Source organism: Poecilia formosa, unplaced genomic scaffold (assembly GCF_000485575.1).
Source record: "Poecilia formosa unplaced genomic scaffold, Poecilia_formosa-5.1.2 Scaffold6, whole genome shotgun sequence".
Classification (NCBI taxonomy): domain Eukaryota; kingdom Metazoa; phylum Chordata; class Actinopteri; order Cyprinodontiformes; family Poeciliidae; genus Poecilia; species Poecilia formosa.
This window is the reverse complement of record NW_006799945.1, coordinates 5,032,215-5,100,763: the sequence shown is the minus strand read 5'-3', so window position 1 is coordinate 5,100,763 and position 68,549 is coordinate 5,032,215. Positions and strand designations below refer to the sequence as shown.

Sequence of the window (68,549 nt, the reverse complement as noted above, 5' to 3'; positions counted from 1 at the left end):
TACTAAACTTCCCAAGTTTTTTATTTTTCAAAACAATTTGAAAATAATGTTTTATTTTTTTTCCGTGGTTATGCACCATTTATGTTAAGAATTTATCACATTAGATTCCATAAAATACATTAAAATTCGTGTTTGTATCTTGGCAAATTGTGAAAAAGTTAAAACGGTGTGAATAACTTTGCAAGCCACTCTATGACAAACTCACAGAAATCCTCTTTACTTTAATAATTAGATATGCTGGCATGCAGTAAGAAATGCATAAACATGGAAAGTAGATTTATTTTCAACTCTGTTTACTTTGTCTTGATATTTGGGACTATTTGAAATTCGTATCTCAACCTCAAAAACGTTACATGGAAGAAGAAGAAAAAAGAGAAGCAAAAATAGCTCTGGATTGGCCATAAAATTCCCTTTCCTGCCGTGTGCATTGTTTTGCTCAAGGACAGTGACTGTAGATTTCTGCTATCCATGCTTGATAAAAAATGCTCTGTTTGTTTCTCCTGGGCAGTAGATACAATAAGAGAACATCTTGTGATTTTATTGTATTTTTTTTCAAGGAGGATGAGTGTAATAGATACTTGGTTTCATCATGTAATGCGCGGGGATCAGTGATACAGCCACTCCTCGGAGACTGCTGGTTTGGAAATAGTTGAGCAACACTCTGGTCCATGGAAAGCTTCAAGGAATCTTAAAAATGAAAGGTGGCTTAAACACCCCAAACCACTGTTCTGTCAGCTGTTAGGAAAAAAAAGTTTGATCTCTAAAACAAGTTAAAGATTTAACATCTAAAAATGATCAACAATGTTTATCATTCCCAGATTGGAATAAGACAATAAAAAAAGGATGTTTGAATACATCCAAGCTCAAAGCAGGTGAAAAAAGAGTTGAGGACAAGAGAACCATTGTTTGACCAACATGAATAAACTCTTGTGTACGCGTTAAAACCAGCAAAGACAGGGAAGTGTTTCCCCTCAGGGGATGGTTAAGGGCTTTTGTCCACTGTGTGGAAGAAAGGATGCATGACTAAATGTAAAACATCCACAATAAACACAAGCAATAAACTCTGTTAGATTAACTTTCATGTTTCTCTTTTTACACACGTGATTATTTCTGTGCCCAATTTCAAATCTCTAACAACTAGATGCAAAAACAATTGTTTAATTTATCTCAGAAATAAAGATAGCTAATAATTTGCATAGCTTAACTGATTTAAATTAATTATTGATTACACATGCTGTTTAAAATTAGACAAAAACCTAAGTAAGATTTTATTTTAGGTTCTAAAATATGCTTTTATTTAACAATACCAAAATTAAAAGATCAAAGCTTTTTACTTTTGTTTATTTTAAAATATTATTTCAAGTGAAAAGAAAATATTTAAAATAATTTTTTGTCTTCAGTTCAACTGAAAACCCTTTTCTGAAGCTGTAATACAGTTTGAAGTCAGTAGAGGGCGCTGACTGGTTTCACTGTTTCAAATGATCCCATTCTCGTCACCTGACAGATCATAAGAGCACGTGACGGGACTGGGCGCATCACGTCACTGGTATGAGGTGTTGAAAACTTTTTAAATAATGAATGAATCGTCATGAAGGGATTCCTTCTTTATGAGTGATCGAAAACAGCTCAGTGACTCATTCTCAGAGAATTCCTGATCAGTTAATTACTGCTCATTTGTTTTATTCAGTTACTATATTAATATAAAAAATACTTTAAGTACATTGACTTCAAATGAGAGACTGACACACACACACACACAGAAATTCCCTGCACGTAATTTTTTTATGAAACACAAGAAAAAAACAAACAAACATTGTGACATTTCAGTTGTATTTGTAGTCTTGATGCACATTATAAAGTTTATCTAAATACTGACCTTCCTTGAAGAGCTTGAGTGTATTGATTTTTCATGGAGGAAAAACAAGTAATATTAAATGCTGAATTGTTTTGTTGCAAGTTAACTGAAGAGTAGCACCAACACAGTTGACATATTATAAATATGTAACACATTTGTCAAAAATAGCATCCACAGTTTTCATTTATTACATTATTTATTGAAAATATCTAATATTCCTTCCTTCACACCTAGAAATTTTCATCATAGTGAACATAATTTTTTGTATGATTAGAGGAAAGTGAGAGACAGAGGACAAAAGGGGGAAATTTCAGATTCCTTAGTTCTCCATTTACTTTTTGTTGTTTTTATTCTTTGGATTGCAAGACCTGAAAATGTGTTATAATTCATTAGTTTGTCAAGAAACCCCTCCCGACCCCACTAGGGACAAGGGTGTACAGACAATGGATGGATAGATGAATGGATAGTTTGTCAAAAATATTAGAGGTATATTAAAAAAGATTAGTCTTTTTTTTTTGTCCTGTCAAATGAGAAAAAAATATCATGGAACCCTCTTGGTCCTGTAAACAGTCCATAAGGTTTATTGCAAATGAGTATTGCCATTTATAGGGAAGCATTGATGTCATTAGCATCATTATTCAGCAGACTCAATAAACTAAAAATTGGACATAATTCATGTGACTATTCATCAAGAGTTTAATAGCCGTTAATCCTTTGTGACTGATCAAAACACTCACCAAGCTGAAACCTATATGTAAAAGTCACTTTGCGGAGTTAGTTAAAATGTATGGCAAAAAAAAATCTAAATATATTAGGGAGCTACATGTGTACTGAATTTTATATTAATTGTGAATTGTTTTTGTTTTTTTAATATGTATATGTATTTTACAGGAGTGCTTTGGAGCTAATTTTGTGCTGACCTTTTCAAGACCCTTAAATATATTTGTACCAGGTCTGACACCAATTTTTTCCTGAGTATTCATGTAAGTTCTGGCCTCTGAAAAGGCCAGCAGAAAGATAAAGACATTTAGTCTTTGTTATGGAAGACTAAATTCCATAACTTCAATTAATTGAAGTTAATTCAATTCTGAGATTGAATTAACTTCAATCTCAGAATTCTGATAAAGAACTATCAGAATTCTAGAATTCTGAGATTAAAGTCAGAATTCTGAGATTGAAGTTAATTCTTTTATGTTTTTTTCAGTGGTCCTAATAATCTTCTGTATTTTGTACCACCTCCATTGAGTTCAAATAATAAAGTGTGAAAAAGACAGATACAGGCAGTATTCAAAGCCGTCAAACCAACAACAGTAGGATAGGACTTGTATTAACTACATTAAGTACAGGAAACAGTTCAGCTAAACTGAACGTACACAATTTATTTCTTGTGTAATTTACAGATTCTATGAATCCCGCTTTTATTCATTTGTCCTACCCCAAACAAACGCAATTTATAGTCAATTCCAGGCACCTTTTACTTGCTGAAAACTAACATCAGCAGCGCCAAAATAAGTATCTCGGGGATCAAGCCATCTGACATTTCGCGCGAAAATAAACGGATGTGATCACGAGAGTCCATGACGTAAAATTTTAAATGGGAGGTCTTTACTAGCTACCCGTCTCTATTGTCAGACGTGATTGGACTGTGTGTAAGTAAAAGTCAATTTGATTGGTCTTTCTGATGAGTAGGTCTGGTTTCCTGCTAAACCCCGCCCCTCTCCCTCGACATCTCGCTCGGCTTCTTGCTCTCCAGCGGCCGTGTGTCACCGAGGCTGGGCTGCGGCCAGACGGAAGGCTGGAAAGCGTTACTTAGCCCAAAGGTGGTATCGCAGCGGGGCTGAGGGGCTGGCCCGTCCGGTTTTAACACCCGAATAAACCTCGCAGGTTGCATCTCACGGCCCACTGTGTCATCACTGTCCGTTCCCCTGATGTCGGATTTCAAGCTTGGGATCGTACGGCTCGGCCGTGTAGCCGGGAAGGTGAGCTGGATCCCAGTACTGCCATGTGCGGCCGGGGGAGGGCCCGCGGGGAACTCGGAAGACGTATCAAAAACCTCATTAATGCTGGCTAGTCGGTAGAAACAAAAGGCAGTAGTGATATCAATGCGGCTGTGTGTGCGGTAAACGGCCAGCTCTACCGTTTTATGCGCGTTTGAGCGGATTAGAAAAGCCGGCCGAGTCGGACTGCTGCTCTGAACTCTGCCGCTATCACGGATTCAAGCTAACACTAGCATATAGCTTTTTCATTGGGTCGCTTTTAGCAGGAAAATATGTCTCAAGTTTGAACACATCTAGTCAGTTTGTGTCTATGTCCGTAGCTGTCAATACTGCTGTCGCTTTTTCTATCATTTCTGTGCAAGTATTTTCACGGTATTGGATAGAATTCTGCGGCGGTGCTGTTAGCACCACCACGTTAGCCTTGATATGTGGACAACACTGGAGTGTCCGAATGAGGAAATCAACGCCACGCTACACCAAATCACAAATGTCCTACTTTAGATATATGGACTAGTTCTGTTGCTCTTGCATTACAAAAAAAATAATTATATTTTTAACAAAAAGGGGACGTTAAACTGTGGCTGACGGTGTCACAAGACACTCCCGATTCCAGTGTGCGAGTCGCGGTCAAAGCTGTCCTGCATCCCCCGCCTCCAGACAGTCAGCGACTTGTCATTTGGCCATGATTTTTCTACACCTGAAAGACCCATCCCCTGCGATCTGTCAGTGGAAACTGGGTGTCATGTTGCATAAATTGGACGCGTCTGGTGCGAAGACACCGACACCCGCGTCCTGTGCATTGCATTATTTCCAGCGCTGACCTAATGTGTGTCTGTATCTCGCGTTTGTCAGGTGGCTCAGGTGGGTCTCAACTGGTTAAAACGAGTCTCCTTTATGTAAGGCCTGGTCGTGACTCATCTGAACAATCCGAGCAGTTTGTGTTTAAAATTTTAGGTTCCATTCCCAGAATTTGCACTCTCTTCATTCATGTTGCAAATATCACCTACATCGCATTGTTATAGTTGGTTTCAACAGTTTATCGCAGCCTCTGCATGCATTTCACTTCAGAAATGTCCACCTCCAAATTCTCTACATTTGGAGGTGGATGGAGAATTTTTCAGGGAATGAAAAATGATTGTGAAATGATTCATTTCTTCTGTTAAGAAAAGAGCTTTTGGGTTTGGGATGCATTAGGTGAAAATTGATATCCTTCCTGTGTCTGGAGTATAAAAAAAGTATTATTAATATTGTGGCGGAGTAAATCTTTTTTTTTTTTTATTAGTTGTCTTGCTGCACAGTGAGGCAGTGATGAGCACTTCTTGCCTTGCAGCAACTTAAATCTTTTCTGCATTTCTCATTTCAGACGAAATACACTCTGATTGACGAGCAGGACATACCACTAGTTGAAAACTACGCCTTTGAGGTAAAGTGTCTGAATGGTTTCCTTTTGGCCTGCACTATGTTTCTCCAAAACACCAGCGAGGGCTGTTTACCTCACTTCCTTTTTTTAATTTTTTTCCAGGCTCGCATGGAGGTAGATGCTGACGGCAATGGTGCAAAAATCTTTGCTTACGCTTTTGACATCGGCAAAGGCCGCTGGGCTGGAAGGCCGCTGCACGAGCTGCTGTGGTGAGTAATTTATGTATAATACATTTTCTCCTTGGATTTTCTCAATAGCTAAATCATTCTTGTTATTGAAACATATTTTTTTGTATTGACGTTTACAGAAATAGCCATCAGAACAAGCAAAAGTATAGCAAGACATTATACGCAAACTGATTAAGTCAGAACTCAGAAGTATTGTTCCACAAAAGTCTCTTTCGGTAATTTGTGAGAGGAGTCCTAGGTGCATTGTTTGCAGGTAATTTCTTGCATAATCGCCGGGGTGAAACGTCCAACATGTTCAAGCGAGAAAAGCCAACAAAGAGAAATATTTAATTTCAAAATGATTGTACACAACCTGTATCTTTTATATGTGTTTTCAAGTTTCAGAGTGCGAAGTTTTGATTGTATTTTCTCATAGCTGGTCTATGGTACCCCGTATTAAAGAAGATGCTTAAACAAATATTGAACCTTTTTTTTTCCATTCACATCACCATTTCCCTCGTACGGAAACATTCAGAAAAATTCAGTCAGGAGTCCTTAAACACTCGCAGACTATAACAGTCACTATTGGGAGGGAAAAAAATTAAACCTTTATTAAGTTAAACGATATTTATGATGGAGATGATCATAAAACTTTCATTCTCTTCTGGATAAACAAGAGTAACACCATCCTTTACAGATTTGAGTTTTTGACGTATTCCTACGATATCGCTTACTTTCCTCCTGTGCGCTGGTGGAAACACGTCTGACTCGTTGGTCTTCATCCAGGGAGAAGCACAGAGGAGGCATTGCCCCCAGTTTTCAAGTCATCCACATCAACTCTGTGACGGTGGACAACCGGCTAGACAACCTGCGACTGGTACCGGTGGGCTGGAGCCCCAAGCCAGAGGAGATCTCCAGCAAGCAGAGGTAACGCCACCTATTTACATCTGTGGCAGAGTCCTTTCACAACCAATAAGATGATAAGTATCAGCATTTAAGAGCGATATTGGTATTGAACCATTAATTGTGACGTTTTGGGTTTTTTTTGTCCAGAGAGCAATCTCTGTACTGGCTGGCCATCCAGCAGGTCCCAGCTGATCCAGTGGAGGAGCAGTATCTGGAGCTGAGCCGCACACGCTACTACAATGCTAACGGGGAGCTAGTGGAGGAAGAGGAATGCTCCTGTACATACTATGAGTGTCATTACCCCCCTTGTTCACTCATTGAAAGGAGGGTAAGTGATCGGTGTTACGGTTTTGGAATTGGTCTGAATTGATTTGCTCGGAGGCATGAAGTATTCATACTCCTGGAACTTTTTAATTTTTGTAATACACCACATTTCCACCACATTAGGGCTGGGCGAGTAATCAATGGCATCAATATCAAATTTTTTGTTAAACTTTTGAACTATCGGTATACTTTTTCAGCAGTTCGCCTTTTGGGTTTCCATATTTCAGAGTATTATCATCTTGGTTCACCAGCATGTTTTATAGCTTTTATTTATTTGGTCTTTTAATGTACGTCAACTTTTCGATGACGTAAATTTTCAACTTTAATATATTTTTTAATTACAAGAATAAAGTTGCAATATTCAGAGAAAATCTTGGTAACTTTACAAAAACTCTCAACGCGAAAGTAACAAATGTGAAAATGAGGAATGTAGTGAATCTTGTTGTGTTATACTTTGCTATAAGTTTTCAGATAATTAATACCTAATAGAAATAATTAATCTTGTAACACCTCAACATCAAATTATCAGAAGCCAAAATTTGGAACGATGGTGAAAAGAACTGAATCTATTTCTGAGAAAAACCGGTAACACTTTATTTGAAGGGGTGTGCATAAGACTGACATGACACTGTCATAAACATGAAGATGTCTTTATGAATGTTTGTGACAGTTGTCATGAAGTGTCATTTGGTAAATAATGACACTTTTAATGCAAAGTTGCTCCAAAAGTTGCATTGAAAGTTCATTAAAAATCCCAACTTTGCATTAAATTATTCATAATTTACAAAATCATGCAAAGTCAGCACTTTTAATTGACAGGGAGACTGATTGACAAAGTGTTATCGCCCGAATATAAATTCACCTCACCCCCTCGGATTCGTTTAGATTTTACTTTCGCAAGGGACTGTGAATTCTGTAAGCTCGACATCATAGGACAGACTAAAACCTGCAGGCGGAATATTGACCGTCTCATCCCCGTCTCTTCACAGCTGCGGGAGTTTAACATCTGTGGCCGCTGCCAGGTGGCCCGCTACTGCGGCTCCCAGTGTCAGCAGCGGGACTGGCCTGCCCACAAGAAGCAGTGCCGCGAGCGCAAGCGGGTGCTGGCGCTGGAGTCGGAGCCCGAACGGTGATCAGCCCTCACCCTCGACTGGGAGAGAAGGAGGAGGGGGGTCAACAGTGTGGGGGGGTTAGATTTGCGGGAGGGCCGTGGGGAGGGGACAAACATGAACTCGCTGACAAGAGACTCAATGACGGAAGACAATGTTTGATTGACTGACAGTTCAGGCGCCAACGACATGGAGGAGGGGGAAGAAGAACACAGCAAAGACATCTGCCACTTCCCAGAACTCACAACTCTCCATAGCTTGCTTTTCATGTCGATTGCAGGGAATTTTTTTGTTCTTTTTTTTTTTGTGTGTGTCTCTATAGTTCTCGTGGAGGGAGAACATTGAGCTCAACCTGCTGCTATAGTTTTCTAAGCGAGGGGAGGAGGGTGGAAGAGTTGTCTCACCGACAAACTTGACAAGCTCCTTTGGACCACAGTCGAACAGACCGTTCTTGTCATCCACTTACGTTCCTCCACCCCGCCACGCCTGCGCTAACTGCGGAGGGAGGGCGGGACGACGGGGCTACAGGACCCGTCGCTCTGCTGGTACAACAGGACATGGACCTTCTCACTGTATCGCTCCGTCTCCGACCGCCCTCATGCAACTAAATGGCTGCTGCGTTCATGATCATCACACCCCACGCCCCAAACACCTCGTCTCGTCCTTCCCCTCTCCCCCACCCACCTATGCTAATTTCACCGATTGGATCACACTACCAGTATTGAGCGCATATATGTGGGTGAATGCAAGCGGGTGTATGTATGTGTGTGTGTACTGCCAATATGTGCTGAAGGACATTAAAAATGGTGGCTCATTGGTCAGGTTTAATGTATGTTTTTTTTTTGTTTGTTTTGTTTTTTTTTGCTCTTAAAGGGGCCATATTACCCAATTTTAAATGTCCTATTTAATCAGAAATTGGTGGTTTGAAAAATATTTTCACTGTTCTATAAAAAGAAATAGCTGCCAAAATAAAGGCTTAGTTTTCTACTAGAACTTTTTCCTGTTTATTTTTGCTTTAATTGGTTGGACTAGGCTTGTATTTTCTTACTCATCCCACCCAATGCTGGATTTTTGCATTATTTATTTTCCTGTTGTTGAAAATTCGACGTTACTCAAACCGCCCCTTCGAATTACCCCCCCTTCCCCCTTTAAATAAAAGCACCGATTGGCAGCAGAATCAGACTAATCATGTTCTCACAACTCGCAGGAAGTATCTTGACCAAAGTCCGCTCTTGGTTTCTGTAGCTTGTTGCTCCTGACTGGTTCATGTCCTTCCTTCCAGTACGTCTCTGTTTGCCTCCACCCGTGTTCTTTTACAGGTTTATGGTTTGTATGCATTAATTGGAGAGGGTGCTCTTCTTTTGTTTTTGTTTTTTTTTGTTTTGTTTTTGAAGATAATCTATGGAGATATATTTATTTAATAACTTGATTGTGAAACGTGTTAATATTTGAAGGTAAATATAAGAAACGGGACCTTTTCTAGCTGACTGCGTTTGGCTTGAGTTGAAAATTTCTTCCCTTCTACTGGATTTTTGTGCTTTCCTGATACCCAAGTGAGTCCTCCTCAGTGTTGGCCCTTCCATTTTTTCTTATTTATTTTTTTTTAAGTTTTCGGTGAATACACTGCACACTGTCTGTCACTAAAATCTTCCATAAAGGGGGACGTTTTGGGGAGAGGGAAAACTTGAATTTCCTGCTACGGAAAAGTTTGGAGACTGGTTGCTCTCAACGTCTGCCTTTTGTTTCCTACAAAAGAAAAAGTGAACTGGTGGACTTTATTCTCCAATCACCTGCCTTCCTTGTATTTCCTGCGATGCACACCGATTAAATGTGTCCTCTTGTGTCTTAGACGAGGAGTACGAACACTTGAGCATGTGTTTTCGCTCATGTACATGCAAGTTTGTTTGTTTTTTTTTTTTCTTATTTTATGTCTGAATCTGAACAGGTTTTCAATACTGCACTAAAACTTGGTTCCTGCTGTTTGCGTTCATTTCATTGATGGATTGAAGGGAGGGATGTAATTTTTTTTTTCCCCAGAGTGTACAGATTGCGTCAAAAAATTTGTTTTTCTAAAAAAAAAAAAATTTAAGCATTAATCACCTAGAAATAAAGAGCTACACTATGTGAAAGGAAGTAGAGTTGGAGATAATTGCCAGTTGCTTTTTCATTGTAAAATGATAATAAAGGTTAAATGAACCTCAGTTGCTGTTGTTGGCTCAGTTTTAATAGGAATCTGTCTCAAGCAGGTTGTTGGCACTGGTGTAAACGAACGCTAAGGCTAGAGCTTGTTTTAAAATATCCTTAGATATGAAAATGGCTACGTTTGTCAGCTCAAAACAATACTCTTTGTCAAACTGGAAGCCTTTTCTATTGTTTCCCACAGAAAAATGAGATTATTTCAGCTTTTATTAAAAATAATGGATACACTTTACAAAATCCTCTTTCAGAGTAAAAAGATTGTATAGTGTTCAGCAAATATAGCATTAATATTAAGATTTTCAGCTTTAGTTTACCGTCGCCAGATGTTCAGAGGATTTGAATATTGTTGAATTAAAAACAACAATCTAAAAATCATACAAATGTAGCGATATTCAGTGCCTCACAAAAGACCTTTTCACAGTTTGTCACTTCAGTGTGTTGGGATTTTAAGTAACACACCAGCATAAACGGTGCATATACTGGTAAAATATTTAATTTTTTTTTAACCCTGAATAAAATGAAGGAAAACCATCTGTAAGAAGTTACTGAATTAGTAAATATGAGGCATTTCAGTTTGCCCTAAGTATAAATCCAGCTGTCCTGTGAAGACCTCAGTGGTTTGTTAGAGAACATTGGACAAATGCATGAGGGCCAAACAACACAAAAAAGTGATCAAAATAAAGTCATAAGAAATCCTGTTTTAATGTCAGAGACACGGGGAAGGAGGTGGATGGAAGAGATAAAAAAATAAAATAAACGACATGCAAATTACTACAAGTTAAGAAAACCTAAGACTGCACATCATTACAACCCTATCTCTGTGCTAAAGTCTGATTAAAGGTGGGTAAATTCAGAGCAAATAAAAACTGCCAGAAACCAAAACAGTCTAAGATGAAGATGAACCGTCCAAGGAGATGAGTAATGAAGCTGCCAGAGCTGCAACGAGTTCGATCGGCCCAGTTGACATCCAGACCTAATTAGGAATCTGTGACAGACTTGAAAATTGACGTTCACAGGTACTTTACTGTAAAATGAGTGAAAATCTCCCTCTTTGGATGAGCAAAGCTGGTAGAGAAAACTTTCAGTTCAGTTCAGTGTTTCTGATACGTGCAAATTGCTAAAAACGACACAGTCTTCCTTCAGGTATGAAATCGAGGGCTATTCCATGCTCATCTATGACAGAAACATACATTGCGCTTGTAATGTGACGAGATATGAAAAAGTAAAAGCACCACAGCTCATTTCTCTGAGTTCCTGTTTAAAATTTGTTGTGAACAAAACAACAAAAAAGTTCCATGTTTCACATGAACGTAATATTTTCTCAACAGCTCTTGAATGAATGCGTTCAATCGGTCCTGTACTATTTATCACATGTAGATAAGCTTTAACTCGGCATGTGTGAATCAAACTTAAACCTTTGAGTTTGTCACCATGTTGAGTCAAACAAGGCTCCTTTGTTAAGCCTGCTCTCATCCCTGACGTTTTTCCTCTTTTCTCTGCGTAACCAGTAACAGATGTGCAGCTGCTTTCTGTGGCTCTTTGGTAACTTTATCTTCCATGTTGTTACTCGTGTCTCAGCAGGAGTTGAATTTTCTCCATCTGCCTCCTCTGCTCACGTTATCCCGCTATTTCCAGGAGAATACTTAGGTTGTTTCAGGCCCCTGTCAGAGGTCAGGAGAGGGGTCAAAGGTGCCATCGTTGAAGCATGGCATCCTTATCCTAACACTATAGTGAGTACTGATTCTTTTTGTTTGGGAGTTATAAAAAAAAAAAAGATTACATTCATTAGAATACTATCAATGATTCAGCTGCAGGCAAAAATAGATCCATCTTTCAGATCAGATCAATGGTTAGACGGATAGAAAACGCAAGATATTACAAATGCATCATACTTCAGCAAATAACTTACTACTTGTTGACATGAGCCAACAGATTTTTTTTTAGAAACGTTCCTTTTGGAGCTAAAATGCTATTTTATGTTTTGTTAAGTGGCTACGTCTGATATTTTACAGACTGAAAGGTAGAAATGCACTCAGACAGATAATTCAAATAACTTAAAATACTAATAAATAAATTAAATAGACTTGATGTTGATGTGGCCAATACTTTAGCATGTCACTCATTTTCCTGGTGTTGGTGGCTACTTTGTGCTGGTCACACAAAAAAATCCAATAATGTACATTGGATCAATTAAGTTTATTTGCATAGCACTTTTCAGCAACCAGGCAGTTTAAAGTGCTTCATGAAGACATAAAAGACGTCATAAACACATCTAGCAGACATTACATTTTGTCAAGTGCCATCTTTGAAATCATCAATACACATTATTGTTGGTCAGTCCTCAGTTATTGATGCATATGGATATAATGGGATAAAAATGTAAGGTCATTTAAGAGTTATGAGCGTTGTTTCAATATTCTTCTTCTTCTTCTTCTTCTTCTTCTTCTTCTTCTTCTTCTTCTTCTTCTTCTTCTTCTTCTTCTTAAATTCAAGGAACCACGACACCACTTTTTCTTGAGTTGAAGGCCCAGAAACACTGGAGAGCAATTAGAAAAATTTTATACTTTTTCAAATTTGATCCTTTGAAACAATATAGCATATGAAGAAATAACGATTTGCACATAAATAAATAAATGTAATTATTCTCTTTTTCGTTTCTTAATCCTTTAGCATAATAATGGAACTATTACCATAATTTAACGAACATTTATTTAGGTCCGTCCTGCGCTTCACTGTGGAGAAACGATGTGTTGTAGCACTTTCCGGCCCTTAAGTGTCGCTGTTGTTTTGCACACGCCGCTCTTTTTCTTCTCTTGTTCTTCAACGCGGAAGTTTCATAACAGTGTAGACAGGGGAGTTATGTGTTGACATAAGTTGTGTTTGAATTTAATCCTTAAAGCTGAAGCCTGTAATTTTAACCTACTTGTCAACATGGTGAACCTCGGTCTGACAAAGGTGGACGACGCGATAGCAGCAAAACACCCCGTGAGAATTACTGTTGTTTGTTTCTGTCTGAAGTTGCTGATCTCTGGAGGACATTTGACTTTGTCATGAATATAAAATTATTCTGGATTTAAAAAAAATGTTTTATTTAATATATAACTGAGTAACATAAAGTAAAATCAGATATTCTGTCTTGTTTCGTTTGTCTTTTAGGGGTTGCAAAGCTACGCTGCGTGTCAGTCTCACGCCTTTATGAAAGGGACTGGAACCTTTGCACTAGGTAATGTTTTAATTATAATATGTTCCTTAAAATTACATAAAAATAATAGCAATTCAGCAGCGTCTTACGTACAATAAAGTCAAGTGTTTAACTTTAATGTTTCCTGTATTATTAAATGGATTACAGCTGTTTTTTTTTGCCAATTTCATACCCGTGTGAAAGTAAACTTGAGTTCAAACCATTTGTAACCACAGGAGGGAGCTGTAATCTTCGACTATCTGATACAAACTCTGGAAAAATATTTAGTCACCTCTTGGTTGCTTTTTTTCCCCAAGTAGATACGATGCTGTTTCAATTTTCAGATGAAACATTTTGGGTTATTTTTAGAGCTTAAAATGAGAAGCATAGGATCACTTTGTTTGTTTATGCCGCTCTAAACTATAGTTTGAATGTGCATATATCTGCAAGTACAAATGACAGTTTCTTCTGATAAGTGTGGAAAAAGATTTATTATGGAAAAATACTTTCCTTTCTTGTAACTTTGCTGCTTAAAACGTATCAGCGTATCTGTCTGTCATGTGTTCATCTTTTATTTCCTTTCCTTATCACCTATAGTTTCCTTAGATTTTATATTTAAAGCTTGCCCACTGTATGAATAGCCCAAATAAATCCACAATGAACTCCTCTGTCTATATGTTAGAAATCAGCTACTTTACCCCTAAAATTACTTCTAACATTTTGTTGTTTTTATGCAATATTCTAAAAACCGTCCAATGAACAACAGAGCAAAAGTAATGTATTTAAATTTCAAATACCTTTGATTTTCCAGTATTTAAGTTTTCATTCCCTTCTTTGCTTGTCTGACTGAGGCGCCTTCTGTGATGCCGTTACAGGTGTCACGGGGTTTTTTGCCATCCAGAAGGCTCTGCAGGTGAGACTCCCCTACCCCCTACAGTGGAATGTGCTCATATCAATAGGTGATAAGTTAAACTTCTTAGATACTTGTGTTAGATAGACTGGAAAGATATTTGCTCCAATTTCTGACTGCCTTATTTGAAACCTCCTCTCTCAGTGGCGTCATCGTTTTGTAGTTATGCAGTAACTCGCTGGGAAACGCAGAAATGCTCAGACCTTTGGCTGCTGCTGGAGACGGGTAAAGTCCCAGACAGATCACCGCCACCACCGACAGGTAGGACTGATGGAAATCGCCGTTGATATTGTTTAAATGTGGATGAAAACGTATTTTTAAAGAACTTAGTTCTTCAGTTCCTATGGATTAAGTCTGCAGAGATGGATTTTTATACATACATTTCTTTGTGTCACTCTTCCAGTATCTCATCCGGAGGATCCGAAAGCTGCTCAGAAGACAAAATATGGAGATGAGATGGAATAAACATGGTCTTTCACCTATGATGCCTGTTCGCATAATATATATATATATATATATATATATATATATACACACACATTTTATATTTATTTTAAGTATTTTTCATGTTACTTACTCATGTGCCTGAAGAAAGCAATTTTATTGTTTGGGTTCAGACTCCATGGGGTTTTTAAATTTCATAACAGCATTAAAGTAGATTGAAATGAACTACATTCGCTAAATTGCAGGTCAGGGATTAATTTGGGTCTTTAGCAGAAATCTGATGCTAAGCTTCTTGATCTGGTATTATTGTGTGGACATGATGGTTTGTCATGCAACAGAATTAGACCTGCCACCAGCCACTGGTTGTTTCTGTGTGCGTGTTATGGGACGTATCAAGCTGTTTGTTGGTACCCTTATTTGCTCTGGGGATTTAAACCAGCTAATGATTGGCTTTTGCTTCTAAGGACATGAACGTTGTTAGTAAACGCTGAAATCCAACAATTGAAAACGCCTTGCTACTGTCTCTTGTGTCCACTAGAAATCTATTGACCTGCCATCAATCCACAAGAGATCAAATAAACTCATCATGTCTCAAAGAAACGACTTTATTTGTGTTCAGCTGTTTAGCTCTTCTATAAATACTTATAGAAGAGTATTTGTTTTATTCATTTTTGTTATTTATACTGTTAATATCACAATAAACTCAAAGACTGAAAAATAACTTCTCTATTTACTTGATGCACAACACAACTAGTTAATGATTCAGTCACTTTAGGGCCTTCACAGTTTGAAAAATAAACTAAACTACAGTATACGAATCAATAAAAGTATTCTAACGCTGAAGACACACCATGAGGTTTGCAGACACAAGTAAACCGTTTATCAATATGACTCTTTAGAGAAGAGAGACAATTTTGTCAGAAATCATAGCAGTCAACCTGCAGAAACTTAACCTGGTGAGTCATCCTGTCCGTTTTGACAAGTACGCCCACGCTTGTATGTTTTTAATCGGAAAAATTGAGGAAAAAGTGAGTAATTCACTGATGAAGGTGGAGTTAAACCAGCCTGAATTTGTAACAGAATCATTTGCATAGTTTTCAATGTGTAGCTTTTATAAAAAGATTCCGTAAAACTGGCGTGTGTCCAGACGGGATACTTTCAAAGCAAATGCCAAATGCCAGGATTAGAGTTTGGCAACAAAGGGGATAAAGACCTGAAGTTTGAACAATGTGTGCATGAATCAATGCATGTCACCCTCTTTAACACATACCATATCAATATAGACTAAACGCTAATTAAAAACACAGGTTAAGGATGAACATTATCAACTTATTGTAACATCTTTCAAGCAGAAAAGAAATTCAAATTAAAAACAAAAACGGCAGATATTTTTGTCTCATTTCTGCAATCTATAAACGAGTGGTGCAGAAGATTCCAGCAGGGAGGATAATTTATTTATATTTAATATTTTTACGTTATTTTTGAAGAAGAATTATTTTTGTGGTGGCAATTCTGTTTTGAGACTGAAATGTTTTGAGTTTGCATCTCCGTTTCTCTGGGCTGTTGCTGGAGTTGCAAGCTTGAGTTGACTTGGTTAAAATCTTTCACTGGGCCCCAAATGTATGGGTTTTTAATTTAGATTTTTAGTGATTATGTAATACATGAATATTACTGTGATGCCCAAAAACGTTAGAACATCAAGCCTTATTCACCTGCCCTAGAAATGTCCCAAAACTGGCTCACATCACAGGTGAATGCCAGCCACAGGCCAAGCCACCATAAGGAACAACATAAAGTGCTGACCAGTGAAGCAGAAATAAATAAAAAAAAACAAATTTTCTGCATACAGAGCGATCCTGAAAATCAATCTATTTTAAGAAGGCTTCAGCATCGATTTGTTATTCCCTTTTTCTCCTCCCCACATCTTATTCAAGCTTGAATCATCTCCCCCACCCTGTTCCTCACCCACTCAATGCAATTCAAAAATCTGATTCAGCTCCTCTTGAATACTTTTAAGCCTCTTCTTTGTATTTCTGCATCCCAACACAGGCTCCGTGAACTGAATAAGCCTTGTCATGTATGCACTGATACTGCCATATATGCAGACACTCACCCTGTTCAGCAGGGTGGATGTTAAGTTATTGGCTGGTTTTGCTTTAAAAAACAAAATGTAAAGATACATGTCCAGTCCACTACACCACTGGTAGAGAGAGAAAACGAACCAAAATCCGGTCTGACAGGACAACTAACGGAAAGGTTTGCGTTATGCAATAGTCCTTTGTGACAATGTGATGGCGTGTTTAGGATTAATCACCAGTGGAGTCTTTGCAGCTGACGACAGGAGGGGAGTTCGTGCCTAGGCAGGTCAGAGTTACTGTGCAGAAAGCCAGTTCCTTCATCTGGTTCATAATAGCTGTGTATCAGCTGCCTACAGGGGATCTGGAGACTTTAAGTGTAAATCTTTGCGGTCAATGAGCATCCACAAAGTGGGCAGCACGGCTCACTACTCAGGGCGAGATTTCTCTGGGGGCAGCACTAGAGCTCAGACAGAAATGAGTAAAGTCGTTTGAGCCCCAACATATTTATTGCAACTCCAGTCAAAAGTGAGTGGATGCCACTCCCTCTCCACCCTGTGCTGTGCAGATGCCCAATTAGTGATTAGAATGTAATTTAAAAAAAAGAAGAAAGAAGGTGAAGTAAGGAGCAGTTCCACCTCTGGAAACTTTGCTCAGTTGCATGTCTGACTCTTTTCTAAATAAAACAGTTTTTTGTATTTGGATGTATTGATTAAATAGCAATACACAAATTGGATACAGGTTGAGATTAGTTTGTTTTGTTTTGACTATTGACTAACAGCATGCTGGGATGGAACCCTACCACTTCAATATGAACCTCAAAGTTACTACACAGATTTCTAACCTTGAAATAGTTGACAGACTTACCTAAAGGTGAAAAGGTCCATTTTAAGATGGAAAATAAAAAAGTAACATTGTTCCAATAATAATATTTTTTTGCTGTTTTTAATTGTAACTTTAATAGCTATAATTGCTCTTGGTGTGAAGTTTTTGGGTGTGAAAACAGAAAGTTCCTTTGCAGTAAATGACATCCTCTTTTACCAGAGGATGATGTTGAGATGCCACACTAGACATTTCCAATCCAAATTATTGTGTCATAAGGTCGTTTAGGTGTTTTCCTGAGGGACTTTTATTCTCATGTGGAAATACAAATACGACGTCTGACGAAGCTTCAAAATGTTTGAAAACTGATTTCAGGTTTGTTTTTTGTTTTTTGTTTTTTTGCTCTAAATCCAGACACAAATCATCAGTTTGTTTCTTGTTTATTTTCAGAACGCAGCAGAGAAAAGAGAAATAATTTGAAAAAAACAGTCACAATCAACATCTGGATTCAATTCCAGCAGGCGATCTTCTGATTGAGTTTGATCACAGGAACCATCAACCTGTGATATTCTAGAGGACGTTTGTCCTGTGCAGCTTTACTGAACAGGACGCATCATGAAGCTGATGGCCTTCAGTGAGTAGTTATGGCCCTTCCATGTGGACCACTCCACTCCCACAGAATTGATGGTATCGTCAGCCCCCCAGCGATAAACCCCGTTTGGGTTTGTCCGTTGACAGTTGTTATACCAGAACCCCCCCAGGAATAGTTTGGCACAGTTTAATGAATAATTGTCCAGGTCTATGTCGAAGGTGGAGAACTTCTGTCTGTTGTGATAACTCAGGGAGTCTCCTGAGCAAGAAAAAATCAGAGGTCAGAGGTTAAACGCAACATTATGAAATAGTTCAGTTTTGTATTTGTGTTTCTTTCTTAGGCTTGTTGAAACCGAACTAAGTGACCAGGACCAAACTTTTAGTCAGGTTTCAGAGCTCGACATAATCACCATTTGTCCCTTTATTCATTTTAATAATAAGAGTTCCTCCAACATTATGCTAAACATTGCTTTAATAAAGTCAGAGGAATTAATTTTGTTTGTCCTAAAGTAGCATTGCTCCCCCTGGTACTCACCTGCCCCTCCATCAATGAATCCAGACACATAGAGAGGGTACCCCAAAGACTCCGGACCAACACTGAACCAGCGGTAACGAGCATAAACCGTATGTCCTTCAAAATCCTCCACGATGACCAGCAGCTCAAACCTTTTCTTTTGACTTAAGTGGAAAAGATTCTCCAGACCTGGAAACAGAAACACAGAGTCTTTCAGGAGCTTCTTTGAGCTTGTTGGTTCTCTCTGAACTTCACGATAGTTTTAGCTTCATGTCTTACCGAGCCAGTGCTCTCCAGCCGCATTCCCAAAGCCCAACTTGTAATAAGCCCAGGGCCTGTAGAAATTCACAGAGCCATCCATCCTCCTCTGGAAAACCTGTGGGGAGTTGGAGGCGTTTAACCAGCCAAACACAGCAAGAATCAGGAGTTTAACTGAGATTGACTGTTGGTGACAAAGCAGCCAGGTGCCGAGCCATCAGTCTGAGTATGAGGTGAAGGTGATGGGTTCAAATACTCACAGTCCACCGTCCTCCCAAAGAGCTCATGTCACAGAAAACCTGCAAAAAAAGGAGGAAGTGATGTTCGATTCACGCTGTTCGATCCACTAGTGATTCCATCAGACAAAAATCAGTTTAAACCTGCAGCCAGTATCGTGCAACTGGAATTATTTTTATTTATTTTACAGCAACATCATTAGAGATTTTCCATAGTTCATAAAACAAAGCAATGTGTGTCAAACGAGATATGTTTTTGAGGTCTGATTCAACACAAGCAATCTTAAGAAGGGCTAACAGAACAAATCAAGAACACAAAAATCTGGATTTTTACATAAAGATGAAATATGCAATTGTTGTAAATGTTTTGTTTTGATTATTTTCATTATTCGTTAAGGCTGCAGTTATTTTTACAGAATAGAATCAATACACCTTTCATCCATATTCATATTCTGCAGAAAATGTGCTCAGACTTTCTGTAAAATAATCTTATTTCCCTTTATTGTCTTATTTCCTCCTTCAGCTAATTATGAGGTTTTCTTTTGCTTTTCCATGACAGTGATCAGCCAACAGATATTTGGAGAAATCCTATTTCACTCCAAGAAAATGATATTTCAGATAATAAAGTTCCTGAAATTAAAAGGTTAAGAAGAAGAAATTACTTTATAACAGGCATAAAGCTTTTTTGTTTTTAAAGGATCTCATCTTAAAGTTGCGAAATTTGACAAAATCTCCAAATGCAATAAGAAAATGCTCCCTTTTCTCTTTCTCCACATGTGGAACACATCTTCCTCAGTCATAAACTTTCTCATTTTTCTGGTGAGAAAAAAAAAAGAATAAATTAAATATGTTAATAGATTTCAGGGAATAATGATGGATGCAAGTGCACCTGGATACCAGACAGGGGTCCGATGGGATAGATGGTGTAAACTCCGCTGGGTCGCACTGTGTCCTGCTTATAGATGTCGCTGCAGTCGTGAGGAAAGAGAGAAGCTGCACGGCTGCTCAGCAGAGGAACCAGGAGGAGCAGGAGAGTGGATAGCAGCTGTAAAAGCAGAGGAGATTACATCTCAGTTTCACCATTTTTACTGAATATTTGTTTCAGAGAGCCAGAAAATAAAGCAGGAGAATGTTTTAGAGAAACATATTGAAGCTGTGAAGATCCAAAGCTCCAGCTTAACTTTAAGAGTTTAGAGAGTCCTAAACTTACATCCATGGTGAGGGTTGTGCTGCAGGGATGTAAACCGGGATGGAGCTGCTCTGAGTTCTTCTGCATGGATCTGATCACAACCTGATGCTTTATAGCAACACGCTGAGCAGCTGCAGCTTCACCTCGATAACACTTTTGACTGCATAGGTAGAATTTGTCTCTGAGAAAACTGTTTATTGTGAGTGCAATTTAACCACATTCATACAAACTATTTGTACTGAAAGGTCCTTTGTGGTGGATAAGAAATACCTGCTGATATATTATCTTATCAGAGATAAAGACACGCTGAGAGCAGGGAAGTTAAAGCTAAATATCAGTAGAATTTATGCTGACTAATAACTGCTGAGCAACTAAATTCTCTATATTCAATTGTTGATTGGTTAGCTAGCAGGTAAGCTCAAAGGAAAATATGTTTCTCTGCAGAAATTGAGAGCAGCTGTGTTTTACAGTGTGAAATGCTGCAGCTGATGTTTCTGTAGCAAAGATGTTTGATTATTGTGTCACTCATCGGCCACCACATTTAAACCATATTTAAGGATCAGTTGTGCTCAAATGTTTTGACGTCTCACCAAATTTAAATAATTGCAAATTAGTTTGCAAGATCTAATCATGTCTCTGTTCATATCCTATATGCGATTCATAAAATGTACCCATCATAAGGTTGAGGGGTGAGATACAGGAGAGACTATAAGATTTTAAAGGTCATTTTATGTTGATGAGAAAATGATCACATTTTAGACCCAGCGAGTGTGGTTTTTCTGAGTTTTAAAAGCAGATTTTGTCAGACAGAATGAGCAGAAATTCCTGTTCTGTTTTTGGATAAATATCGTCCTTAATTGCTTTAGCAAAGCAGCCCCAAACTAATGTTTTTCTTCATCCTTCAATTACAACCAATGTAAAAGATACTATTATTATTACAAGTTAGTAAAATAAAACTTCAGAGGTATTGAAAAACGCTAACGTAAATTACTTTTTCCTGTATGATCAGCGTGTGGAGGAGTTTAAAGGTGACAGCTCTTTTTAATTAAAGGGAGGGGTAACATAACATTCAATCTTTATGAATAACGTCTCTTCTGAATTTAATAACAAAAGCACAACTCAAACTTAAGCCTATTGCAGATCGCAACCAATCAGCTTTGAGCTCGCGCACGCCGCGGCCAATGGTTGATCAGAGGACGCTCGCGCAGAGTAGTTTGAAGGGCGGTCCGGGTAGAGAAAGGAAAGTATGGATCAGAGGATCGGAGTACTGACGCTGAGTTTCGATCAGGGGCGTTTTACTGAAGTCCTCAAGTTATCGAGTCTATTTTTAGGTTAAATAACTTAAAAAAGACACTGTTTGTATTTTTGTAACATATCCTTCAAAGTGGGGTAGCTCGTATTAGTTAGTTTATTTCTTCTGAATGATTATCCTGTGCAAGTTATCAATATTTTATTCATGGCTTTGATAGCCAGTGACCTCAACGGAACGGCTGCGATTTATGGAAGAGTTGGGTCAAGAAAAGACGTGATTCAAGTCCCATTGAACGGCTTTAAAGCGAACAAAATGCAACCCAAGGAGACAGAGTATACCACAGATGGGTTACCAAAAGCTTTTCTGCACAGTTTGAGGACTCTGTTTGACATTTTGGACGACGACAGAAGGGGGTATGTCCACATATCGGAGATAGAGAGCCGATGGCAGGGCGCAGACACCAGGGAGTTGCCCGGCGGAGTGCTCAGCTGCCTCAGGAGGGTCACTCCTCCGCATGGCTGCCTCACCTTTGAGCGGTTCGTGGCCGGGCTGCGGTACTCCATGCTGAACCCGGAGAACAGCCCCCACTTCAAGGCCCAGGTTGCTGTGCACCCGCAGCAGGGTCCGAGGCATCCCCAGAAACCCGCACGGGTGGAGAACAAAGTCCGTCCGCTGGGCAACGTGACAAACACCCAGCCGCACCGGGCGTCCTCCCTGCAGAGCCGGGCCCGTCCCGAGGAAGGGACGGGGTTCCCCGCATGTGGACAAGCGCGGTACGGCTCGGGCTTCCAGAGGTCCGGGCGGAGTGTGGAGCGGATCCCCGTCGCTCCGGAGGATTTGTGCTACCACGCCGACCCGGGCCATGTTAGCAAAGCAACACAGCCGCAGCAGAGCAGAATCAGGAACATCGAGTCGCTTGCGCTGGAGTCTCCGCAGCTCCAACCATGTAAGTGGCTGCACATCAACTTTGTGCAATGGGATAAACTCTTGGAGCTTTGTGAAGTTCAGGGATGGTTCTAAGCTCAAACTATAACCATCTGTGTAAGACTAGTGAAAGATCATTTAAATAATAATCACAATTCACACTATCCACTTTTGCATCTTTTTAAATTTGCTAAATTCTAACTTATTAAGATAATTTTGCATAACTGCTCTGTCCTTCCATGGCAAAAAGAAGTTAAATAAATACCTTGTGCTTAAGACATGAAATGTTAAGAAAATAGTTATAAACATAAAGTAGCAATAAATAATTTATCCTATCATTAACTAATATCCCAATTTTGCACACCCAATTAGCCATTTCTAAACTGAAATAATTGCATATCAGCTGGTGTTATATGATGTTTAAAATGGCAACAATGAGCTGAATTCATAAAGACTCAGTAAGAGAGACCTGTTGGTTTTCACAACCCAACTCTAGAGTTACAATATAAACAGGGCCTGGTCAGAGGCCTCTGCTCCAATCTCGAGTCCCTGATTAAACAACTGTTGTTGTTAACCACAGGCAGGGTCAGAGGTCATGTCAAGAGCTGCAGTGAGTTCATAGTTTTCCTTTAGGATTGTGCAGCCTGACCATCACCCAGTTTTGCCCCTGTGCAATAAATGTAGGCCAAAGAACCTAAGAAATTTCCACATCTCTTCCTTAGTCCTTATCGTATTCTGCGCTTGCATCTCCTTCACAAAAAAACCCTTCCTCTCTGGCTCTGACATGCACACACTAACTCACTCAGCTAGTGTCTGTCAGAGTTCGTCTCATCTGTACGCACGCAGACCTGTCCAGAGCTGTATTATTAGATAGTCTCTCGCTATTGCTGTCCAACCCTCAGGGCTTTTACTGCTTGAACCACTTTTTACTCAGGACATTCAGAGAGATGGATAGATATCGTGAGATTGTAACTCCCAAACTGTTAACTCAGTTAAAATCGTCATGCAAAATATTACAATGAGAGAATCATCTTACTCGCTGCTTGAGTTTAAATTGTTACCAACAAGAAACACAGCTTTTAAATCCCAACATTTTGTTCCAAGAGATGTGCATTTGCAATGCAAAGCGTCTTCAGACGAACATTATTCTGATCAGTCTTTTTCTGATGAGTTACAGATTTCTGATTTTATATAAACTGTGACCTTCAATTTTGACCTGTTTTGATTTTTTTTTCTTTCTTCTAAGCGCTAGGACAGGTAAACAAGCAGGTTCCGTGAAAGATGAGGTGGTTCAAATGCAAAAGAAATGAAGGAATTACAATAGAAGGTTATGCTGATGAATGCAATAAAGTATGTTTTTCCCAAACTTCACTCCATTTTTACTCATCTAAAAAAAAGAATGAAACAGTTAATCAGATTAATTGTGATGAATCAATTATGAAAATAATCATCAACTTATAATCATCAGCAGACTCAAAAAAGGTGATTTGCTAAAAGAACAACACAGTCAGAGCAGCAATTAAGCAATCATTTAATCTGCACAGAAATTAAAAATACATTTTGAATCTAAGAAAAAAAAAAGTGTGTAAATATTCTTCTCAGAATTTCTCAAAGGGCATAGTTTTAATCCTCACCTGGTTCAGATTCTCTAAAAAAAAAAATCAATTAATTACTTTTTGTTTTACAATTATTAATTGGTTAATCCAAAAAATAGTCTGCTCTACACTGCACTGATGTTAAATCGAGTAGAAAGAGCTGAGCTTTTCACATGTTGGTCAGGGTTTCCCCCAGAAACCTTGCTAAGCCCGGTGCTCCGGGCGCTACGCCAGTCATCCAGATACTTGCCCATCCATTGAGTTAAAAAATGTTTAAAGTTGACAGGAAATTTGAAAATATCGTTTGATAGTTATGCATTTTTGGAAGACTGAAAGATTAATACCTAAACCCCAACTATAAAGTCTTTTAAAAAAGGCAATCATTAACCCCCCCTCCCAAAAAACCCCCCCACAAAAAAACAACTAATTAATTAACAATGCTAAGCCTGGTGGGGGCACAAGTAAAGCCTGGTGGCCCGCCAGGCTTATAGTACACTGAGGGAAACCCTGTTGGTATTTTTTAGCTGCAGATCCACCTTTTGCTACAAATGATCAAGTACACACTAAATGAATGCTGTTATTGCATTTTAGACAATGAAATGTCCTTATTTAAAAAGTTGATTTAATTATTTGTTTATTTTCATCTTTTAATATTGCACAGAAAAAAGATGAAGTGGTTAAATGAAAAAAATCTTCATTTATCAGAATAATAAAATACTAGAAGAATCGTTACATTTTAAATCTCTTTTTCACACAGCTCAGTTTTTATCTGATGCCTCCATATCACTTCTGAATGGAGTCAGTTCCACTTTGGCCAGACATGAACACTTTCTCGTTTAGGTGAGATGTTCTTGCTTTGATTTAGCCGTCTGAGATGACATTAAGGGAAATGCTCAGACTGTTGGCAGCTGTTAACAACATGGCCTCCCTGAGCATGTCCTGACCTGAACCGGAGGGTTTTTATTGCCCCTCATCAATGTCCTAGCTCTCTCAATTTAGCTGGATTTGAAATATTAGCAAAGTGTTGCATGTAAGTCCCTTGACAGGCGTTGCATATTGCTGCTTGTTCAAATACGTATGGCTAAAATACAGACTGAACGTCATAGACACCGATGATTGTGATATAATCTCTCATGTGTGGCCAAAGCCCGGCGGTTTAGTCCAGATTACAGCAAACAGAGCAGAGCGCAGTGATTTGCTGCTGCAGTGAAATCCTCCCCAAATTCCTAACATTCACCTCCCCTTCTATCATGCTTTGGTGCAAGGAAAGCACTGGTGCTCCTCATCGAAATTTCTGAATCTGATAGCAATAAAAAACCTTAACAGATACAACAGAACAACAACTGGACAGATTGGAAAACTTATTGTGCTTCATTGAGGAAGAAGAAGGTTTTGTTAGTGGCTTAGTTTGGATCAGTCCCGAATGGAGAGTCATGTTTTAAAGAACATTTAATCAATATAGTAAAGTATCAATGTGCCAGAATTGTACTTTGTAAACTCGTTGAAGGAGTGGGTATCTATGAAGAAATGAAACGAAGGGACGAGAAAATCAGATATTGTATTTTCTTCACTGAGCTTATCTTAATGACGCAATCAGACCAGGCTGAAGGAGATACTGAACTCTTTTAATGCATCACTGAACGCATGATGTAATCAAAGCCTCCATGCTGTTGACAGCAGCCTAATTCAGAGGTTAGAGCTCCCTCCTGTGGCATATAAAAAAAACAAATTTAGACAAAAAATTCTGCACAATTTAGTGCTTCTGTTTGATCAGGCAGCAATAAAAAAAATATTGCTTGGAGCTGCATGATGTTGGGAAATCATGTGTTTGTTGTGATGTTTTTTTCAAAAGATTGTGATGGGAATTCACATTTTGCTGACACCGCCAACATTCCCTGGGATCTTTAGTGTCTTGGTCACTGAGGTGTGGACATCTGCTAACTAACATGACGAAACTCCTAACAGCTACAAACTATTCCTGGTGTAAGAATATAACAATTTTTTCTGTCATATTTTTGTTACTACAGTAACGTTACAGATTTTTTATGCTTTTGTTTATCTATTTACAAGGTTGTTCCATCTCAGGTGGCACTCTGTCTTCTAAAAATGCTTAGATTTAATAAAACGTTGACGACCAAAACATAATTAAAACATTTTGAAAATAAAGGATCGGACAGGTTTTCTTTTTGTCGTTGCTGTATTTGCGTTCTTCCAGGTGGCGATGTGGTGCTGATAATTGTTTTCATCTCACTGTGTTTAGGCGTTACAAAATCAGGTCTGCCAAGATCGCAGAGTGAATCGGCTACGGGATTATCTGGCGGTTCCAGGCGACACGGGCGGAGTCGAGAAGAGCACAGGAGGCACACCATTTCCAACGGAGTGGATTATGGAATGGTTGGTGTTCGATCACACACCCTCATTTGAACAAACCTCTGCTTAAGTCATTCTTTAGTCATTGTTTCGACATCTGTTGATAGCGGGCGACAAACTCGGCTGCAGACTCGTTTACATTTAGGTTTCGGTCATCATTAAGATTTCCACTCTGGGTTCGCCAATAGTGTTTCGAACTGACAGACGTTAACATCTCCTTACTGTAAAACCACATTCTAAAAACTTGTTAAGTTTCTGAAGTTTTTTAAAAACAGAATTGTGAAATTTTATGCCTTAAATTCAGCATAAGTTGGATAATTTAATTAGAAAAATTTTCAAACGGCATCACTGCACATACAAGTAATTATTTTTTATAATTTTTATTAAATTATAAAATAGACAAATACCCATTTAGTTTAAACTAATTCTTATCAAAATTGCTTTTTGTCTCAAATTTCTTCGTTTTAGCTGCTGTGTTTTGTCTTAAATGATAACCAATTAAATATCATTGTCTCTCAAGAAATGTTTTAGTTGGAAACAGATTTTTTTGTTCAATTCTACAATTGACAGTGTAGGAACAAATATATGGTCTGCATGTGTTATGATTAATGTATTTCTGCTTGTTGTGGAACCTGAAAAGAGTGCCGTATTTCTGGGTTAACGATATTCATCTTAATAATGACTCAGTCTAAATTAATGATATCCAGAGAATTGTCTGAGGTTTTCAGTGTGAAGCTTCGTCTTCGAGGTCTGTGTTTGAAACGAACAATCCAACAATATTTTATTTATATAAATAAGACATGAAAACGTTTAGGAAAGGACGTCCCAGTGTGGCTTTTAGCACTTCCTATTGGTCCGTGGATTCTCCTCCCTTCCCTCTCACCCCTCCCTCGACCAACCAGCTGAGCTGAGGCCTCCTCTCTTTTTTCACCCCCCCCCACTCGTCACACACACTTCATCATTTCTCACTCTTTCCTGCTCACCTCCTCTTTCTCTCTCTTTCTTTCTGTGTTTGTGTTGCCGTCTCTGTCTCTTCTCCCCTTGGCACCTTGTGTCTAGATAGAGGCAGACTGATCGACCCCCCTGTCCCCCTCAATTCTTTTTCTTCTTCTTCTTCTTCCTCCGCCCCTGCCCCCCTTCCCACCTCCCTCTCTTCCCTCCATCCCTCCCACCCAGGCCGTCTTGGCCCCTCGCTGCCCTGATGGTAGTGAGCCGGGTCGGGCCAGGGGGCCTGGTAGAAGTAGAGGACTCGCTCGGCCCACCCGGCCCAGCCTGGACGGCTGTGTGGGCCGCCTACACAACCGTCTTCATCCCCCTCAGCAACAGCCTTTACAGCAACAAGGCTCTGCAGTTTTTCCTCTGGGTGAGTAGGCCGGGGCTGGTTGAAGAAGACTGATAAGGTTGTTTTGAGGTGGTTTCATGAAGCTGCGGTCCTGAGGCTGTGCTGTGACGGCAGATGAAGTAACTGGTTGGGATCACCGTGGAATTGTTAGATGTTGCTGTTTGTTGGACAGGATGTTTAAAATGAATCTTCTCTTGTTACTCTGGAGACTCAAGGACATGTTTACTGGTTGATGTGGAGCTCACATTAGATCTGAAACAGTCAACATTTCAGTACGTTTATTTTAAATTACTTATTCACTAAAATAATACATATTTTTTAAATAATTGTAGACTTTTTTGATGAGTTTTGTGTCGCGACTTGGCTGCAGCCCCTGAGCCCGTTTTGTTCTCTGTACAGTTCAGCTGTACAGCTGCTGGTTTCTCTTTGGAGTCTAAGCCAAACAGCTTATGCGGAGGGGTGCCGTGTTATTCTACGTGCTTTGTTGTGTGTGTCTGTGTTTGCTCAATCACTCGGATAACAGCACGGACACCTACAGGTTTTTGAAAACCTTTCATCCCTTCTTCTTTTTGAGTTTTCCTGCTTGTGGCCCAACGCTGATCCATGCTTCTCCCCCCAACCCCATTTTAGTCTTCCTCTATAAACACTTTCTTCGGGCTTCTTGGCAAAGAGCTAAAACACGTTGCACGGTTTTATTTTGTCCCAGTGTCAGGCCATTTTAGCGATTGTTAGTGGACGGTAGAACGTTGACACATCAGGTGGCTGAAAACCAGCAGTGAGGCCTGGACTGAGGCAGCGTGGTCCATAGACAGCCCGGTCAGCACAACTCAATGCAGCCTCGCTGTGCCGCAAACACACACGAACACACGCATTTTCCCCTCACACACATCTCTCTCTCTTGGTCTCTTTATCAAGCACGCACTGGGGTGGCCATAGTTGAAGTGGATCCACTGTTTCCCCCCTATTCTTGGGTTGCTGTGGGGTTGCCATGACGGCGGACTCAATTTCCCCTCTAAACATTGTCTGGGATGGGAGAGAGTTCGGCACAATTGGTGTGGCGCCATTGTTCTGTCCAGCACAAAAGAGCGGGCTGCAGATGCCCGGGTGAAAACACGGGAGTTTGTATGCTATGCAAACTACCGAGAACTGTGATTAGATTTATTCTTGGCAACAGTTTGAAAATTGTCCTAATAAGTATTGCGTGGGAAACGCCAAACAGTTTACTCCTTTATTGAAACGGTCGCTTGATGAAATCCAGTTGAGAATAGACAAAAATGTTCATTTTTCCTCCCTGTCCCACATTAATTAACTTATTACTTGCTTGAAAGTAAAAAAAAAAAAAAAAGTTTACATGAAGATTTTTCTAATCATAGCTGATGATGATCTCATGGCTTAGTACATTTCTGACAGGTTAAATCGTAACTTATGAGTTAAATTTGAGGCTCGCCTATGGATTTGTGTTTTTGGCATATACCTAAAACAAACAGCTTACTTCTATGATAACATGGAAAATAATAATAATAACAAAAAAAGGAAATAGGCAGAATATCAGGACCTCCTCAAGCCTCGTTCATATTCAGGGACAATTTCCAGATGCCTGAAGACGACATGTTCATCTCTTCAAGCAATTCTGCTCAAGTTAAAACACATTAAGATACTTTTGTACGCTCACAGTGACACAAGGTGGGCTGGAAGGCCGCTCAGCGAGGAAGAAGCCATTAATTCAAAAGCAACAGATCACAGCTGTCAGACGCATTCATGGACATAGATTAATTTTTCTGAGACATAAAAAAATTGAAGTGCTAAGCCATATCTGACTGTTAAATGTTAAGGGGGGGAGGGGAAACAACAAAAAGAAACTTTCCCATTGTGAAGCTCTGAGGAGGCAGGATCATAATATGTGGGTCTTTTGCAGCAGGAGGGACTGTTGCGCTTAAAAATATAGATAGCACCATAAGGAAAAAAAAATATGTGGAATTATTGGAGAAACAAATTAAAACTTGAGCGAAATAAGTTAAAAGTTGTTTACGAATGGGTCTTTTATTAATGATCTTAAAGCATACCATGAAATGAGTTAGCTTAAGGATAACAAAGTTGACATTTTATGGCATATGTCACAAAGCTCTGATCTCAGCCCCGTTGGAAATTTGTGGACAGGACAGAAGATGTTCATGAGAGTCAGGCGACCTGCAAACCTGACTCAGTTACAGAAGTTCAGTCTGGAGGAACGAGCCCAAGTTTGATCCAATAAAAATAAATAGAAAAAACTTTGCTACGCAATGCATGTAAAACAGGAAAAGTTTTTTTCTGTGAGATTAGTTCATATGTCTGTTTATACGTTATATGTAAAATCTCAACTTTAAGCAAGAAGTTGCAAGTTTTAGTGTCCCTGTGGCTCTCTTTCACCGTCCCGCATCACTTCTTCGCTTTATGCTTCATCTCACACAGCTGAAGCAAATGAAGGAGTTGGAGCAGGAAAAGGATTCGCTGCTGTCAGGCCTGGAAGTGGTAGAGCGGGCCCGAGAGTGGTACCAAGGCCAGATCCACAATGTCACAGAGAGGCAGCGGCAAGTCGGACAAAGCTCTCACTGCACGGTAGGTTCAAATGCAGCTGCAGACCAGGAAAAAATAGCCACAAAAATCAAATCAAAATCAAATCAAATCAAATTTTATTTGTATAGCACATTTCAGCATCAAGGCATTTCAAAGTGCTTTACATAATTAAAATAAAAACAGCCTGTGATGCAAACGGTGAGAAAGAGAAATAAAAAGAAAGTAATAAAAAGATAAAAAGAAAAGATAAAAATATTTAAAAAAAAACATCAAATACATTGAAGACTTCCCAATAACTTAATAAATAGTAGGCAAGCACTTCTAACATAAAATCCTTACACTCCCTTCCAGTGTTTCTGACAGTTCCTCCGAATGAAGCAGACCTGTCCATATTCTTTGTTTGTTTCATGCCATAACGTCCTCAAGTGTTTATTGTCAAAAAGCTCAGCATTAATCCCATGTGACAGAAGTACACAGATACAGTCAAAACTCCAGCAATTTACAGGAAATACCACATATTTATTTATGTTTGTATTGGTAGGACTGGTATATTTCCTTTTATAACTCCTAAATAGTATGTTAGGATTCTTGGTGACTCCAAAATGTCGCTTTTTTGCTGCAGCTCTTTAAAACTCTGAGTCCTTTGCAAAAGCCTTTTCGCAAAGTTAAGCATTGCAAATGTGCGAATGAATGTGAAAATAAGAATAATCCATTTTCTTAGGCTTCACACGAAGGAGTTAAAATATCAAGTTAGAAATGTTTGGTTTTAATAAAAGGAAAAAACTACTCCGACTGCAAGGAAGTGTTTTGCAGACCGGCGTTGTCTGTCCTGACTTTTTTGTTGTTTTCTTCACCTTTTTTCCATCAAACTCTTTGATTTGTTCCAGGAGTTCTTCACAGATGCCAGTCCAAGTCGAATGAATGTCCTCATTCCCAAACTGCAAGAAGTCAATCGCTGCCTTAACGACCTGCTTTCCTGCAGTGGGATGGTAAGTGTCAAATGCTTCAAATACAGGGTAAAATTTAATCTAATCGTGTGTAAGCCTCAAAATTTTTGTGTGGGTTACAATATTTGTCTTTCCTACTAACAATTCTGGTCTAGTTTCTTCACTGAAAGTGGAATATTAAATCTTGTTGTAATATAACAAGTATTTATTCTTTCTGTATTTTAGGAAATTCGCATAGCAGAAACTTGTAACAGTGTATTATCTATTGAGATGTTTAAAATGTTTTAGTCTAGATCCAGTTTAGATCCAAACCAACGTCTGCTTTCTGTGAACAACGCTAAAGATGTTCCTCATCTCAGAAGGAATTGGAGTCTCTCTTCATGATTGTTTCCACGTGGTTGGAAATTGGCTGGATTTTTCAGGAGAACACCATGTGAAACACTTACCTCCTGTTCTATTGATTACAAATCCACAAAGAATCCTTGAAATATTGTCTAGAAATTCAATAAGTTACTAAGAATTTGTAGATTTGCCACTAAAAAGTTCCCAAAAAGTAGAACCCTTTTCAGATTCTACTCTGAAATACAAGACAGGAAACACTGTTGAAGCTTAAATAGTAAAGCAGAGTTTAAGTTCAGCTGTTTTCAGCTTCACATTTTCATATGTGAAGCTGAGAAACTTGGAAATAAAAAACCCCAAAGGAATTTAGTCGAACATGCTGCTGATAGTCGACAACGAATATAAAACACTAAACTCAATGCTTTAACTCAAAACTAAAAATATTTGAGAAGAAATTATTAATTGTAAAGTTTTCAGCTCCTATATGTGAAAAACTAATAATAACATAGAGACCAATATGACAAAAAATTGTGGCAGGATTCATACGAAGTCTGTAATTTGTCTGATTTTGTTCAATTTCTTTTTGTTTAGTCACCAGGATCTATATTGTTGTTACATAGCATCAGTGGACGGAAGCAGCTGAAAGTCTCCCTTTTCTACACGTAATCAGACAGTGTTTTACTTATACGGGTTTCCCTGCACTACTCTGACGACGCTCTAATCGGGGAATAGAGCGGTTATTGACTCAATGATTTGGTTCGGATATGTTGAATTGACAGAAGAGTCATCAAAAATGAAAGCCACTATCAAGCACATTTATTTTACCCTGGAAATTTTAAGCTGACAAACACACCTGTGGTCTCTTGATTGACCTTGACCCTCCGCCCTGGGTTTCATATTCCTTGGACAAAAAGTGCTTTCAATGGAGAAAATCAAACTCTTCTCTTATGTCTAAATAGGATATTTTGTGATATTTTTTGTGTGCCATAAACATATTCCAGATGATTGGTCTTTTTTGTGAAGAAATCAGTGTTTTCTGTATAAACCAAAGCTGCTACCTATTCCGTTGCTCCCTGTTTGTCTCCCAGCCGTCGTTTCCCAGCGGCGGTGCTCAGACAGCAGTGCTCTCGGCGAACTCCCAGCCCCCGGCCCCGGCTCCTCCTCAAGCCATTCAGAGACTAAAGGACCAGAACAGACTTCTCACTCAGGTTCGACACAATCCCACAAATCTTCCCCTGAAGTCCCTCCTCACCGTCCGACTGACGGTCTCTATTCCTTCTGCTCTTTCAGGAGGTGACGGAGAAGAGCGAGCGCATCACGCAGCTCGAGCAGGAGAAGTCGGCTCTGATAAAGCAGCTTTTTGAGGCTCGAGCTCGCGGCGCACATGACGCCAGCACCATGGATTCCACCTTTATCTGATTAGCTTCCAAATCATCATCAGAGACGATTCGTTGTGCGGCCCAGCCAAGCATATCCGTGCTGGTCTGAGGGAGAGCTGAGAGATTTCTGTTTACCCGGCTGAACATTAATGGCCGTTTTTAGATACGGTGCACAAAAAGAAAAGCGAGACCGGTCAACTACAAATCAAACCAAACGCTACCTGGATTGTGAACACTCCTGACCTGTGTGAGCTGAGAACAAATTCCTCTTACACTGACAAACAAGAGGACTCGTCAAAGCAGGCAGGTCTCATGATCACAATCACTCCATTTCTTCGAAGATCCCCATCTGGAAGATTAACACTCCTCCTCCTCCTCCTCCTCCTTAAGGACTTTCTTTCATTTCTGCTGCTCAGCTGCACAAGGAACAAAACACAAACTTCACTGGGAGCAAAGCTAAAATGACACAGAAGGCTGTTTGGACAGTGGGGATGATTTGAGGGGGGATTTTGTTGGAATAACACGCCATACTCCAGCTAATGCTATCACTCAGTTGCTGTGACCTATCAGTCATTTTTTTTTAGTTTCATTCTTATATATATAATCGATATAAGAGAGGAATGTTCCTTCACTTTTAGTATTTCCTTCCTTTTGATATCAAATTATATTTCTTTCTGGTTTTTGAAGTGTTTTTACAAACGCAAAGATAAATCAGTAAAAAATCTCTCTCTATATATATATTATATTAGGATGTTACATATTCAGACTTGTTTTGTATTTTGAGTCTTTTTCACACATGAACTCAGTTCAGAGGAACATCTTAGAAACGTATTGAATGCTTGTGGCTCCCACAAAAATGGGTTTATAACCAGGAAGGCTTCTAAATAACTTCCTAAAGGAGCAAAGAGGAAGTTGACAGTTTCTAATACTTTCCTGAAATTACTGATGGACAGTAACAGAAATATAATAAGTATACAAAGTAGGACATTTCAGTAGCATGTCATGAAGTTGAGCGAGACTAGATTGTATTAAGAAATCGATCAGTCTCATAATTACTTAATCAGCCTGAAGAGTAAACACATGATGTAACAATCTAGGTAGGACATAAGCTCATGGACTTGTATCTGCATGGTTTGCTCAGATTATATGTCCTTCACTACAAGCACAAGTTAATTAGCTGGAAATTTCCTCCTCTGGGGCCTCGTGAGCTCATTAATATTTTATTGCCATTCCGCTTGAAGGGCGGCTCTGAGATGTTCCGCACTTGCTTTCCTGAAAAGGACAACTTAAACTTTCAGAGCTGCGACGCATGTGTGGAAATGACTCAAGGTCAGCCTGCAAGCCCTTGAGAGGTGTAACACAAGGAGATGAGGAGAAACCTGGAAGTTTGCATGTGAAAGAAAGCTATGAGAATAAGTTCGATAGATGGTAAATATGTTGCAACAAGATTCTGACGCTATACCAGAAGCAAAAAGAGCTAAAAAAAAAAAAGAAAAAAAAAAGAAAACCAAAACTGCCATCTGCATGTTGCTACAGTGGATTATTTTTTCTTTCTTTTTTTTTTTTAATTGCTTGGATCTTGTTTTGAACTCAAAAATATTTTCCACTGAGAGATTTAACTTTGAAATGTAGAGATTAAAGGTTAGCACGGATATGAAAACCTGCATTGTCTTTGTACGAGTTTCCTTTTCCCAGATTCTTCCTGGATATGGACGCTTTTAGACGTTTGAAAGCATGAAGCCATCCTCAAGTTTACAGAAGAATTTAGTTGGTGGGTGGTGGTACGGCCGAGATAGTTTCTAATGGTACTGCTGGGATGTCTGCGCAGGTCTGTTTCCCACTTGTTTAGGGTTTTTGCTGTTCACCCGATGGTATGTGGAGCCCCTTTTCTTTCCTCTGAGGGTACCATACTCCATAAGAGCTGATTGAAATGAATAAAAGTGCTTCCTAGCAGCAACTTTGGTTGCGTTTCTTTCCGCATCCACAATTTAATGTCTGCAGTTTGCTGCTTTTTATACAGTAATGCACAGAAGTGTCAAAGAAAAGATGCATAAAAACAAGAGGATTGACTAACAATCCTAGCCTCAATCCTCCTTTACCATTGTGTTTTAAGGATATCTCCTTAATTGTAAGCCAAAATGAAATTATTTTAATTTACGGAATGCAAAATACTATTTTTAAATTTGATGTATTCATATATATATATATATATATATATATATATATATATATATATATATATATATATATATATATATGGCTGTGCTGCTGCAGCATCTGGAGTGTGTTCTCCCACTTCTGCAGAATTTACCAAACCAGTGGAAATTTTCTGCCATATGGGAAGGAGAGGCTCCTTCTGTTAAACGCAACACCTCTGCAAACGAGCAGAGGCGAAGGGCGCACAGAGGTAAACAAATCGCAGTCCAACTCCAGCAATAAACCAGTTCAAACAGCCTGAAACCACCTCAGAAGTTAATCGCCATAAATGCAGCACAACTGGCAGGAGAATAAAGAAAGAGAGAGAAAAATGGGTTTAATGTTGTTTCACTTAATGAACTTTAGAGAGTGACTGCTGCACCCAGTTGTCTTTTAAATTTAGGACAAGTAGGAGTGGAAAGGTCAGAGGTTACAGGAGGTTATGTGGTGATTCTCGACGAACGCTGTAAAACATGCCTGCGTCTTTTACCATGTCTTAAGTGTTCCCTTGGAAACTACAGCCACACATTTCGATGCATTTTATTGTTATTTTATGGAGAATGGCAACATACAAGAAAAACAATGGATTGTTATTATTATTTTATTTTTTGACAAATATTAGTCTAAATGGTGCGGCATGTGTTTGAATTGGGCTCCCCACTGATTCAACACCATTTGCTGCATTTACAGCTGCATCTCTTTAGGTGTGACGCTCTTAGCTTTGCACAGTTAGTCAATGAAATTTATGTCACTTTGTTTTTGCAAAATTGCTCAGGATTAGAGTAGAACAGCAGATGACCTAAAGTGAGCTTTACCACCTGAGCCGAGAATCTGTGAATCTCCTCCAGAGCTCCAGGTAGGTTTGAGCGTCCAAGTTCTGGACGCTCAAACCTACCAAGTATGAGTGTTTCCCTGTTTCGCAAGTTGCAAAACAGGAACAAACTGCTTTGCAACTTGTTTCTTCCTTATTTCATCTCCACCCTGTTCTGTCTGTGTTCCTTGGGTTTCATCATGCTATTCTTTATGTAATGTTCTCTAAAAAGGAACATCTTTGACGTCTTCACAAAATAACTGTATTTATTTCATGCTGAGTCTAAATTACACAAAGGCGGACTCTACTAGCTGATTGTGTGATTTCTCACTCTGATTTCATAAGCGTCAGTAATGGTGGCTGAGCACGAACGCACGCCACCGTTTTACATTTTAATTAGGGGAAAGGAAATGAGAAACACACATCAGTTTCCTTTTACTTCACCATTAAACGCTTTTTTTTGTTGATCTATTGCATAACATCCTGATAAAGATCAGTTTGTGATCGTAACAGGTCGAAATGCAAAAAAAAAAAAACTTTCAAATTTATGGATCCCTTTGCAAGGCCTCGTAACATATTACACCATGTTACAGCGAATTTAATCAGTTATGATTTACAGGCTTGTTGCATCAGTTGTTTACCGCCGATTTTCCGTCGGGCTCTATCAGTTTGTTGCATCAGTGTCGATTGGTGTGAATGGAAGATGACGCCGTCTCTCCGGACACTTGTCAGCTGTTCGTTGATTTCACCAATATTCATTTTTAACTTTAACTTGTTTGCAAAATGCCTACATGTAGTTAATGCATTGGTAAATTCTGTGAATTTAGTAATAAATTTAGAGGGGCCAAATGAAGACAATCATGGCGTTCTATAGGAGAAAATCCTCAGCTTCCACGCCCTCATCCCCACACTGTGATTGGACGATTTTGAACAATCCCTCAAGTGTTTGCTCACACTCTCAAGGATGCAATCTGCCCATTTTAAGGTGAAGGTTCAGTGTTTTCTCATGCAGGAACACTGCAGACACAGAGAGGAGTCAATGGATATGTCACCTCGCAGGTTAACAGGTGAGTGTGGCTTGTCCTTAACCTAGAACTCGTAGCATTTGAATTTAAACAGAGAGTGCACAGTTTTATGGAAATATCTGTACCAGAGTTTGCTGCTTAGACTTTGTGATAAAAGTCCAGGATGCATTCTGACTCCTTATTTACATGTCGACCATTTAAATAGAGATAGTGTTTTGACGTCCACTTGTTGGCACGCAGGGCAGCCATTTTTCACTGCAGTTGCCCGGCAAAACTCTAACAGAACGAAATAGGAAATTAGATTAGTGACAGCAAAGCTGATACACATCTCAGTTCAGAGAAGTTGCATCCAGACAAGACTGCGGTTCTGTTGAAAGAGGTATGAGGCTTTGTTTAACATAATAAAAGCTAAAAGGCACACGTTAGAGAGATATGTTTTAAAAATAGCATAGTTTAATCTTCCAAGTTTGTATATTTTTAAAATGTAACAGTTTTGTTTCACAGGTAGAGATTAAATTGTATCTACTGTAATTCATCAAGAGATCTATATATCTATATCTATGTATATATATTATATATTTTAAATATTGTATTTATTTATAATACTATAAAGAATGCTTGGATGAGTTTATGTTTTAAACCGAAGATAAAGTTTTTTTTAACTTTGACGTGTAAAGGAAGTTGCAAAACATTTCCCTGCAGCGTAACACCAACGAGTCCTAATATATACTTTTAAAAAAAGACATTTTAAAGGTAAAGGTAATTTTATTTATATAGCACATTTGCAATACAAAGTGCCTTGTTAGCGTATTGTGTCTTCATTTAAATTAATGAAAACTCAATGTGTTTTATTTCACACGAAGCTCCTTCGTGGAAACTGAACGAAAAAGATAAATTCTTTAGTAACACAAGAAACCAGGATGAATAAATATGAATGAAATGAGGTAACAGATTAGATTTAATTAAATGTCTCATATGAACTGTTGTTTGATATTCCATGGAGTAATGAGGCAAAAAGGAATAAAAACAATTCTTACACAATAAAACTGATAACAAGGCTATGCTGGATCAATTTTATTACAACATTCATGTGCTGTACGTGACTAATGTGTATCACACACAAACAGAAAATAAAATTATATTAAAATATGCCTCTTGTAAATTTGGAGCTTACCCGGCATCAAAGATAACTCCGAATTAATTTTGCATGTGGAAATGTGAATTGTCACTGAAGCAGCACGATAGATTTAAATGGTGTTGTTAACATGAAACTGAAAATAATTTCATAAACAGTGCAATGGTTGATATCTAATTCAAATTATAAGGGGAATCAAATTAAGTTATCTCTAATACAACAAATTAATGTTACAAGTTGAAGGAAATTAACTCTTATGATCTGTTTTTAATATGACCTCAACTTCCTTTTAACGTTACTTTAAGAGTTTTGTCACAACTGTGGACAGCTGTGTTTCTACTACTGCATTTGACTTCTGCTTACTATACATGTGTGCTTTCTGCAAGAAATGACAGAGCAACATTTGAATACGAGCTCACACTTTAAGCACCTACGTGCTGCACTAAGACACTTTTAAATAAAAGGACTTCACAAAATATTTTCATGGTCTGTTCATCTTGCTTGTAATTTGAAAAAAAAAAAAAACAAACAAAATGATGGTAAGAGGTAAATTGATGAGGATTTAAGGAAAGATAACTGTATTCAATAATGAAAGAATTGGGATGTCAGTAAATAGCTTACCAGGGAATTACCATGTTTTATTTCTGGAACATTGAGAAGCCTGGCAGAAATTGTCTGGTTAAGTAATTTGCATTGTTCATCTTTAAATAAACAAAGTAAAAATAAAAGTAAAAGCAAGCATTGGGTAAAAATATGGAAACATGTGGTTAAAAAAAAAACTTTGGAGAAAGATAGAATAAACATTGTTGGCACTTCAATAGAGATCTGTGACCCATTGAAAGCAGAACATGAAGAATGACATTGCTAAATGCAGTCCTGGTTTTCCAAAAAATATGTTTTGGCTACAAAAACGTTTTTGGTCTTATGCGACTGAATCGACCTTTTTACACATCTACTGCGTCTTTGACATACGTGGCTTGCATTTTGATCATAATGTCACTAAAATGCACACAGGTGGATCTAGATACTTTAATAAATGAATTCTGAAGACAATTGGTTGTGGAAAGTGAAAAGGGGGCTGAGCACAAATTATGCCACACTTTTCAGATTGAATATATAAAGAAAATCGCGTTTCACGCGTCCACAAATATGAGCTTATTTGTCTTGAAATCTCTATAAAAGTTGCTGCAGTTTGTGGTTCGACTACAAAGGGCTCTGAATGCTTTTCCATGACAACGTATATCAGGAACAGTTAAACAGTTTCCCTTATCCATATCTACACAAGGTGAAGTTATATGACATAAAAAAAGAGAGAGGACACATTTCAGATGTGATGTTACACATAGATCCTTCCAACTCATCTGAAACGGAGTTTAATTTTTGTTTGATTTAAACGTGTGTACTGATTTGTTGTTTAACAGAGCTCTGTCCTTCTGCCTGATCCGACCAGCCGACATGGAGGGTTTTGACTTGAATATCTCTGGGCTCTACGTCTCTCGGGGATTTACAAATTTCAGTAATGATAAAACCTTATATGAGAACTGCAAACACATCCCAGAAGTTCTTATCTGGTATCTCAGCCTGCAGTTCACCAACATGTTCGTCGGCATCCCGGCCAACATCACAGTGCTGTGGCTCATCCACAAGAGCAAGAGGGATTCCTCCACCTCGGACATCTTCATCGTTCACCTGGCGGTTCTAGACGTGCTGTTCTGTCTCACCCCTCCGCTGGAGCTGGCCTGCATCGTCTTCCTCACCGCCAGCAGCCCCTGGTACATCCTGCGCTTCTTCTACGGCATAAAAGACTTCTCGCCGCTCTTTCTGTCCTGCATCTGCCTGGACCGCTACATCGCCGTGATCCACCCCATCTTCTTCACCAGGCTCAAAGACCGGCAGCACAGGCCGGCGCTGGCCATCGTGGTTTGGCTCATTATCCTGGCCTACGCCTCGGCTAAATGTCCTGGAAACATTCCGGGTTTTGAGCAGGTCTACACGGTGATGATCCTCACAGTGTTTGCTTTCATGGTGTTTTGCAACATGGTGATTCTCTGGGCCCTGAGGCGGTCCAGGCCCGGCCGGGACTCGAAACATCCGGTGAAGAAGAGAGCCTTCAACATGGTTCTGATAATCCTGGCCATCATTGTCTTCAACTACTTCCCTTCTGTTGCATTGTTCCCCTTTAAAGGGTACTTCTCTGAAGACGTATTTCGCTGCTATATACACCATGTCGCTTTTGGCTTGATGGACTTTAGCAGCACCATTCAGCCTATGCTTTATCTATCCAAGGAAAAGTTCCCATGGAGACTCGACTGCTGCAGAACCACAACCAAGGAGACACAAACGAAGTGAGGCCCATTCTTGTATTTCTCATGCTTTACCAGAGTTATGCGAATGCTCGGATAAATTTGTTTTCTGTCTGCTCTTTCCAGTTCCGACTCACGGGAGATTTGGAACATAACCCAGCACTCCCAGTACGTCAGCGAGGGAAATCTCTGAAGACGCTGCGGATTACAGAACACAGCAAAGAACAGGGGAGGCGTGCGTTTCCAATTTGCCTGTGCAAAAAACACAAAACAGAACCATTTTTGATTACGGTGACATAAATGTGCGACAGTAAACCCACAGCAAGAAATCAAAACAGTTCCCTGTACGTTGCAAAAAATATTGACTCATCAATTATTTATTTTTATTTTGTACTGGGAACTCCTTGTCATTTTTCCAAATTTGTCTTAAACAGTTATTCTGGCTTTCCTGAGTCTTCTTTGGACTTTAACTGATTGTTACTCAATCCAGTGTGACATGTTCCTGAGAGACTCTGCCTTGTTCTATGAATCATTCAGGCATTTAAACGTTTCTAAACTTAAGGAATGAAAGTAAAGATGCAATTTTTAATTGGTCTTCAGGAGGTTTTATAAATAGTAAGCCATCACAACGGCAGAATGTTTTAGCTATTTCTTGTGCTATATCTCTAAAAATGAATAAAGTGGCAATTTCCCCACAGACACAACTACGTAGCTTAAAACATGTTATCTATAGCAAATAATCAACTGATGATTGATGCGTCTCTCAGTTTCTGTTTTAAGTTTGTCAAAGAGACATGAAAAATCAGCCAAAGTCCAAAGAAGACCTTCCAATAGGAAGTGTGAATAGGCACATATGAAGAAAGTCTTCTTTATGGAACGAATAGAAGAAGAATGTTATAGACCTTTAACAAATAAACATTCTGTAATGGAAAATATGGAACTGTGTACTGGTTTCCATTGTTTCATGAAGAAACTCTATAAATGGTTATTTTATTCTTCAGATAAAATACTTCTGAAATCTTCAGACAATATCTGATATTATTCTATATGTGCTTTTCAACAAACTATGTTATAGGTCAATACATGTAAAAATTTCCATAATGTAATTACAAGTATCATTGTTAACTCAGGAGGATTTTGGGACTGCAGCATCCTTGTGGAACCTATAAGCAATTTTACAGGAGCAGAAGCAAGGAGATGCTAATTTCTGTGAGCAGAAATGCTGTTAGCTTCAGCGAAAGAAGGACACGAATAAAAATAACACAGCTCAAACCAAACCCCCTGTTTAGCACTGTAGCGTAGCTAGCTCATGCAAGACATTAGAAAAGTAGAAGTGTCATTGTTTCCACAAGACATTGTTCAGTATTTTAGGTAACACAAAGTATGCTGAAACCCCCCCCCACTTTATTACTTCCGTTATGTGTCGAATAAATGTTGAATTTTTTTTTTTTTTTTTTGCACATCTTACAGATTTTTTCTTTTTGTTTCTATTATGTTAAGAAGAAGCGAGTGACTCATGCTGTTGAGAAATATGAATTTAAAAACTGGATTGTTCTGCTTTTTGGATGTATTATATAAATCCAATTAAAAAACCCAACAATGCTTGCCATTTTCTGAGAGTGAACTGCAGCAGCAGAGATCGGCACAAAGCCATTTTCTAGGTCTGGTTGTAAAATGGAGCAGGTGTAGCTTCAGCCTTTTGTAATGTGTTTGTTTTTGACATTGTATTTATTTTCTTGTTTGCTACTTATCAAGATCTTGTATGTCCTCACAAGGCCCGGTTGTGGCAGAATGTATTGATAAAACCCATTAATGAACTGCTTCTGCATTTGATCTTAAAATTAATTAACATTGAACATTTTTCACATTTATGTAATTTGGCAGAATAGAAATAAAAACTGTCCCATATGCAGGGCTGCGGTCGGTTGTTTGATTCCTGACCCTCGGTTATTTTCTGCACATTTTTCCGTTTTTCGTCTTTGCCTTTCTTGTTGTTAAACAATTAATAAATAAAAGCTTCTAGACGTGCGAGGCTTCTAAAAGCAGAACTTGTTTCCACAATGAGTCAACAGTAAATCAACCAACAGATTTGGTTTTGCTCGCCTAAGTTTTTAAAAAAAATATTTTTACTGACATTCACAAACTTTAAAATCGCTGCCTTTCATGTGAAACACAAACAAATTGCTGAAACATCTACAGCAGATCCATCGTTGTATTCTGACGGGACAAATTTGATGACGTTTTGATTCTGTTCCTGAAAAATCTTAGCAATACTTCTGCAGCATATTAATTTGATGTTGCACAAGCCACATGCATAACTATTACCTTTTTTTCATCAGCATTTTTTCCCCACTAGGGGAGCATTAGAATTAGGTTTTTGATACTCCAACATTTGGTCCTGGCATGCTTCTCATTCTTATAAACCTCTAATAAATATTAGGTGTGTACAAAATTTTCACACTATAATTTAAAAAAAGGAAATGAGACAAAAAAACAACAACCTTTTGACTAATATATTTAAATGAGACAAAAATCACAATGACAGCTTTCAGATTTAATACATCATGCTACATTATGTAATTGTACATTTACTACAACAAACAAAAGCCCTCTCATTCCCAGAGCAGATCACTGTTTCTGGTATCACAGCAGAGACAATAAAAACATCTTCCAGCAGCTCAACATTTACTGAAATCAACAGAATTTGGCACAGATACGAAGACGAATATTAAACATTTTCATAAAAGCTGACAACATCATTAAACAAGTCTACTCTTACAATCTTATTGTATGAAGCCACACAGCTTATAATCAAGTCACTTACATCAGAGGTGTAAATATGTAAAAAAAAAAAAAGCATTCAGTCATTTCTTTGATTTAATGCTTTGAAGATTTAATAACAAAATCACCATTTTTAAAAGGTTTCTTTTGGTGGTGCTACAACAGGAAAGACAAAGAAAGGGAGCAGCTTTTGTAAATAACGTAGTAAAATATGCCAAACACTCAAACTGATTTACAGCTAACTCTTCAGGAGTGAATCCTTTCCTGTTTCTGTGTTATTCACAGACTTTTACACAACTGCGTATTAGGGCAATTGTAAAAAAAAAAAAAAAAAAGGGAGGAAATTTCTGCCAAAAAAAACTCAGAAATTTTAGATTAATATCAGAAATTTTCTAGAAAAAACAAAGAGATTTCCAAAGGTCAAAAATTGTTGACTTTTGAAACTCACAAATTGTAAAAATTTTTTTTTTCTAGAACATTTTAGAATATTTTTTTCTGGCAAATTTTGAACAAGTTTTTTTCTAGAATTTTTCTGAGAAAAATCTCAAGAATTTTTTTGGGGGGGAGAATTTATTCCCTTTTTCTTCTCTCTCTTCAGTGACCCTGATGTGCCGCTGTTCTTCTAGGCCAACTGGTTTAAGTTTCTGTCACATCTTGAAGTGTCCCAGACACAGAGACTCCAGCCTCACTCGTACTTCCTGCGCTCTGCAGGGTGTGCTCCTGCGACGCGTGAATCTTGAGGTGCTTCCTCAAGCTGGAATTATCGGCGTAGGCCTTCCCGCACTGACCGCAGCAGAAAAGCTTCTCCTTTGTGTGCACCAGCTCGTGTCTCCTCAGATGACAGGACCTCCTGAAGCTTTTCCCGCAGGACGCGCAGCTGTACTCCTTCTCCCCCGTGTGGGTCTTCTGGTGCAGCTTCAGGCTGCTGGCCACCGTGAATTTCTTGCCGCACTCGTCGCAGCCGTACGGCCGTTCTCCTGTGTGCATCCGCATGTGGATCTTGAGGTGTCCGGTCTGACTGAAGGTCTTTCTGCACAGCTCGCAGCTGTACGGCCTCTCCCCCGTGTGGCTCCTGTAATGTGTTTTGAGGTCGCCGAGGCTGTTGAACCTCTTGCAGCACTGGGCGCAGCCGTAGGGTCGCTCGCCCGTGTGGATCCTCTCGTGCATCCGCAGGTTTCCGACGTTTCGGAACGTTTTGCCGCACTGCCGGCACCCGTACGGCTTCTCCCCGGTGTGAGTCCTCAGGTGGACCTTGAGCTGGGTGTTCTCGTTGAAGCGCTTCTCGCAGTACGAGCAGGCGTAGGGCTTCTCACCGGTGTGGATCCTCCTGTGCACCCTGAGCTGGCTGGGGTGGGCGTAGGTCTTGCTGCAGACGTTGCAGCCGTACGGTCTTTCTCCTGTGTGAATGCGCCGGTGGGATAAGAGGAGGTCGGCACGCTTGTAGTGTTTCCCACAAAGGTCGCAGCTGTGAACTTTACTATTGCTGCTGTGAGCTTCGACGTGAAGATTGAGCAAAGCTGCTTCGCTGAATGTCTTCAGACAGGTTGGGCAGTGTAAAAGGTTGACGCTTTGTTCTTGGGTCTCGTCTTCAGCAACAACGGGTGAATCGCTTTGCTCCAAACTTATTTCTTCTTGCTCCGTTTCTTGGATGCGCGTTCCCTCCATCCATCTCTGGTCCGACTCTGATTCCTGATATTTCAGTTCGTACTTCAACTCTGGGTGAGTCAAACTTTCACCGTTAGCGTCCTCCTCTTTCTCAACCTTGATGAAATGTCCCTCCTGTGTGTAGCAACCGGAAACAACTGTGACTTTAACGCCACACTCACTGCCTCTATGGTCAGGGCTTGAAGGATGCAGCTGTTCCTCATCTGTGAATGAATCACCGAAAACGTCTGAGGCCTCATTCTTTACCAGCTTTGCCGTCTGATTCAGAGAAGGCCGGGAGAGGTCGACAGCACCACTTTCTTCCAAATCAGGCTCTGTTTTCACAGGAACTGAGATTCCTACGGACTTGTCAACAGATGACTGTTCTTCTATTTGATCTGTCTGCTGAAAAAATGGAACAGAGAATGATCTGTCCTTTAGGTTGCTCTTATGTCTCTTCCTTAAGCCTTTCTTGTCACTGCTGCAGATGGACACCTTAAACTTGGTGTGGGTGGAGGTAGAAGGACGACTGTTCCAGTCGGAGGCAGAATCCTCCTCACATCCATCTGAAAAAGTGAAATGAAAACAATGACCAGGTCGGTAAACGTGTAGAATGAATTATGAGTAAAAATCCCACAGACGTGATGCAAAACCCACAGTGGAGTTGTACGTGTATTTTTCTCCACTAGAGGGCGGCTGTCCCAATTTATTAAATCTCCATGACATTACTAAACTAAAAGGTTTGACATAATCTCAGTGCTCAAGTTTTATCTGATTTAGGGAGATCAGCATTATATGTAGAATCTAAAAAAAAATATCTAATGAGAAGGTGAAATGTGAATTAATGCGAGCAATGTTATAACATAAGAAGCCTGCTTACACACTTTATTTTTTCTATTTCAAACTTAAATAGGACGTCACAGAGGCCCATTTATTTTAGTCGCTATTCAAAAGGAGAAAGATAAGAAAACATAACCTCCAACTATAGCAGAGGTGTGCTAATCTTTGTAAGTCATGGATAGCTTCTAACATAAACCTGCTCAAAGCTGCAGTCAGAAGAATTAATTATTTGCCTAAACATACATACATAAATAAATCTAACCTATTTGGTCAGAAAATATTCTAATGACCAAAAACATTTTTTTATGTTCTGCCAGGCATAGAGTCGATGGAGTATATTTAGAGAAATTAGTGTCACTATTTTTTAAATATAATGTCTGGTTAATAACCATGCTACTGAGAGGGAATATGATGAAAATCAGTATTTGTTTGGGAAATTTGGGAAAACAGTGTTTGTTCTGGTCAAAACGGTTCCATGTGAGATAATAATATACAACTTCCTCACAGTTTATATTTATAACTTTAAGACAGTATGGAAGGATATTGTTAAACGTCGAGCTGTTTTCATAGAGAAATCAATTGCTTATTAGCATTTGGAAGAATTTGCAATTCTTTTTATGTATTTCCCCAAACTGTGATTAATACACGGAACTTTAAGGGTTTGCGGCAATGTGCAGAATGAACTTAAAGAAGATGAGACTTCTGAATCAAAATACGAAGAAACTTAAGCACATTGCACAGTCCTCGCAGTGCAGGGCACCAGAGACAGGTCATAAACAAACCGCGGACCTGTGTGGTCAGACTCTGCGCTCCTCTGTGCAAACAGCAGCCGCTTCAGGCCTTCATTCTCGGTCTGGATCGTCTGGATGGCTCCCTGGTACTCAGAGAGGGTCCGCTCCACCGAGTCCAGAATGTCGTTCACCGTCGCTTGAAAAATCCGGTTCAGTGAGGACTCCAGGCACATTTTTAACTCGCTTGTTTTCTCCATTGTCTTTGACTAAAGCGGCTGCAGATACCCCAGCAGACGCAGACGGGTGGGAAGCAGGAAAAGTGCAGGAGCGGTGTGTGTGTGTGTGTGTTTGTGTATGTGCGGAACAGACATAACAGGAAATGCACTCTGTCTCCTCTCAGAAGAGGCGGCGGTTTATTTCTCTTAGAGCTCATAGGTACGTATGCTGCCATCTGCTGTTGTGGAGTAACAAGAAATATGTTTTTACACGTTATCTAAAGTAAAAACCAGTTTCAATAATAACAGAACCTTGAAATACTGGTCATGCAAGGACGTCATCATTAGCACACATGCTAATAATTGGTCACAATATAAAGCATTTGCATATAATTGTGACGTTTAAACAACATGTTGCTAGCTGGAAAGTCACTTAGCGGCAATGCTAATGTAACCAGGTTAGTTTAAAACTCTCACATACACCCTAGAAACGGAGCTTCAGCTCTTTAAATGTACTTTAAACTCAAAAACTAGGTTTTTATCAAGCTAAATGCCAAAACTTGTTCCAAAAACAAAACAAAGCAAAAAAAAAAACAAAAATACTTCACAACTGATTTAGATACGAGCTAGCAATCGTGGCATCAACAATGCAACTTTCAGTAGTGGGGATATTTTCAAGCAAACAAGGCTTGTAGGTTTTATACATTCCTTTGGCAAACAGTACTACAGTAGTAAGGAGATTTTATTAATTACGCTTGAAAGTACAGCTACAGCAAGTGTACTGCTGACCATACTTGTAGTATGCTAGAATATAGTACATTTATAGGAGATTTCTTTTAAGTTTACAAAAGCATAATGCAAAAAGTACATTCATTCTCTTACTGGTCTATTAGGTATACTTACATTTTAGTTTATTGAAAAATATTTAAAGTTTACCACAAGTACAGTCTCATCTATACCGCCATTGTGCTACTTATATACTGCTATTCCACATTCTAATTTATTCAAGTATATTTAAGTACACTTTAATACTACTAACTCATCGGGGCACTGACCCCCCACACTGGAGAAGTTGCTATATATGTAGAAATTATATAGAAATTACTATGTATATGAATAAATTTTCCAAAATGCACTTATGCAAAGTTTATGCAAAACACAAACAGAAAAAAAAACTACATTTGTATGTTAAAGCAAATTTTCCAGCTGTGTTGCAAAAGATTAATTAATTAAGAAATTGTGTTTCTTATTTAATAAGTAATTTATTATTAATTATACATCATTTATATAAAAGGAATTTTTATTTTAAAAATTGTACCAACTAAACCTGATTTTAAAAGTGTCAGGAATTCATCCCAGACTTTAATTTTAAAGCCAACATACCAATTAGAAAATGAGGCGACGATGACTTATGCTAGAATAATCAGAGTAAGGTCTGGTTTTGCCACATTGTCTGGTTGGTTTTGCAGGAATGAATGCTGGCCCCTCCCCTTACCTGACCCATATCTGTGCGCCTGCATGCCTGTAAGGCCATGGGCGTGTGCAGCGAGGCCTCTCAGGTGTCTTTCAAACTTCTGAGTCATCTGCCAATCAGAAAGCAGCTTTTCTTCCTCTTTGTTACCATTCTCGTCTTTCTTCCTTCATCCTTCCTGTTATTTGCTGCTTAGAGACTAACAGAAAAAAAAAAAAAAGTGTAACACACCTCCAGATATGGACAGGAAGCTCAGAGACGGAGGACCAGAACTTACATCTAACTTTATGTGGCGTAAGAGACTAAAGGTTTTCTTGGCTTAAAGAGAGCAGATGTGTGGCTTGTTTGTTAAGCAGAGCAGGTTCAAACACAGTCACTTTGGCGTTACTGGTTTGCTTCAGGGTGACTGTGAATGCACAGCGGCAGACCCGCAGCAACACGGCGGTGCTTTTCCCTCCCACAAGTCTTGACTTAAAACCTCACAAGCTGGTTGATCATATGATGTTGCTTTCAAGCACCCGGAGGGGGTAAGTCATGCTTTTACAGTCTAATAAATTCCTCACAGAGATGTTCTTGTTCTAATTCTCGCTCAAGCTTATGTCTGTATGTATCATATTCACTGATGCAGACTTGCTAGTTTTTTGTTTTGTTTTTTTAACTGCTGTAGAAGATCTATTATGCTTCATTGTTATTTACAAATTTCACAACTTTAACTTTACCTCTAACAGGTTGTTCCTCTTTTCATTTTTCCCCCTCTGGCATCAATATTTAATTTCATACTTCCTAAACTGGTGATGTGCTGCAGTAACTTCCTATTCTGTGAAACTTTTAATTGTTAACCTCTGTCGACAAGGTGGAGTTGAATCTGGGCTTTGTGTTTCCTGTCATATTCTTGTGTGTTTTATTTCAAAAACTGTCAAATTTCCACTATTGAAAGCTTCATAATCAGATAAGGGTTTCATTGTGTTTTTATGATTCACAAAGATACAATTGTTGTAATGTGAAACATTCTTTCTTTTTTTAATCATTTCAGTCATGTTTTGTGTTTACAGTTTTACCTCAATGCATTGCAATTTTTTAAAAAAAAAAAGTCTGCTCTTTTTTATTTACTTTGTTACTGAAAAAAAAAAACTTTAATTTTTACACGTCAAACTAATTTATTTCGATCTATTCTTCTCTGTTAATCGTAGTTAACTCCTGTTGCATTTGTTGCACTCTGACAGGAACTGAGAACTTCGCACCCACACAGGAAATGTGGTCAAGGTCTGTCCCGGATGTTGGCTGACATGACATGAATGAAATAATAAAAGAAAGACAGAAACGTTTTAAAAACGAGCGAGAGAGAAGGAGATCGTGTTTTAAACTGAGATTATATAGAAAATCAAAAATCTGATATATAACATCTGACGTTTTCCCGTTACGGGTCGCTGCCGGTGTTTGTGTTCACAACACACTCTGAAGTCAAGTTCACCAGACAGACATCTTGCATGTGTCGCAGCGCGTGGTGATAAAATGATAAACAGAGGACAAAATGGTTGAACTGCAGCCCCAGAACCCCACCCCGTCTCCACCGAATCTCCGTCCATCATACAGCGTACACCCCGTCACTCCGCTTCCTTCTGCTGCTCGTTTGCTCAGCTCAGCTGTCTTTCTTGTTTTTTTGGTCTCAGGAAGTAAAAATGGGCTTTTGTGTCACTTAACTTCAAGGTGTCTTGCACGGCACGCTGGCAGAAGCGGCAAATTAAAAGTGGCTTTAGACGTATAAACAAAATAGATTAGCTGGAGACATGATGATGTTCAGGATCGCAGAGGCATTCATTCCTCTTCAAGCCTTTTCGTGTTTTGTCACAACCACAAAACAAAATCAAGCAGTGCAAGATTATGAAGTGAAAGGATATGAATACTCCTCTTTCAGTTTTGTTTTTTACAATAAAAACATCTAAAAAAGAATGCATTTTCTCCCACTCCTACTCCTCAACCCTCCGCTTGAGGCAGCATGTTTTGGATCCGTCTGTCATCACAGTTGGAGATGCGGGTAGTTTTGTGATATGTATCAACTACTTTACAAGTTGAGCAAGATTCTAAATACCCAAATTTTAGTCAGATTAGATGGATGGTATGTTTTAAGGTTGATTTTGAAATCTTACCACAGATCTTTAGCTGGATTTTCGTTTGAACTTTGACTGGGCCATTCTACTCCATAGGTACACTTTGATTTTTACAAAAATCAAAAGTAGCTCTGTCTGTCTGTTTACGGTCATCGTCCTGTTGGAAGGTAAACATCCACGTTGGTTTTCTCCCAAACTCTTTCTTCTGCATGAATTATTGCAAAATGGCAGTGGGATGACGTATCTTTTTTTATTTATTCCTTTGCTTTTTATGTATTTTTCTTCTTCCCACTTTCCCAAAAATCCAGGTTTGTGGAGAGTATGACTAATTAAATCCCCACAAATTACAATAAACTTTGTGATTGTAATGAACACTTTTGGAGGGCGCGATGGGAATGCTTTTTGTCTGTCGAATATTTAAATCCTCCTTAGGATATATTTTCTTAACCAGTTTTGCTTTTGCTTTTGATCATCCATTCGATTCAACTGGCTGCACAGTTGATTCAAATTTAGAGGAAATTATTTGTTTCATCCGAGTTCAAATTAAAATCTTTCTACTTTTCTTTTTTTTTTTTTTAATCCAACAGAGATGGCACCTTGTAAAAGCATCAGGCCTAATCCGGCAGGGGAGGACGTTTTGTGAATAAACAGCTTTGTCACCCCTCTCTAAACTTGACAAAAAGCTGGCAACTTCACTGCCTGCGAGGCGCCGATGGAGGAGGAGAACCTCTGTGCTTCTCTGCCGGATGTTGTAGAAGCAGAATTGCCGCGTGACTCGCAGGCCTCAGCGGATCAGAGCGCAAATGGAGAACGCGGGGAGCCGGGGTCTGGCGATGAGGCAGAGATAAGCGAGACGCACACCTCTCCCGAAGAGGCAGAGCAGCCGGAGGAAACTTTCTGGACCCTGCAGGCCGTCACCTGCACCAGCTCCTCTCTTTCCTTCGCCAGTGTGGGATGGGACATGCCCATCTCCTCCGCGGAGACGACTGACAGCAGCTTGGCCAATCAGCTTTACTCCGAGGGCGTGACTCTGAGTCTGAGCAGCACTTCCTCCTCTCATCACCATCAGCCTCAAGATGTTACTGCCGAGCCTTGCGAGCAGGAGGACAAAGAGGAACCAGATGAGGCTGAGGCACGGCCTCTACACCCAGCTACCGAGGGTGCCGGAAATGACTATAAGGTATGAAATGTGTCAGAAAAAGAGGAGGCGTGACACTTTCCTGCCTCTGTTACTCTTTACTGACAATTTAATCCACATCTAAAAGTGAATCATGTCATTAAGCCTAATTTTACTGGATTTAAGAGTTTACATCCTGTGTTTTTGTTGCTAATTTGGGTTTCTGTGGTTGATGTGGGAGTAAATGAGCATGTGTGTTGTTCAGCTCCATGAACTCAGAGGGAATCACAAGTTTCTCTCTGTAAGCTCGCGCTCAGCAGCCTGTGTTGCAATTTTCAGCCATGTGATGCTGCAGATGAGAACGAGCCAACGAAACAGGAAAAGGAAGAATCAGCAGCAGAGCAGCCTGAAAGTAACACCGGTATGTATCAGAGCAGCTCCGTTACATTCGCTTTAGTTGGAGATTATTTATGTTTCAATTTTAGGAGGAAGCGTGTGTCACTCCTTGACCTACCTTTCTCACCGTATTTAACCTCTTCTGCCAAATCTTCTAGGAATTTCATACTCAGAGGAAGACGATGGAAGCTCAGTAACGTCAGATGAGGCCCTATTAGAAACTCCTGACAAGAGCCAATGTTCATCAGAAGACGTGGACACTTTTTTAGATGTGAAACTCGAAAAGGAACAAGAGGTCACGGTTGTGCTGAGTGAGCAAGAAGACTCGGAAGGAGAACAGGCCTCGACAAACGGTGTTGACACTGACGGAGCGACGGAGGACTGGAGCGAGGTTCCAGACGAGAAGAGCTTAAGTAACATTTCCGACGAGGAGGAACCGTCTGCGGCAGATTGTTTTGAGACTGAACAAGCGACCGAGGAGGAGAGCGGGGGGCAAGAAGAGCAGAGCTTCACCGATGCTTCCAACGAGGAGGAACCGGCTGCAGCAGGTTGTGTTGAAACCCAGGAAGAGCGTGAGGACGTGAGCGAGGTTGAGGAACAGCAGAGTTTGACCGACATTTCCAATGAGGAAGAAAGCGAGGAGGCAGAAACTGTCAGCTCTCTGAGTTATCTGTGAGTATTGTTCATTCAAAAAAAAAAAAAGGGGAAGAGGACATTTTCAATTACAGCGCAGAAAGAGAAAACAAGAAAAAACAAAGCTAATTACAGATGCCAATACGCATTTTATCAAATAAAAATAACTTCGTTACATTGAACATCTAGTCGTTCATCATGACTGCTAAATGAGTCAGCGTTCTCTAAAAGATAAGGAGCGGTTCTGTTACAACATGTTAGTATTTAAATAAACTTACCACATATGAGACACAATTTCTATTTCAACCACATGATCTGATCTTTTGACATAATGTTTAAAACTGGTAAACTCCAGTAAAGCTCTTAGAAATGTTGGTAAACTAGAATAAAATTAGCAATCAATCCAAGTCCATTACTTGACTACTCTCACGCAAGTTTATTAGCGTAGCACATTCGGTGCAAGTGCTTTACATAATGAAAATTTTAAATTACAGTGATATAATAAAGGAAAGTAATGAAAAATAGGAATACAGATTAAATCGACGGTGTTAATGTTAATCACAGGCAGCTTTACACAGATGGATTTTTTAGCCTTGATTTATAGAAACTCTTTGTTTCGGTTGTTTTGCAGTTTTCTGGAAGTTTGTTCCAGGTTAGAGGAGCATTAAAACTGACTGCTGCTTCTCCATGTTTGGTTCTGGTTCTGGGGATGCAGAGCAGACCAGTTCAATCTGGAAAGACTCAGATGGAGGAAAAAGGAACAATTAAAAGATTTAATGACAGGAATGAGTAACAGTTCTTTGGTGCTCGGGCCCCCGGTAGCTGATTTGAGCTGAGATTTGATGTGAACTCAATGAACCTCCCGATAACTGATTAGGGATGCTCTCCCCCGGGGCCCGACACTGGTGGTGGAGGTCGGGAAAGGGTGCTATCCTGGAGAGCCGAAGGATGAGGGTGGAGAAGGGGCGGTGGTGGGTTGAACGCAGCTGGGAACCGGCTGACGGCTTGGGTGTGGATCCTTTTATGCAGAGCTTGATTGATGATTGATGCGCTGGGTGAGGATCGGCGCTGAGGTCGGAGATGAGCATGACGCCGATGGGCAAACGGAGGGGGCGGAGTCTTCCAGCTTGAATTTTCGCTATCAGCTCCATAACCAAAAGACCAGAGTGGTCTGAAAGGCTGATACAACAACAACAACAACAACAACAGATCTTTAATGTATTCAGTCATTTATAAACCAACAAAAGTATCCTAGAGTCTATTCTGTGGCTTTAGATCTGGAGCGATGTGCTCTGTCTTCCTGGTTTTAGTCAGGATGTGAGCAGCAGAGTGTTCAGGCAGAGCTACGAAGAGTGCAGATCTAAAGGACTTCAGGTCTTGTTGTTTGATCAGAAGTGAATTTACAAACTTATTTAAATTTTTTTAGATGTCGCAGCGATGATTCAAAATAAGTCAGTTGTTCAGTCATTGTACTGGAGTTGAACTCCCAGTTAGTACTCTTAAATATCTCATTTTGTAACTTGTTGGAGATTAAATTGCTTAATTTTAGTATTTGGTGTGAACTTTTATTCCTCACAGGATTGGGAATTGTCTTCCCACTTTTTATTTATTTTATTTAACTTATTTTAGAAAACCTTTAAATGAAGCATCTGCCGTGTATCGATGTTAAACTAAGCAAAGGCTTGAAAAGGTTTAAGGTTCCAGATTCCCTTAAATTTTATATTCAAACATGTTTTTATATGGTCTAAAGTCAGTTTAGCGATTCAGAGAGCACAATGCTGCTGCTGTGCACTGCACGTTAGCTGACTGCAAAAATTTTCCCCTGGCTTACAAGAAAAAAAAGGGGCTTTTTGAAATATTTTGCTCTTTTTGGATCAAACATGAAAACTAAAGTGGCGAGTAACACCGTTTTTAAAGTACAGCTCAGCATGGTTGCTAAGCAGCCGAGTGCATTTGCAAATATCCAGCCTAATTAACAAGATAATATAAGATTTTTAGACTTGCATTCCTCTCTGAAGAGCAGAATACCTAAAATGTATAATCTTCTTTGCATTAAGCACTAGTAAACTACAAAATTGGCACACAAAAAATCTATTCTATATGTTTGTTTTTCTGTGTCGCATCAAAATGACGTTAAATTAAAACAATTGTTTTTGTGGCTGTTTCTGAATATTATACATTTTTTGTATGAATACAGTGAAACTATGGTGTTTGTACTCAAGGTTATCGTACCATGAGGGTCTCATTCTGGTTAATTGTTACTTTAAGTGGAAAACCAAAGAGCTCCTCTAGAGTCATTACTCATGTCTTTCCCTCTCGGCTTTTTGCCACCGCTCCCCTGAATATCTCAAACCTGCAAACTGCTTTCAGAGGTGAAAACTTTCTTCCTGTGCTTTTAATTGCCATTAGCTGACGGCTACTTCCCCTCTGAATTCCTATACAAGCAGTAAGAGCATTTTCACCCTCCACTTCTGCATTTTGACTCAAAGAACTAATGACATGGTGTAGTGATGAACTGCGTGTTTTTTTCCTATGTTAGTTTGTAAAAATGATACCTTGATTACATAAAAAACATAGAGTTCAATGCGACCTCTTTTCAGGTTTAAGTTGGGGGAGAGTATGTTACCCACCTGCAAGATGACACCATAAATGAAACCAGCTTTAAATTAATTAATGACAGTTTCAGTCGAGGCCTTCTGTTTCTAACAGGAACACTGATCACATCCTGTTTCTAAAAGTTAGGCTGCCACATTCGTGTTTCCTCCAGTTTAACACACTTTTTTTTTTCCTTCTCTTTTTTATATTCAGACCTTTCTAAATAGATGTCAGTGTTGAGTCACCAGCGTTTCCGACCTCTGAATTCTTTTATGTACACACCTTTGCAGAATTTTGGGCTATTTTAAATATATTCTCAATGCATGTTTGCTTTGATGCCTTTTAGGGAAGTGCCTGCAGAAGTGCCGCAAACTGACAACACCGGACCAAGCACACCTGCTGATACGCCGAAAGAGCAACAAGAGCTTCCAGAGGACTGTGGACATTCAGAGGACAAGAAGGACGCAGAGACACCGGCTCAGTTAGGCGACGATCTCTCTGTGCTGCCTGGAGAAATGTGTGAAGAAGTGGAGGAGAAAGTGGATCCTGAGCTGTCAGAGTCCGAGGACAAGAACGAGGAAGTGTCAGAAGAGAAGGCGGAAAAACCGGAGAGCGCAGAAGACTCATCAGATTGGACGGAAGACCCTGCAAATCTGGTGGAGACAAACTCTTTAGAGCAGCAGGAGCGTGACCAACACAGAGCGGCGTCAGAGTCTGAGCCGGGCGAAACGAGCGAGGAGCCCAAGCAGATGCATCCGGAAGAGTCTGATCAGCTTCAGGACCAGGCCCCAGAGATGGCACCACCAAACCAGTTAACCCCACCAGAAGCTCCAGAGGATCAACCAGAGCAGACGGCTTGTGATGAAGCTAAGGAGTCCGCAGTCACGGGCAATCCATCAGAGCCGAATGAGCTGCCACAGCAAACACGCCGCTCGTCTGAGCAGCCGGGACCCTCAGACAAGACGAACGAGTCAGAAGTGACAGAACAGCTGTCGCCTGACAGCGAGGCTGCGCCGCGGGACGAGGAGGTCGAGTCCAACCACGTGGGCCGAGAGGCTGAGACGGTGGTCCAGACTGAAGACGCTGGGATTCCTGACAGCGAGAGCCCACCAGGAGTCGTGTCTAACGGAGGAAAACACGAGGATTCGGTGGCGCCTTACGTCAACGGGGATAAGGTGGACAGGGAGAAGGCCCGGCGACTCGCTGAGCAACTCTTTAAGCTGGACAACATCCAACGCTCAGATGTGGTGAAACATCTGGACAAAGAGTAAGCACACATTCAGACACTTTGATTATTATTCGATAAACAGCTTAAAGGTTTGCATAAGCATCAAAGTGTTTTTATTGCGATGAGGTAACATTAGCTTAGTTTTATTGTTTAATCATGACCAAGAGACAGTGTGTAAATGTTTCTGATCAACACATGAAAGCCATTGTTTTAACTTCCTGCTTTCAGAGGGTTCTCAACTTTACATCTTGTTTGCATAATATGCTGATTACTGCCATGCAGAAACCTCAATGTTTTCTCACTTAATCAAAGTATTGATTTGTTCTTTAATTTGGCTCAGATGAAAGTGTTACCAATCAAATGACCGACTCGACTCTTTTATGTTTTGCTTTTACATGTCAGTCTTGACTGGTAGTAGAAGTAAATTAGCCTGTTAAATTCATTAGGCAGAAAGTGCAGGAAACGTTTCACAAGCTCAGTTTTCCTCTCTGGATTTGGAAGTGTGATTTTCTAATTTTCCAAGTCTAGATAGCAAAACTGAGCTTTTGAATTGTTTCCAGATTTTATTTGAGCACAGGACAAAATGAAAATGCACACTTATTTAAAAGAAATGTTTTTGGCCTCTTGACAAGACGACTTTCCAATAGAAATAAAAAAAAAACTTGGTGTTTTTTTAATTGGAATTTCAATGTCAACTAAAGGATAGAGATGCTTTTTATTTTCATTGTTGACTTTTTATCAAAATAAAGACACGACCGAGAATAAATAAGAGCTTGTAGAATAACTAACACTATAAAGACAATGTCAACTAATTAAAACTATAAAAATAAGATTAAAATAGACCAGATATAATTTTAGTTTCTTGGAAAGGTGAGGTGAGTGTTACTACAGCTAATAAGACATTTGGATAAAATCCTCATTGTATTCATGATTATTGGTTTTAAATATGTATATCTAGATATACAGACAAACAAAAACAAAAAGTAATTTTTGTATCTGTAACTTAAATTCAGGTTTCTTTGGAAAAAAATATTTAATCATGTTTTATGTGTAAAATACAATGTGTAAAATATATCTTTTTTTTTTGTACCAAATGTAGTGAAGTTTTAAAAATTGCTGCAAAAATCGAAACCTTCGAATCTGAAATAGTTTAGAAATTTGAAACTGAGTCTTTGGAAGAATCGTAAGATTTGTTCATTTTAATCTTACATTTGTGTCAAAAAATATATTCATATATAACATTTTTCCCGTGTTTAGTAATGTCTTCAGTCATGCTGTCGGAGAGGAATACCTCAAATTCTTTGACTTCACTGGCCAAACTCTGGATCAGGCCCTCAGGTAAAATACCACAGACCGATATTTTTATATATATATTTATCTTTTTTAATCCTTTTTCACGCTCTCGTCCCTAGATCTTTTCTGAAGGTCGTTGTGTTGATAGGGGAGACCCAGGAGAGAGAGCGAGTGCTGCAGCATTTCTCCAACCGCTTCCACCAGTGCAACCCCGACTCCTACTCCTCCCCCGGTGAGACAGACATGCGTCACGCTTAAAGACGCAGCTGCGGCGATTCATTCGTGTCTAACATCTGTTTCCGTCTCTTCTGGATGTCCTCAGGGCCCGTGTTGGCTCTGACCTGCGCTTTGATGCTCCTCAACACTGATTTGCATGGACAGGTGAGACCAAACAGCCTCTACAGTTTGTTTTTGACGCTGATTTGTTCGGCTTTTAAGCAATCGCACGTTTGTTTACAGAATGTAGGAAAATCCATGTCTTCATCTAAGTTTGTGACCAACCTGGATGGGATGAACGAGGGAGGAAACTTCAACAAAGAGCTGCTGAAAGTAAAAATATTTACATTTTTCTTCTCCCAGCTAAAGTGTAAAACGCGTGTATCAAAACTGATGAAACTTTTCCCTTGGATTTATATCGTAGAGTCTTTATAACTCCATAAAGAGTGAACCGCTGGAGTGGGCCGTGTAAGTAAAACCATCCAAAAAAAAGCATCTCCTGATCCGTGATTCCAGCACATGACCTCATTCATGTTTTCACTTGATCCTGTGGCAAAGGGATGAGGAGGAGCTGAAGAACCTGGTGGATGAAAGTGCAGGAGATGACGCTCCTCTGCGCTCCAAATCCAACCCGTTCCTGGACGTTCCTCAGGACAAAAAGGCCACGGTGGTCAAACAGGGATTCCTGCAGAGGAAGCTGCATGCCGACATCAACGGAAAACGCAGTAAGTGGGACTGACACACATATATCCTACGTTACATCACATTAGACACAACAATTTACAAAGCAGAAGGATACCAGTGTTGAGACGGACATTATGTGGTGTTTCACGCTTTAGTATAAACAGAAAAATGATTTTTAAAGGCTGGTATTGGCACTTGTAACAGACCTAGACGAGAGACCGGTTCCATGTTTAGGTTTAGGCATCAGAGCAGAAAGAGCTACATAATTGACGACATTAGTAATAAATAATGCAAACATACTTTTACTGCAATTTATTTTATTTTTTAAATATTATTTACTCCTTATTTATATGATTTGTCCCATTGAGATACAATATCTTATGTACAAGTGAGACCAGTTTTACTTCTACGCCCAGCAGCGCAGAATGAAAAGATGTGTAAAGTGTGTCTTAGAGCCAAAGTTTATGGATTTAGCACAAATTTGAACTGAAAGCAGAAAACGTGACTTTTGAAATACAAGTTCTTTGAGTTGTATTTAACATTTTCACGTTTTTCAATTTGTTTTTGAAAGGCCTCGTACAAGAAAAAATCTTTCCCTAAACAACCGACCTTGAGTTGTGTTTGTGGGCCACATAAAATCCTTCTGAGAGCCACAAATGACCCACGGACCTTCATTTGGACATCCCTGGTCTACCACTACTAATTATGAACAATTACATAACTTTGAATCTGTAGCTGTTGAATTCAAATTAAGATATGTATATTTATTCACTTACGGAAGAAGCTCACTACATTATTCATCAATAATAATAGCTTTCATGTGCTTTTTGAGCATGACAGTAATGCCAAAGCCATATTTTAGTTGCTTGACAGGTTTTATTAAAATCTGTATGTTAGCAATGCAAGTCGTTGGCCATTATAGATCTGCTGAATGTTGTTGTTTTGTGGCAGCTCCCTGGGGGAAACGGGGCTGGAAACCTTTCTTTGCAGAGCTGAAGGGAATGACCCTTTACTTACAGAAGGTGAGTGACTCCATTCCTAATTCTCCTAGCGCCATGTAGCTCTTTTACTCGATCCTGAGTTGTCTGTGTTGTGTGTCAGCATGATTATCGCAAAGAACATCCGGTGACCGAGGACATGGTGGGAGTCCATCATTCCCTGGCCGAGCCGGCAGCCGACTACACCAAGAAGCCGCACGTGTTCCGCCTGCAGACGGCCGACTGGAGGGTTTTTCTCTTCCAGGCGTCGTAAGTCGCGTAGAATCGTCAGGGCGAGATGTCTGTGTCTGTGTGCGAGGCCGCAGGTTTCCTCTAAAGAGACTGATGGTGACAAATGGAGTGTTTGGTGGCTTTTCTCTCAGATCCAAAGCAGAGATGAATTCATGGATCTGCCGCATCAACTTGGTTTCCGCTCTTCACTCGTCTCCTCCGTTCCCCGCCGCCGTCGGCTCCCAGAGGAGGTTCTTCAGGCCGATACTTCCTGCCTCAAAGTCTGCACACTCTCTGGTATGCATTTCAGTCTTCTTTGATAATAAGTTATAAGTTGCAATTGCTATAACTTGGTTTTAAAAGACCTTATGTTTTGATAATTGTGCTTGTGTAATTTTTCACCCTGTGTCGCAACAGACTTTTCTGTATCAATTGAAGAAACAGTAAAAAATATATATATTTTAGTCAATGTGATGCAGAAGTCAAACATTCAAAGCCAGTGGCTGGTAGAGTACAAAAGAACTGTAGAGAAGGACTACTTTGACATCTTTTTACATAAGTAAAAGTAAAAAGTAGCTGTCCAAGAAATTACACAAGTAAGAGTAAAAAAGTGTTTGGTAAAATAGCTACTACAGTACAAGATAAAAAAAAAACAATCATGTAATATTTAAAAATTGCATCATCAAGCAGACCAAAATATGAAGTTCTGTGGAAATGTTGCTATTTTCAGGACTAAATATAAAATAACAAAATCAGGCAAAATAAAAAAATTTCCAAATCAATTTCACTCAGTATTTAAAAAAAAAAAAAAACCTGCAGGTGTGTTTCTGTGTGTGGTGAATATTCGGTTTAAGTGAGTTTGTTCTTCTTTCATCAAAGTGGCTCACAGTGGGTAGAATATCCTGAAATTTTACTCAAGCAAGAGTGGCAACATTTCATAATAAAATTACTCAAGCAGAAGTAAAAAGTGCAATGTAGCAAAAATACTCCTAAAAGTAAATTTTTTCCAAAAGTAAATGAAACCAGTTTGTAAACAATACCAGTTCACAGATTTGAACAGAAGCACTGTAGCTGCCATTTTAACATAGTGACAGATGTTTAATCATCGGGATTCAAACGCAGACACAAAACATGGGATTTATAAATTGGTTATATAGTTATAATTCTATACTTCTCTGCATTTATTTTCTTCCTTCCACTTCACAATTTTGCATTACTTTGTGTTGGTTTGTCACACACAATCTGAAAAACGAATACATCCACAAACATCTAAGTTTACTGCTTTCTTCTGGTTCTGGTTAGAGACCAGAAATGTAACCTTTGTCTTCTTTCCTGTCATTTTCCTGATGTAGGAGCGTCAGCTGCAGTGTCACGCAGGAAAACTGGATTCCTTCAAAGCCGACCTGTTGCATCAGCAGGAGAACCCGCCAGACAGCAAAAAAGCTAAAACCAGGGATCTGGAGGAACACCGTGTCAGAACCGAGTACCTGCAGTTCGAGGTACTGGAGCTGCTGGGCGAGCTTAAGCATGAGTATATGAGGCTCTACAGGTTACTCAGTGTTTGTCGTTCAACCACAGGTGTGTCGCTACGAGACCTACATCCAGGTGCTGGAAGCCTGGAAGACTGTGCCGAAGACTGAGGACGACGCATTGGCCACCGCCGGCCTGAAACTGTTCGACAAGGCTACCTGCGGAGACTGCATGGGGGATGAAGACGATGATGAAGGGGGCCTGAAACGGTCTTACTCTAGTCCTTCCCTGGATCTTGAGGTGGCCTCTCCGACAATAGTGAAAGTCAAACGTAATATCTCCGAGAGACGGACTTATCGCCGGACCATCGTCCCTCGATTTAAGGAGGCCTGACGTGAAGCGATTGTTGCGCCCAGAGACGCACTTTTGAGCGTTTCCGCTGAGATTTTACAGCTAGTGAAATTAAAAAAAAAAAATACAAATCTTCCAAAGACCCATGAAAAAGCCCCCTCAGGAAATTTTTATTTTTGTCTAGTTCATTTCGCATAAATGCGAAATGGACAACTAATAATCTCCATAAATTGAACTTGGTTAGTTTTGTCTGAATGTACAAGTCTTTTTATGAACTGAAATATTGTGGTACCAGCATTTATGTTTTCCTTTTAGGTCAAAGTGAATGTTTTGTGAGGCCACAAACTGTCTTACTGATGTTTACCACAAGAGGGTGCTGTAGAACAGCACATGTCTAAACAAATGGACCCAGGAAGAACTGCTGTAGTTTTATTTTCGTATTGCACTTTTTTATATAGTTCTACGTGTTCTATTCAAAAATGTTAAAATGTTGATTTAATATTTGTTTCTCATCTAAGAATTTCTCTCTTAGATGCTTTGTTTAAATGAAGGACTTATAAAGCAACACATGTTGCCCAGCACCTGTTACAAAAAAAACAAAAACAAAAAAAACTTGGGTTGAAAATGTTACAGGATTTAAAAAGCAACGTAATCTGAAATACTTCAAGACATTTATTTCCTTACTAAGCCCAAACTGCAAAATATGGATAAGTGAAGTCCATCTGGGTTCAGTTCTCACAGATAAATCAATAAAGTGTTCACAGGAAATATAAAATACAGAGTTTACCACTAGTCTTTATTAATTTTATTTGGTTATGCTTTTACTTTTTATTTTCCTAATAACATTTTTTAACTTTTATGTTCTGTTTTCTGTTGTTTTATTTCTTTTAGATTAAACTAATTAATTTGAATTTGTTCTGATCTAGTTTTTTCCCCTATTTAAATAAAAACTGAAATGTTTTTTTTCCTATATTTTGAAATTAGGATATTTGTCGTCTGACTGACTAGTGAAATATGGAATGCTTTTTAATGTTTTATATCTAATTTGTTTGAGTCAAAATGTCCTTCACAACAAAATCAAGACCCATTAAATATAAAACTTTCCTAAACTTTGAATTACAGCAGTAAACCTGAAAATGGCATAAATAAATAAGACACACTGTCTCTGGCGAACCTCCTGTGTTTTTGTCTGTTATCCAAGTTGGTTCTGTTTTGAGATTTCTCAGGCTGTTAATCAGCAGTTGAGTACGATGTCCGAACTTAACGCACACACACACGCACACACACACTCCTAGTAAACACAGAAACTGGATGTGAATGGGCCGCACAGCGAAGAGCAGGAACGATACTAAACAGGGTCACAACGTGAGGTTTTGGTGTCAAAAACTTTACGCATCTACTTTCTGATTTTTTTTTTTTTTTCTGTTGGTGGGTAAACGTCATGAGGAAGATTCGGTCCACAACAATAACAACAGCTCATTAAGATAAAGTCAGATTTTGCTGATGAGAATGACTGATTGGCCTATAGGAGTGACTGTGGCCCCGGGGCCACCTATACATTAAAAAACAAAAAGGCTGGAGAAAAGTTTTCCTGTTACGGAATGAAGAAGGTTAATAAATGATAAAACGGGACAGATTTGTAAGGAAATAATGTTATTTTGTTTTCGCTCCACGTCACTTGTACAAGATCAAGACAGGAACGCGAAGAATAAAAAGGAAAATGGCAGAAAAAGTTACTTTTAGGCCACATGATTTGTTTCTCTGATTTCAAATGGAGGAGTTTATTAATTGTCTGTGCCACAGTTAATGCTGAATGCGCCAATTTGGCCCTAAAGCTCTTCTCACTTGGCCTGCAGAGCATGACTTCAGCAGTGGTGCTGGTGGCCTTGTTCCTTTGAAGAGCCTTCACTCTCCTGATCTGCAGCAACAATAACGCCGGGCCTGAGCAGCAGGGGCAGCGTTAGCCGCCGGGTTCAGAGGGCGACTTTTGTTCTGTGTCCGCTGCTCCATTCTCAAGCTCTGGGCGACTCAGTCAGGCCTGGGTGGGCAATTAAAAAGCCAAGAGCTCAAGTTGGGATCATTAGTGGCTTGTTTCAAAACACAGTTTCTCTTTTGTTCCTCTCTTTTATTTTTCCCCCGTGCAGCTGTTCACTTTAGGCTATGCCTTAATGTGGCTTTAAAAATTGTTCTCTTGTTGCCCAAAACACTAGAAAATACAACCAAATAATAATAAAAAAAAAAACATGCTCCGTTTGTTACTTTCCATCTTTTGTGTGAATGAAGTCTTGATTTCATGCCTCTGAGGACAAAAATGATCTCATCCTTGTTTATCGTCTTTCTCCCTTTGCTCTTGACTCCTGCTCCTGTGAAGTGTTCTTCACTGTCGAGGCTCCTTAAAAATCTCTCTTCGGTTCTTTCAAGTGGTTTGTTTTTTTTCACTCAGACTCGCCTCGTCTATTCAAGGAGACATTGACGCTGCACTTATTCACTCCAGCTCTCGTCTGATGTCCACTTAACGAAAAGGAAGGTATTTGCTCCCCACAAGCCTCAATGTGTTGTATTGGTATTTTATGTGATAGACCAACATGCGTTTTCATTTTGTACACAAGAAAATGAAAACAGAGGCGTGCATTTGTATCTGCCTATATCCAGATTATGCTGTGGTACAGTAGTAATAACAGAGTAAGACTCTGTGTTTAAAAGGCCCAGTAAAAGTTCAGCCCCAAATCTAAATGAGAATGTTGAAGCGTGAGCTGTTTCACAAAGAAAATTGGGCAAGTAAGATGGCGACACTCTATGAAAGACTTGCAGTAATGAGCTGAATACATGTGCGGACTTTTCACATTTTTATTAGTGAAAACGTCTGAATAGCATGTATCGTTTTACCTTCCTCTTTTGACTCCTTTGTGTGTCGTAATCTGAGAAAACGGGGAAACTCTACCGGACTTCCTGTGGACTTTCTTCAAAAATGTCAATCAGAATGAGGGAACTGATTCGTACTTTCGATTGAGAAACATTTCCGAAGCTTCAATTAGGATCATTTTAAATTTTCTTCCTCTCAGATCCAGTTAGAAAAAAAGTCTATAATTCTTTACGTTTTGGCAAAGGATCGAGCCTCTTAAGAGGAGCTAAGGCTTTGCTTGAGGCCATTTCAATGCATGACCTCTTTTTGCCCTTTTTTTTTTTTTTTCTCCCAGCACACACACACACACACTCACATAAACACACTCACGGCTCAGACTGCAGTCTTCAGATGCGGACCCAGCAGCTTTTGTAGATGCAGGGTAAACACGCAGCGGCGGGGCCTTCAGGTCAGAGCTTCATGGGTTAAAGCAGCTGTTGGCGCAAAGTGAAGTGAATGCTTGACGTCTAATCTCCTCCATCTTATCTCGTGCCATCTTTTCACTCATACATTACCTTTTTTTAAACCACCAGGCTCCATTCATACACAGCGACATGTTCGCGTGTTCTTGCGTCACTTGATTAATGTATAATCTGCTGTGTTATTCACTGATCAGTCTGTAAAATCAATACGTGCGTCTCAATGAAGGGTGTGTTTGACTCCTCAGGTCTTCACAGGTCAACTCTCTCCCTCGGGGCGGTACCTGATACCTCGAAGAGTTTATCCACCTCGATGTGTGTGTGTGTGTGTGTGTGTGCTTTGAAAGGTGCGTTTTTCTTGATGTCTTCCAGTCAACAGTAGCTTCCTGCCTTTAGGCTCTGAGCGTTGTTTAATAGGCACAGAGCACCTGCCTGTGCACAGAAACACCCTCTGTTTGACCACTGCGCTCCGTTTGACTGGCACGTTTGTTTCAGCTGCTTTACGGCGGATCAGATAGCGTCTTGAAATTTGAGAGAGGCACAGCCGGCTCACGGCGGCGGTGCTTCAAGCTCATGCTCTCTGATTTGGGTTCTAGAAAATAACGTTTAATCGGGGCAAATTTAGACGAAGGAAATTGAAGAAAAGCTCAACATGATGTTTTTCTAATGGTAATGTTTCTAAAGTAAAGTAAACGTCCTTTGTCTGTCCAAAAGGAGGTCCAGCACATGCTAACAGGTGGCTGGACATGTTGCAAAAAGAGAAATTAGTAGATTTTAATGTTATTTCTTGTTTTGTTTTTTTTCTCTACAGTAATGGAAAAGTTAACTTGGGCTACTTTTAAAACCTAAAAAAATTAAAAAAAATGTTGTGGAGGCTTTTAGCAAAATAGGACTAAAAATATTACCAAAAATGTTACTTTTTGGCTTACGTGTAATAAACAAAACACCTCAGACATACCAGGCCTTTTGCAAAACATAGCGGTAGCAGCATCATTGTGTTCGGATGCTATTCTTCAGCAGGGAAGAGTCTCCATCCAATAATAATGGGTAGAAAAGAAAAATTGTTTCTAGATGAGGAAAGCAGGGAGATACACACCCTAAATCACTTACAGCTACAACTGCGATAAAAAGTGATTCTACAGATGAACAAAATAAATATATTTCCACTGCTCTCAGATTCACTTGTAAAAATATTCAATATTCATCCTTTTCCTTCATCTTCACGACTGTGCACTGCTCTGTCTCAATCACGAAGGTGAAAACCCAATGAAATGCACTAAGATGTGACGATGTTTGTTGACAAAATGTACGAAGGTTTGAAGATACTAAAACGTACTGTAGTTGAAAAGTAAATCTGTCCATTTGGTGGGTTGTCAAAATGGCCAAAGAGCTCGGTAGCTAGTGAACGTCTCTCTCTCTGCTTGTGACAGAAATGAAAAACCATTGATTTCTAATAAGGGGGAACACACACCGTAAAACCATCAAGCATATTTCACCTAAAACTGCCTGTAAACACAATCTGTGTCTCTCTAGGAGCCAAAACAAAGAGGGGCGGGGGGTAGGGGGAATAAACTGGGCAGGTTGTTACTGCAGCATTCCCAGAGAACATTATGCTTTTTCACTGGGCCGAATTGCTTGGCCTGCGTCTTGGACCAGCGCATAAAGTGGAGAACTTTCTAGATGACTGGTGCAGGACAACCCAAGCCCATCATCCCACTGATTGCCCCACACTCCGCCGTTGCCTTTCTGGCACTTATTTCTCCAGGGAGGCCCCCGGTGGTACCCGTTTTTGTGGCTCGTCTCTAAAAATGGGCCACAACCGCTGTTGTATCACACAAACGGACCCATACATGAGACAGACTCTCTGTCTCTGCACCTCACACGTGAACGTAGCGTCAGTGTAGCCCTGTGCTAAATGTAGGAAGTCCCAGTCGCCCCGTCCTGCCAGTGCTGTCTGCCCTCAGCTGTTCCGGCCCGCTGCCTGTATTGTGCTGGCGGGCTCATTACCAGAAGCACTGTGGCCCGAAACCTCCTCACTAATAGGCCCAGAGAGGGACACAGAGCAGCTATTTCTGCCGTGACTCATGTATGTGAGCAGCAGTGTGATGTTTCCTTTCTTTTAACTCTTTTGGCATGAAGGGCCGTTAATGTTTAATGCTTAATGTTTGCGAACAGGCATTTGACCATCTAAGGAGAATGCGCACACTTGAAAACTGCTTCGGTACCTGAATACTCGGATGTGTACGGATGTGTGTTTTCGTTCAAGCCTGAGAAGCTTTCTGAATGGAATGAGTGTGACTGGACTCATGGGAAACGATGGGCTGAAGAGCAGCTCATGTTTGAAGTGTATGCTGATTGCAGAAGAAGGCATGTGGGAGGCGAGTCAAGAAAATCTGGAAAAGCATAAACAGAAATACTCTGGATCTGATCTCCATCAGCATATTTGACATCATGGAGAAGAAAGAAAAATAAAGAAAGATCCTGTTTCATCAGAAAACAAAACTAAACTCCTGTGCATTTTAAACAATTTAAGGTCAAAATATTTGTTTCATAAATTCCGATGAATAAATCCCAAGCATAAATCATGATGAGTTTTTCCTATTTAATGTCCATCTCATTAATTTTCACACTATTATTGACCCTTGAGGAATCTTGTTGCCTTTTTACGACAAATTGACTTGAATTTAAATTTAGTTCAGTTAGAAGATTGTACTTGTTTTTATTTACATTAGGAACATGCTTAAATATATAGAAGTCCTGAAGAAATATTATTAGCTGAGTAGATAGTTTTGACTAGTAATTGCCCTGATTAGAATTTAACTCATAAAATTTGTGTAAGAATTTGCATTAATTTTCTTTGGTGAAGTAGAAAATATGCAAGTTTAACAACTAAGAGGCATCAACCTGCCCACCCATTCATTTCCTGCACTCACTTATCCTTTCTCCCACCTAACAGCAATTTAATTAACCTAACAATCATACTTTTGGACTGTGGGAGGAAACTGAAGTACCCAGAGAGAACCCAACGTGGAGAATGTGCAGACGGAATGCTGAAAGAGCCCAGGCCAGGATTCAAACCCAAGACCTTGTTGCTGTCAGGCTACAGAGCTGTGCTAATGTGCAGCCAACAACTACAATGTTTTAGGTGGCTGGCAACTATAAACAACAATTTACATAATTAGTTAAACTACTAATATTGATTTTTAGATTTATCTAAACAAATTGAGTCGGCAGCAATAAACATTTTTTAGCTACAGCTAAGATGTACTGCTCTTCATCAATTATTGACTCAGGGTTACCAAGTTTAGCGTGTGTTAGCATATTTAGCTTTAGCATTAGTGTTCTTTCTAAACTAATTACAGCCGTTTCCCTGGAAACCTCACCGTTTATTCACAGTGACTGCCTCGTGGTTACTTAGCTTGCTAGCAGGTTTGACTTAGCTTAATGCTAGGCTAGTAAAAGTGGTATTGAAACCAAAATTCTTGCAGCAAGACAGAAACTTATTAGTGTCGCAAGAATATAAATTAGTCCTTTGGCTTGAGGCGGAGAGACAAAGTCCTTTCAAGTGGGTACATTTCATGCTTCAAGAATTCAAGAAAGTTTGCTTTTCACAAGTCCCTCCCATTGCAGAAAACCCACTTAAAGTTTCATAGACGTCAAAACAGAAAATGTTCTCCTCAGAATGTGTCCGGAACAAGTTGTGATAACTTCTAAACTACAGGAAGGAGAACAGAATGACGTCAATTTGTTTTTGCAAATTGGGAGAGAGAGCATGTTTGTATTGATCTTTATTAAAGTTATTATCTTTTACGCTGATATATTCTGTCATTAACACAACCAGTAACAAATCAGGCTAATGAGCAAGCACGCTGTGATCAA

At 39.5% G+C, this 68,549-nt stretch overlaps 7 protein-coding genes across 9 annotated transcripts; 5 read left to right on the top strand and 2 right to left on the bottom strand.

Moving 5' to 3' along the window:
* The first annotated feature begins 3,563 nt into the window (after window positions 1-3,563).
* Window positions 3,564-9,979, top strand: zmynd19 (zinc finger, MYND-type containing 19). Its single transcript, XM_007569102.2, has 6 exons — window positions 3,564-3,834; window positions 5,216-5,275; window positions 5,375-5,481; window positions 6,226-6,366; window positions 6,493-6,673; window positions 7,659-9,979. Exons 1-6 carry the CDS (start codon window positions 3,784-3,786, stop codon window positions 7,800-7,802), a joined length of 684 nt encoding a protein of 227 aa, XP_007569164.1. The 5' UTR covers window positions 3,564-3,783; the 3' UTR covers window positions 7,803-9,979.
* A 2,796-nt stretch (window positions 9,980-12,775) lies between these two features.
* tmem141 (transmembrane protein 141) lies at window positions 12,776-15,108 on the top strand. The gene is made up of 5 exons (XM_007569092.2): window positions 12,776-12,962; window positions 13,134-13,200; window positions 14,034-14,117; window positions 14,213-14,329; window positions 14,472-15,108. The coding sequence occupies exons 1-5, from the start codon at window positions 12,909-12,911 to the stop codon at window positions 14,531-14,533; spliced, it is 384 nt and encodes a 127-aa protein (XP_007569154.1). The 5' UTR covers window positions 12,776-12,908; the 3' UTR covers window positions 14,534-15,108.
* A 2,684-nt stretch (window positions 15,109-17,792) lies between these two features.
* LOC103150300 (microfibril-associated glycoprotein 4-like) lies at window positions 17,793-20,388 on the bottom strand. Its single transcript, XM_016680255.1, has 6 exons — window positions 20,219-20,388; window positions 19,898-20,053; window positions 19,033-19,071; window positions 18,794-18,890; window positions 18,536-18,703; window positions 17,793-18,259 (listed from the first exon to the last, which is right to left on the bottom strand). Exons 1-6 carry the CDS (start codon window positions 20,282-20,284, stop codon window positions 18,006-18,008), a joined length of 780 nt encoding a protein of 259 aa, XP_016535741.1. The 5' UTR covers window positions 20,285-20,388; the 3' UTR covers window positions 17,793-18,005.
* Window positions 20,389-21,403: 1,015 nt separating this feature from the next.
* On the top strand, window positions 21,404-34,372 carry sapcd2 (suppressor APC domain containing 2). The gene is made up of 6 exons (XM_007569080.2): window positions 21,404-22,395; window positions 26,229-26,362; window positions 30,129-30,275; window positions 31,121-31,222; window positions 32,608-32,727; window positions 32,810-34,372. Exons 1-6 carry the CDS (start codon window positions 21,654-21,656, stop codon window positions 32,936-32,938), a joined length of 1,374 nt encoding a protein of 457 aa, XP_007569142.1. The 5' UTR covers window positions 21,404-21,653; the 3' UTR covers window positions 32,939-34,372.
* A 2,432-nt stretch (window positions 34,373-36,804) lies between these two features.
* On the top strand, window positions 36,805-41,249 carry hcar2 (hydroxycarboxylic acid receptor 2-). 2 transcript variants are annotated; one of them, XM_007569071.2, is made up of 3 exons: window positions 36,805-36,972; window positions 39,487-40,410; window positions 40,495-41,249. In XM_007569071.2, the coding sequence occupies exons 2-3, from the start codon at window positions 39,521-39,523 to the stop codon at window positions 40,559-40,561; spliced, it is 957 nt and encodes a 318-aa protein (XP_007569133.1). In that variant the 5' UTR covers window positions 36,805-36,972; window positions 39,487-39,520; the 3' UTR covers window positions 40,562-41,249. The 2 variants fall into 2 exon arrangements, with proteins under 2 accessions (XP_007569133.1, XP_016535727.1); XM_016680241.1 differs by lacking the exon at window positions 36,805-36,972 and adding an exon at window positions 37,131-37,309.
* Window positions 41,250-43,733: 2,484 nt separating this feature from the next.
* LOC103149750 (zinc finger protein 771) lies at window positions 43,734-46,757 on the bottom strand. Its single transcript, XM_007569069.2, has 2 exons — window positions 46,423-46,757; window positions 43,734-45,359 (listed from the first exon to the last, which is right to left on the bottom strand). Exons 1-2 carry the CDS (start codon window positions 46,619-46,621, stop codon window positions 43,786-43,788), a joined length of 1,773 nt encoding a protein of 590 aa, XP_007569131.1. The 5' UTR covers window positions 46,622-46,757; the 3' UTR covers window positions 43,734-43,785.
* Window positions 46,758-48,258: 1,501 nt separating this feature from the next.
* LOC103149731 (PH and SEC7 domain-containing protein 2) lies at window positions 48,259-61,474 on the top strand. 2 transcript variants are annotated; one of them, XM_007569049.2, is made up of 16 exons: window positions 48,259-48,577; window positions 50,746-51,338; window positions 51,615-51,696; window positions 51,830-52,343; window positions 55,246-56,166; window positions 57,385-57,465; window positions 57,540-57,652; window positions 57,743-57,801; window positions 57,880-57,969; window positions 58,061-58,104; window positions 58,195-58,361; window positions 59,272-59,342; window positions 59,422-59,567; window positions 59,681-59,825; window positions 60,881-61,027; window positions 61,107-61,474. In XM_007569049.2, the coding sequence occupies exons 2-16, from the start codon at window positions 50,871-50,873 to the stop codon at window positions 61,389-61,391; spliced, it is 3,333 nt and encodes a 1,110-aa protein (XP_007569111.1). In that variant the 5' UTR covers window positions 48,259-48,577; window positions 50,746-50,870; the 3' UTR covers window positions 61,392-61,474. The 2 variants fall into 2 exon arrangements, with proteins under 2 accessions (XP_007569111.1, XP_007569104.1); XM_007569042.2 differs by lacking the exon at window positions 48,259-48,577 and having other exon boundaries at window positions 50,297-51,338.
* Window positions 61,475-68,549: the final 7,075 nt, after the last annotated feature.

What these genes read in the sequence shown, in the direction of transcription:
- zmynd19 (XM_007569102.2), top strand. Translation starts at nt 3,784, where the DNA reads ATGTCGGATTTCAAGCTTGGGATCGTACGGCTCGGCCGTGTAGCCGGG. An exon ending in TCGGCCGTGTAGCCGGGAAG is followed by an intron (nt 3,835 to 5,215) that starts GTGAGCTGGATC and finishes TTCTCATTTCAG; the next exon opens with ACGAAATACACTCTGATTGA. An exon ending in CCGCTGCACGAGCTGCTGTG is followed by an intron (nt 5,482 to 6,225) that starts GTGAGTAATTTA and finishes GTCTTCATCCAG; the next exon opens with GGAGAAGCACAGAGGAGGCA.
- tmem141 (XM_007569092.2), top strand. Translation starts at nt 12,909, where the DNA reads ATGGTGAACCTCGGTCTGACAAAGGTGGACGACGCGATAGCAGCAAAA. An exon ending in CGATAGCAGCAAAACACCCC is followed by an intron (nt 12,963 to 13,133) that starts GTGAGAATTACT and finishes TTTGTCTTTTAG; the next exon opens with GGGTTGCAAAGCTACGCTGC. An exon ending in GACTGGAACCTTTGCACTAG is followed by an intron (nt 13,201 to 14,033) that starts GTAATGTTTTAA and finishes ATGCCGTTACAG; the next exon opens with GTGTCACGGGGTTTTTTGCC.
- LOC103150300 (XM_016680255.1), bottom strand. Translation starts at nt 20,284, where the DNA reads ATGCAGAAGAACTCAGAGCAGCTCCATCCCGGTTTACATCCCTGCAGC. An exon ending in CTTTGGGAGGACGGTGGACT is followed by an intron (nt 18,891 to 19,032) that starts GTGAGTATTTGA and finishes AACTCCCCACAG; the next exon opens with GTTTTCCAGAGGAGGATGGA. An exon ending in GGCTGGAGAGCACTGGCTCG is followed by an intron (nt 18,704 to 18,793) that starts GTAAGACATGAA and finishes TTCTGTTTCCAG; the next exon opens with GTCTGGAGAATCTTTTCCAC.
- sapcd2 (XM_007569080.2), top strand. Translation starts at nt 21,654, where the DNA reads ATGGCTTTGATAGCCAGTGACCTCAACGGAACGGCTGCGATTTATGGA. An exon ending in GTCTCCGCAGCTCCAACCAT is followed by an intron (nt 22,396 to 26,228) that starts GTAAGTGGCTGC and finishes CACTGTGTTTAG; the next exon opens with GCGTTACAAAATCAGGTCTG. An exon ending in ACGGAGTGGATTATGGAATG is followed by an intron (nt 26,363 to 30,128) that starts GTTGGTGTTCGA and finishes CATCTCACACAG; the next exon opens with CTGAAGCAAATGAAGGAGTT.
- hcar2 (XM_007569071.2), top strand. Translation starts at nt 39,521, where the DNA reads ATGGAGGGTTTTGACTTGAATATCTCTGGGCTCTACGTCTCTCGGGGA. An exon ending in ACCAAGGAGACACAAACGAA is followed by an intron (nt 40,411 to 40,494) that starts GTGAGGCCCATT and finishes TGCTCTTTCCAG; the next exon opens with TTCCGACTCACGGGAGATTT.
- LOC103149750 (XM_007569069.2), bottom strand. Translation starts at nt 46,621, where the DNA reads ATGGAGAAAACAAGCGAGTTAAAAATGTGCCTGGAGTCCTCACTGAAC. An exon ending in CGCAGAGTCTGACCACACAG is followed by an intron (nt 45,360 to 46,422) that starts GTCCGCGGTTTG and finishes TCACTTTTTCAG; the next exon opens with ATGGATGTGAGGAGGATTCT.
- LOC103149731 (XM_007569049.2), top strand. Translation starts at nt 50,871, where the DNA reads ATGGAGGAGGAGAACCTCTGTGCTTCTCTGCCGGATGTTGTAGAAGCA. An exon ending in GTGAAACATCTGGACAAAGA is followed by an intron (nt 56,167 to 57,384) that starts GTAAGCACACAT and finishes TCCCGTGTTTAG; the next exon opens with TAATGTCTTCAGTCATGCTG. An exon ending in ACACTGATTTGCATGGACAG is followed by an intron (nt 57,802 to 57,879) that starts GTGAGACCAAAC and finishes GTTTGTTTACAG; the next exon opens with AATGTAGGAAAATCCATGTC.